Raw genomic sequence first — 60948 nt, forward strand, 5'->3', positions numbered from 1 at the left:
GCGGTCCTTTCTGTTGCCTGTACATTCTTAGCACAGCCTTCATGTTTGGGGTCTGTTCTGTTTTCCCTCTTGACTGTTAAACAGCCTTGGGCACTGGTGTGTGGGGGAAGGCGGGACATAAGTAATTACTGTATGTCCATAGAATGAATGAATGAATGAATGAATGAATGAGACACGCAGTTCCCCCTGCGGAGGCTTCCCTTGGTGGCTGAGCCCCTTCTCTTCTCCTCTTCCTGGAACAGATACTGTGGAGACCCACAGCCTCCAAAACGGACGCCTGTGTCTTCAAGAAGAAAAGCAATGAGGTAAGGGAAGAGTGTGGGGAGGGGGCTTGGGGAGAATCTCTTCCCTGCCTCATGACGGCGAAAGAGCAGATCTGTCGTGGTGCCAGTCCATGCTCTGGTCCCTGAGCAGATGATGTTGCAAGACGTTGCCGTCATGTCCTCCAGAAGGCCACCTTTAGCAGCAGCTGAACTGCATCTCCCCCTTCTCTGCAGACGGAGTGTTTCAACTTCATCCGTGTCCTGGTGCAGCTGAACGAGACGCACCTCTACACCTGTGGGACGTACGCCTTCAGCCCCACCTGTGCTTACATTGTGAGTGGATGGGGGGGTCTGTTACTGGTCTATCAGGCAGGGCCTCATTGCTTAGCAATCAGCTGCAGTGATTCAAACGTGTTTTGGAAGCCCCCCCCCCCCCGCTTCTGAATTAATCAGGCACTTCTGTGAAAGTTGTTCAGTGTTTTTATACTGATCAATACGAAGCCTTTCACAGCCAGTATTGATCATTGAAATTAATGTTTGGGCTGACAGGCTGTCATTGAACAGGTGGGAATGACTATCCAACGGCGGCCTGTCAGCACCAACGCTGTTCATTTTCTCATTTATTTTTCACATGTTTATCCCACCCTTCCTTCCTCCAAGGAGCTCAAGGTGGTGTATGTGGTTCCCCCCTCCTTTTGTTCTCACAACAACCCTGTGAGGTGGGAGAGAGAGAGAGAGAGACTGGTCCACGGTCACCCAGAAAGCTTTGTGGTTGAGCAGGGGTTTAAACCTGGACCTTCCAGGTCTGAAACCAGCTCCAGAACCAGGACACTGTCCTGGCTGAGAGTATTTCACAGGAGTGTTTGTGGGCAGTGCCGCGGTGCTGTAGTCGGCCACCCCATCAGTGAGCTGCTTCAGACCGAATAGGAGAACACCACTGGGGGTACCCCAGGGGTCCCTCCCTTGCTGCTTGCTGCAATGGCTGAAACGGGGGGAGGAGGCAGGAGGCTCTGCAGTCTTCTGGTGTGGGGTGCTTGGACTCTGCAGGGGGCCTCCAGCTTCACTTGGGACCTCCTGTTCTTTTGCTTGCCCGTCCTGCTAGAATCTGGAGACTTTCAGCCTGGTGAAGAACGAAGAAGGGACGCCCCTCCTCCACGAAGGGAAGGGCATCAGCCCCTTTGATCCTCAGCACCGGAGCGCAGCAGTCGTTGTCGGTGAGGCCTCCACTGATTCTGGAGAACGAGGGGGGCAGTGGGGCCGCCCTCAGACCCAAAGCCCCTGCTTACGTGCCGTTGCCCCTTACTAGCTGGAAGGATGCCTGCATCCCCCACTGCTGTCCACTTCCTGGATTTGCAAGGAGGAAGAGGACGGGCAGGAGAGGACGGGAGCATCTCCAGCGCTCTGTTGCCCGTCGCTCTGCCCTCCTCCACGCTTCCTCTGGAGTGGGCAAGCGAGAAACTTTGGGAGAGGCAAGTGGAGGTGAGCTGCTGCCTGCCAATCCACTTCTTCATTTGGCCTCGCGGATGGGCCGGCACTGCTGTGTGGTCCCCTTCCTTCCACATGAAGGGTTTAGACTCCTGCAGAATAGCACAAGCCTGCAGACAAAAATAGGGGCCTGCTTGTAAGACCCGCGTACCCAGGTGGCTGCAGGCTCAGCCCTGCCTGGCACCTGCATTCCCTCTGCAGTTGCCCACCTTCCACCCATCCCAGAGCCTGAAGAGTGTTTGTGTTTGTACATATACGAGGGAAGAAGCTTCTCCTACAGTCTGTTTCCCAGAGAAGCAAAAACAGGGCAGGACCCGGAAAAGAGCCCCTGGAACAGTCCCCTCTCTTGCCCCCTCCCTCCGCAGATGGGGAGCTCTACACGGGGACCATGAGCAACTTCCTGGGCAACGAGCCTGTCGTCTCCCGAACTCTGGGCAGCAGAACCAGCTTGAAGACAGACACCTACCTTAATTGGCTGCGTTGTGAGTGCAGGGGCCGAACTGGGAGGGCGTTACGGGAAGGGAGGGTCTTGTCGTCTGGTGTCCTCTCCACCCACAGTTAGACTCCCAGCATCTCATTCCCACCATCCATCAGAGCTCAGTTGCCTAGGCGACCGCTGCATTAATGTGTTCGGACACATGGAAAGATGCAGTTCCCAGGCAACCAGCATTGCCCCTGGGGGTTGAGGCTGGTGGGGTCATGAACCGGGGGGCAGAGGGTCTCATCCACGCCCATCCCATCTCCTTTTGTGGCTTTCTTCCTCCTAGCCGATGCCAGCTTTGTGGCCTCCTTCAACGTCCCAAGCCCCCCCGACAACGAGAAGGTCTACTTTTTCTTTGCGGAAACAGCCAAAGAGTTTGACTTCTTTGAGAGGCTGACGGTCTCCAGGGTGGGTCGTGTCTGCAAGGTGAGTTGCCTGCGGGCTCAGGGGAGCCCTCAGGCCCTCATTCCCATGTGGGAGCCCATTCCTTGGCCCCCAGGAAGCAGATTTTGCTCCTCGTGTTTAGAGCTGAGGAGAACAGCTTTTGTTTTAAGTATTGAACTAACCTGTGAGTTATGGAGCTCTTTGGGAGGCTTGTGGCTTTTTTGCTTTTGTTTATTTATATCCCGCTTTATCTCCCTGGTGGGCATTCAAAGTGGTTCTGTTCAGAGCCCTGCTGGACGAGACCCAAAGGCTTGTCTTGTCCCACAGTCTGCTCACAGTGACCTGCCAGTTCCCTCTGGGAGCCCGTGTGCAGGGACTGTAACAGAATATCCCACCCTTTTCGTCCTCCCCTGCCAGCCTGGCCAGCCCTCTGCGAGGCATGGCGAGGAAGCAGTTGTGTCCCCTGGTTCCTAAAAGGTGCCTCCTCTTTCCTCCTCCCCTAGAATGATGTGGGTGGAGACAAAGTGCTGCAGAAGAAGTGGACCACGTTCCTGAAGGCCCAGATCTCCTGCTCGCAGCAGGGCCTGTTCCCCCACACCGTCGTTCAGGACGTCTTTGCCCTCCCCCAGGCACAAGGGGGCGGCACCATATTTTACGGGGTCTTCGCCTCCCAGTGGTACGTTGGCCGGGTTCCTTTGTGTATGGGGCTCCTCCGTTTGTCCTGGGGAGGGGACTTCACTCCTAAGACTAAATTCCAGGATGTGTGAAGTACCGGCAAGTAGTGCCTCTGAGCATAGACAGAGTCATTCTTGGTTCTCAGGGCACCCTGGCAACCAATTGCCATCCTCCCTCTTACCGCCCCTTGTTCCTCCCAGTCCCTGAATCTGAAAAGGAATTGAGGAATGGTGACTAGGGTTAGGGTGAGGGAACTGACGCACTGAAGGGGAAGTGTGGTGGACTGGAGAAGGGTCGGAGGCACTCTGTCTCACCCCTCTAGATGGGCAGAGAACCCCTCCACCCGTGGCACCCGCCTCGGTCGACCTTAAGGGTGTGCTGATTCTCGCAGTGCAGTCCGTTTGTCTTATCTGTGTGCAGGCAGACAGGGAATTCTGGGAGCTCTGCGGTGTGTTCCTTCAGCCTGGACTCCATCAAGGACGCCTTTGACGGGAAGTACAAGGAGTTCAATAAGGACTGTTCCCACTGGATGACCTACAGTGGGCCCACTCTGAGCCCCCGCCCTGGCAGTGTGAGTGTTGCCCCTCTCTGCCCTTGGAGGTAGCATGTCATGTGCCTGGCAGTCTTTCCTGCTGACCCCTGGCTTCCAGCTTGGTACGTGCCTTGCCCGGAGTTCCCAGCTCCTGGCACTTGTTTCTGAAGAAAAAACCAGCAGCTTGATCAGGGGCCTAACCTGGAAGCCAGGTGAGCAACATGCAGAAAAATATTTCCGCCACTGTTGTGGCTAAGAGCACAAAAGAGGAGGAGGGCAGCATTTGCCTGTCAGTTGGGTGTTGGGAGACCTTGGCCAGCCCTGCTGTGCAAAATGGGCTGCAAAATTTCACACACGCAGACAAGCCGTGCTCCTGAGCGGCATGTTTTCTGATGTTCGATGTCTCCACCTGCAGTGCTCCGTGGGCTCGTCTTCGGACAAAATCCTCACCTTCATGAAAGAGCACTTCTTGATGGATGAGAAGATCCTGCCGACTGACAACCAGCCCCTGCTGGTGAAGGAGGATGTGAAGTACACCCGAATCGCAGTGCACCAGACCCTTGGCGTCTCAGGCGCACTCTACTGCGTGATGTTCCTGGGGACGGGTACGTCTGGGGCAAGGAGCCCCCTTTCAGACGTTGAGTCCTCCTGCCCGGCATCTGACTAGCCTGGCCCAGCACGAGTAGGGGTGTCATGTGGAAGGTGGAGTTGTTGGTTGCTCCACAGGGCAGGACTGAAAAGATTGGCTAAACGGCAGTGTTCTGAGACCTGCTGTGCTGCAGAACGGGCTTCACGCCAACCCACCTGCCGCCGCCCTGCCTGGCTGGAGCCTCAGGTTCCTTGCTTTGCTTTCCACAGACGGAGGGGCCCTGCACAAGGCGGTGGTCGTTGGCAGGGGAGCTCACATCATCGAGGCCATCCCGTTGTTTGAAGGGGCCGAACCTGTCAGGAACCTGCTGCTGTCCCCTGAAAAGGTAATCCTCCTGCACCGGGGCACCCCCTGGGACCCAGCCTTCTGCCAGTGCCTTGTGCCGATGAATGCAGGTGGGCACCAGAAGCAGAATGTGGGTCCTTCTTCACTCACAAGCACTGCAGTGGCCCAGTAGTGCAGATCTACAGAAAAGAGAGCAGGAAGGAAGGCTTTTCTTCCGCCTTCTCCTTGGGGGAGCCCCAGTAATAACGTGGGGTGTTCGTTCACGCATTCCAGGAGGTCCTGTATGTCGGGTATTCCCGAGGAGTGCTGCGAGTCCCCATGGCCAACTGCAGCCTGTACGCGACTTGTGCCCAGTGCGTGTTGGCCCGAGATCCGTACTGCGCCTGGGACAGAGGTACCCATCAGTGCCGAGATGTTCGGATCGACACGGAGGATGTGTGAGTATTTGCAGGGGGGGAGGAAGCTCTGGAACAGCGTGCGGGAGAACCGGGCAGAATACGGACCGATGGTTGTTGCAGACACGGGAGGACGATGTGATGAGGGAGCACTTGCTCTGTGCCCACCTGAATGTGTGCAGCAGCTGCAGTGGGCACTGGCTCTGGTGCTGTGGCCCGCCACTCTCTCCTCCCCACTTCCTCCTCTTCTCTCTCCCTTTCACCTTTCCCAGCGCAGGGAGCAGTGGAAGCGGGTGGGCGGATGGTTGTCGGCGCTCTGCCATCCTGCTGCCCAAGTCAGCCGCCTCAGCTGGCCTCATGGATTAGCCAGACTTGGCCCTGTGGACACTATCCACAAAACACAAGCACTAAAACAAACTGATTGATCTAGCACAGTGTTCTTCAACCTGGGAGTCAGGACCCCTCCAGTGGGGTGGCAAAGCCTCAGTTGTGGGGTCAAAGCAACTTATGGGAATGAGAAAGGTTGAAGACCACTGAACCACTGAAGCGGGGGTGGGCAGATAGGGTCCTGGGAGGGGTGGGATTGACAGTTGGTCCCCAGTCTGCAAGGGAGGGCACCAGGATGAGGTCTCTTGTTATCTGGTGTGCTCCCTGGGGCATTTGGTGGGCTGCTGTGAGATACAGGAAGCTGGACTAGATGGGCCTATGGCCTGATCCACTGGGGCTGTTCTTATGTTCTTAACTACAATTCCCAGGAAGCCTTGCAGGTCTCTTGTGATCTGGTGTGCTCCCTGGGGCATTTGGTGGGCCGCTGTGAGATACAGGAAGCTGGACTAGATGGGCCTATGGCCTGATCCAGCGGGGCTGTGCTGATGTTCTTATGTTCTTATCTCATACTTTATATATTGGAGTCATGGCACGAAACAGGTAGAAGACCTCTGGTCTGAGAGATTCTGTGTTAGAATCTTATTTATCTTATTGTCTTATTTTTATTCACTGTATTTATTTCTATTATTTATCCTGCCCTGCTGGTGCATCTCCAGGAGGCAACTGGTTGGCTGCTCCTGGCCATGTCTGGTCCAGCAGGGTCTTTCTGACACTCTTCCTCCCTGCTTTTAGGGGTGGCTGGCTACAGGATATCGAGACGGGGAACCCAAATGCCAAGTGCCAGCCCGGCGGCGGGAAGGCCAGGAGCTCAACAAGGTCTTCCAATGACTCTGACAGCAGCCTCGTGACAAGTTCAGTACAAGCCTTTCTGGGTTTGATGGATAGTTGCAGGGCTTTTCTGTGCAGGACGGAAGGACCTTGTGCTTCAAGGCCACTTTGTTGATCTGCAAAAACAAGGCCCTGAAACCGGGCCGTTTGGGAGCAGGTCTGTGCGTATTTCTCCCCCGAGAGGATTGCACAAAGGGGTCGCTAGCCAGCCAAGGAACCACTGTGGCTGTGTCACCACAGGGGGAATCATCTCTTTGGGTCCCTCCCTGGGCAAGGAGCCATGGGGTGGTGGGAGGGGAACCAACCCCGACTGCCACTTGGACCCCCTCCTCCCAGTGCCATAGTCTGCACCTGCTGGGTGCCTAAAGCCAAATGCCCAAACAAGTGGATCTGGCAGCTTAGCAAGGGCTAAAATCAAATCAAGACAAAGAGAGAACAACCGCTGTGTGTGTCTTGCTTCTTTGCAGCTCTGACCCCTGCGCTGAACTCTGTGGTGAGGCTCACCTGCCTGCAGGCCTCAGACCTGGCCAACTACACCTGGACGTACCCAAGTAGCAGGATCCCAGCCAAGCTGGTCATGGAGGACGGCAATATCTTAGTGGTTGTGGTGCAGAGGGCCACCCTGGGCACCTACGAGTGTCGGGCAAGCGAGAACGGCTACCTGCAGACTGTGGCCCGCTACCGTGTGCTCTCCCCCCACTACCCCGGCCTTGGGAGTGATTCTGGGACAGCAGAGGAAGGGCAGGCCGTGCCTGTGAGTGAGCAGCGTTCCTACTGGGTCCAGTTTGTCACGGTGACGGTGCTGCTGTCCATGACGCTTGCTGTCGTGGCGGCCATGGCTGCCTTCTCCTACCGTGGCAGGCTGAAGGCCAAGAGCAAAGTGCAGGGCTGTAGCACCCCTGAGGCCAGCAAAATGGCTGGGCAGGAGAAGGTCCCTTTGAACGGAAGCCAGAGCCCCCCACAGAGCAGGACTGGCCAGCAGGGACAGAGCCCCTGCCCGGCGGCTGCCAAGGCCTGCTGCGTCCAGGTGGAGGAGGCTCTCCAGGACACTGACGTGGACAACAACCGCCTCGGCTCTGGCCTGGCAAACAGGGAGGACTCCAAAGGGGCCGTGGCGGCAGTGGAGGGCGTTTAGCCTGCTGGCGGGAGCGGAGAACAGTCTGCAGATGGCCCTGCGTTTCTTCTGTGGAACCGCTGCAGAGCCCTGTGTGAGAACGAGCCACTTTGATCTCAGCAGCTGGGTTCTCCTGGTCTGGTTGGGGCTGGTCCATGCGGATGGCTGAGTTGCTGCCTTGGGGTCTCCCTGTCCTCACAGAGGCTCCACGGAAAGGGTCCCTGGTCTGAGCATTTCTCCTACCGAGCCTCAATGGCAGCCGGATCCATCTCTCTTCCTGTGGAACAGGGGACAAAACTGATTCCGTTTCCAGAGCCGCCCAGCGCGTGGCTGGGCTTTGCTTCCAGGTGGACCCAGGTGGATAGGTTTTGCCTTGCGATCCTGCCTGGGCTGCACACGCCCCCAGTCAATGCAAAAGGACAGGAGTCTGAGAGCATCTGTTGGGGAATGTGAGAGGGAGGCCACTCTCCAGAAGCGTCATCCGCAGGAGAGCAAGCTGTCCGGGGTTGGGGCACAGCAGGGGTGTGTGCTGACTGGAGGAGAGAGTAACCCAAGTGGTTCTCCTGAACAAGCCCCCCCTCCCGCCCTGAAACGAAGATGGGCCCCTCTTGTGCCTTGCTGCCCTGGGTGATGGAACCAGCTCTGCATGGGCTGGGAGGCCTGGTGCTCAGCTCCCATTATGCAGTTGGGGGTGGGGGCCTTTGAGAGGGTGAAGGTTGGCCCACCCAGGAGACTGACTGAGGCACCCCTTGCCCGCCTCTCCCCCTCCCTGCACCGGGAAAGGAAAAGAGGGCGCGAAAGAGCTGTTGTGGAGCGGAGGGGCAGCGTTTCTGCCACATGGCCCTCCCCTCCACACTTCCACTCTGGTGTGCCTCATGGGTGGGGTCCTGCCCAGCTGGCCCATCTCTCCAGCTCTGCACAGGGCTGCCAGTTTCTCCAGTTCTGGGGGCTCCTGCAGGGTCTCACCACCTCAGCTCACACATCGAAGGTGTTGCATGGCTGCTACACGGTATCACAGGTACCGGTTGCTGGGCACAGGATTTTCGCCCCCTTCCTGCATCCTGCCTGAGAGGGCCTGGCCAGCCTGAAGGGCACTCTCAGCGTGGGAGACAGGACTGAACCGCAGAGCCTTATCTTATCAGGGTCCCGGCATGCCTGTCGCTCTCGCCCAGCTCTGGAGGACTTGGCTGGCTGGTTTGTGAGGCTCCTCTCCTCCCTCCTCCTGCAGGAATATGCTCTGCTTTTCAGAAGCCAGCTGCCTCCCCCCCCCCTCAGCAGGCAACCTTGGAGGGCAGCTCCAGTTCCTTCTGACATGCTGCTGCTGGCCTCTAGCGAGCAAGGCAGGCAATGGCAGCTGCCTGCCCCAGAAGGTCTTTCCGCCTGCACGGCACCCACAGGGGCAGGCCAGAGTGCTCCGGCCCTCCTCCAAGGGAAGCAGGGCAGGCAGGCAGGCCTCCTTTCAGCATCTCTGCTGTATTTCGGAGGGCTTGACAGACCGGAGGCGATTCAGGGAAGGGCTGGAACTCCAGCCACTCTGTGGGGCACAGTTGGTGTCTGCACAGTCCCAAACCAGGCTTTCTGTGCATAATGTGTGAATGAGCCTGCAAGGCATGGGGGGATGGGAAACCTTTCCACACACCCCTATCCACCTCACCAGACGTGGGAGGGAAACAGGGGGAGGCCTGGCAGTGGCTGTCTTGAGCCTCCCCAGAGCCCCATTTTGGAGTTAAGTATTCACCCCCCCCATGGTTGATCGTTGTGCTGTTTGTAACCCTTTTGTAAAAAGATGTCAATGTTCCTGGTGTCTGCACAGCTATTTTTATTAAAACGTGTGCCAAACGGTTGTTCTCAGCCACGTGTGAGGAATGTTGCGTGTTGCGAACGTCCATCTCGGCTCGGCCCCAGGAAGCCTCGGTCTGCACCTCCAGCTCCCCACACAGACCCTTCACCCCGCCAGGCGCCACTGGAAGGGTGTGCGGCCGTCACCCCGGCCCCGTCACGGCCTGCCAGGGAGCAGGTGCTGGGCCAGGAGCGCTGACTGGCGGGTCTCCCTCCAGCACCACCCGTGGGAGGCTCGTGGGTGCCATTGAGCAGTGCGCTGAGGGTCTGCGCGGCACGCAGTGGGCCCCAGTCAGAGTCCCCCACTCTGTCCACTTCTGTGGGGCTAAGAGCGTTTCCATCTTGGAGCATTCCAGGGGAGGCGGCCCCCAGTGGGCGCCCCTTTCCTGTATGCTGGGCAGACCTCTCCTTTGGCGGGGCACTCTGCACGTGCTCAGAGTGCCTGGCTCTCCTGGGCGGCCTCCAAGGCCTCTCCACTCTGCCCCCTGCGCTGGGCGCCCTGGAGAGGCAGGTCCCTGCCCGCGAGGGGCATCCAGTACAGCGCAGCAGGGGAAGCGCAGCCTGGCACGTGCCGCGGCTGTTGGGCAGCAGGGGGCGTGGCCCGCCCTCGCCCTCCTAGTGCACATGCGCACACCGCCGCCATCTTTGTTCCTGGCGTGTGAAGCCGCGAAGGGTGGTGCCGTCCTGCGATTGGCTGCGGTGGAGGCACGTGGGAAGCTGGGCGGGGCGGGCCGAGGCAGCTCGGTAATTGGCAGCCCCCGCCCTCGCTGGCTGCGGAAGTAGCCGGTGAGTCTCTGCAGAGTCTCTCCAGGTGGACCCTCCGGCCTGGGAGTGTCTGCTCGGGTGTGAGTAGCCCCATTGAGTCCAGTGGGCTGACTCCCAGGTAAGTGCAGGGGGGCCTGCCCCACCTGGGCCTGGTGGGAAGTGAGTAGCCCCACTGAGTCCAGTGGGCTGACTCCCAGGTAAGTGTGTGTAGGTGGGAGCCTGCTCCGCCTGGGGCGCCTGGCCCGTCCTCACAGAGAGGCAGCGCCTCGCCTGCCTGTGAGATGCAGGCTGGACTGGGGCCCTTCGCCTGCCCCAGCAGGGAGGCGCTGCTGAGTTCTCAGCACCCCTCCCTGTGGAGCTCCCCAGGCGGTGGTGGACCCCCCCTGCCCGCAGCCCCCGCTTTGCTTCTGGTGTGACAAGGCGGCATCCTGGGGGGGGGCTGGCCCAGGCCCGCAGCCAGGATTCTAGAGGTGGGGGGACTATTTTTTCAAGGGGGGCAGTGAGGTCAGGTATCTCTACTGGGGGGCAAAATTGATAAGTGAAGAAACACCCCAAATGTCATGAAGAGCAAATAACGTGGGGTTGTGTTGTTTTTTTAAAGATGCATCATTATCTGTAAAGCAGCATAACCATCACTGGCATAGAATAGATGCGTCTCTGAATGCCTTGGAAAATGTCTTGCCTACATAGAAATAACATGCAACGTATCCTTTCATTTATACACCAGTGCAATACACAGGCCTGTAACCCTGCAAAAGGAAAACATATCACTGGGATGCAGGTAGTATTGTATTGAAAGTGCCTGTTTAACACCTATATAGCACCTATCTAGCGCTTATATAGTGCCTATGTAGCATCTGTCAAACACCTGTCTAGCGCCTATGTAGCACCTATATCGTGCCTACAAGGCACCTGTGTAACACCTATATAGCACCTATCTAACCTGTATAGTGCCTATCTAGCACCTAGCGCCTATCTAACACCTATCTAGCACCTAACGCCTATATAGCGCCTATGTAGCACCTATCTAACACCTATATAGCGCCTGTCTTGCACCTATATTGCACCTAAATAGTGCCTATGTGACACCTATCGAACACCTATCTAGTTCCTATGTAGCACCTATATAGTGCCTATATTGCACATATCTAAAATCTATATAGCACCTATCTAGCGTTTAGCACCTATCTAGCACCTATATAGTGCCTATCTAACACCTATATAGCACCTATTTAACCTATATAGTGCCTATATAGCACCTATCTAGCACCTAGAGCCTATCTAACACCTGTCTAAGAACATAAGAACAGCCCCACTGGATCAGGCCATAGGCATGCCCTCCCTTGCATCTGGCATTCTGACATAGCCCATTTCTAAAATCAGGAGGTTGCACATACACATCATGGCTTATAACCCGTAATGGATTTTTCCTCCAGAAACTTGTCCAATCCCCTTTTAAAGGCATCTAGGCTAGACGCCAGCACCACATCCTGTGGCAAGGAGTTCCACAGACCGACCACACGTTGAGTAAAGAAATATTTTCTTTTGTCTGTCCTAACCCGCCCAACACTCAATTTTAGTGGATGTCCCCTGGTTCTGGTATTATGTGAGAGTGTAAAGAGCATCTCCCTATCCACTCTGTCCATCCCCTGCATAATTTTGGATGTCTCAATCATGTCCCCCCTCAGGCGTCTGTTTTCTAGGCTGAAGAGGCCCAAACGCCGTAGCCTTTCCTCATAAGGAAGGTGCCCCAGCCCCGTAATCATCTTAGTTGCTCTCTTTTGCACCTTTCCCATTTCCACTATGTCTTTTTTGAGATGCGGCGACCAGAACTGGACACAATACTCCAGGTGTAGCCTTACCATCGATTTTTACAACGGCATTATAATATTAGCCATTTTGTTCTCAATACCCTTCCTAATGATCCCAAGCATAGAATTGGCCTTCTTCACTGCCGCCGCACATTGGGTCGACACTTTCATCGACTTGTCCACCACCACCCCAAGATCTCTCTCCTGATCTGTCACAGACAGCTCAGAACCCATCAGCCTTTATCTAAAGTTTTGATTTTTTGCCCCAATGTGCATGACTTTACACTTACTGACATTGAAGCGCATCTGCCATTTTGCTGCCCATTCGGAGAGATCCTTCTGGAGCTCCTCACAATCACTTCTGGTCGTCACCACTCGGAAAAGTTTGGTGTCGTCTGCAAACTTTGCAACCTCACTGCCCAACCCTGTCTCCAGGTCATTTATGAAGAGGTTGAAAAGCACCGTCCCAGGACAGATCCTTGGGGCACACCGCTTTTCACTTCTCTCCATTGTGAAAATTGCCCATTGACACCCACTCTCTGTTTCCTGGTCTTCAACCAGGTCTCAGTCCAGGAGAGGACCTGCCTCTAATTCCCTGACTGTGGAGTTTTTTCAGTAGTCTTTGGTGAGGGACCGTGTCAAACGCCTTCTGAAAGTCCAGATGTAGAATGTCTACGGGTTCTCCCGCATCCACATGCCTGTTGACCTTTTCAAAGAATTCTATAAGGTTCGTGAGGCAAGACTTACCCTTACAGAAGCCATGCTGATTCTCCTTCAGCAAAGCCTGTTCGTCTATGCGTTTGGAGATTCTATCTTTGATGAGGCATTCCACCATCTTATCTGGTATAGATGTTAGGCTGACTGGCCTATAGTTTCCCAGGTCCCCCCTCTTTCCCCTTTTAAAGATAGGCGTGACATTTGCTATCCTCCAATCTTCTGGCTCCGTGGTCATTTTGAGGGACAAGTTGCATCTAACACCTATCTAGCACCTATCTAACACCTATATAGCACCTATCTAGCACCTATATAGCATCTGTGTAGCACCTATCTAATATCTATATAGCACCTACATAGTACCTATGTGGCACCTATCGAACACCTATCTAGTTCCTATGTAGCACCTATATAGTGCCTATATTGCACCTATCTAAAATCTATATAGCACCTATCTCGCACCTAACACCTATATAACGCCTATGTAGCACCTATCTAGCACTTATATAACATTTGCCAATGACACATTGCTGATGCATTGATACATATTAAAATATTATTTATATACTTTACATAAAAGCAAGAGGAATGGTCTGCCAGTGCAATACAGTCACATCATTGGAACAGTGGTTTTTTTTACAATATTCATGACTTTTAGAAAGCAAAGTACAGAAGGTCTGAATTATTGACTCTACCTGGTGGAGCTGAATCCTGCCAGCTTTCTGAGCTGAATCCTCTCAGAACCAGGGTGGATCCAGTGTCTGTTTGGGAGGGGCCATGAGCACCACCTTCAGAGCCCAGGTCAACCAGGCAGGTAGACCTGGGCTCTCGACTTGGAGCCCAGGTCTACCAGCTGGGTAGACCTTCCTGTGCACAGAGAATGTGGCAAAAAGGGCTTCAAATCACCCCCAACTGACGCCAGATTAGATAAAGAGGACAGGTTTGGAAAAAATGCTGGGGGGGGCAAACTACTGGCTTGGGGGGGCAGGGCCCCCCCTGGACCCCCCCAGCTACAGCCCTGGGCTGGAGGTTTAGGGGGCATCCTTGAGAGGGCCATTGGAGTGGATGCCACCCAGTTGCTGGCTCCGATCATGGCAGAACTGACTTGGCTCCTCTGGGGAGAATTTGCAAGAACCCATGAACCACAGTCGCCCCGGGGTGTCCAGCACCCATGGAGCAAAGCTGCCAGCCAGAATCCTGTTCCTCAGCAGCTCCCCAAGCCCTGTAGGGTCCAAGCATGAGATGCCCCCCACTGGGTCCCAGAAGCCCCCCATGATCTGCAGCAGGTGAGCTTGGGGGGCAGAGGTGGCTCATACTGTACTCTTATCAACCTCAGATGCAGAACCTCGACTCGCTCTCCGTCCTGACCAACCTGGTGCCATGCAGGTCCTCCTTCAGGTCCAGCAGGGACTCCAGCAGACACTGCAGACTGAGACGCCCAGCCTGGTGCCCAGGTGAGGGAGGTGGGGCTGGCTTGGGTGTGGGGAGCTGGCTGCTCTTGGTGCACTTTTGGGGCTTGCAGCACAATGTGGGACAGTATTTTTTAATTTTTCCCTGTTCCAAGCCCTGGTTCTGGGAGTTCATGGGAAAAAAAATATGCTCAGTCCGGGCTCAGGATGCAAAAAGGCACTCTATTTCTCCTTGCTGTAAAACAGCAAATGGAGCAAAGTGTCACGAAGTGTTTTCAGGGGGGCCTGTGGACCAACAGCAGCGTGCTGGTGTTCGAAGCCCCGTCCTGGAGGGTGAGCTAAATTAACTGCAAGATAACGTAGGCTCCTGATATGAGCTCCTGATTTTCGAAGTAGGCCGCCTACGAATGCCAGATGCAGAGGAGGGCACCAGGAAGCAGGTTGTGCCTTGTTGTCTGTGTGCTCCCTGAAGCACTTGGTGGGCCATTGTGAGGAAGCTGGACTAGATGGGCCTTTGGCCTGATTCAGTGCAGCTTTGACGTTCCTATACCTGTGGGTGGGGCAGAAATGGGTTAACATCATTATCTTTGGTGGGTCCCAATAGATTGTCGTTCTAAAAAGTGGGTCCTGGTGCTGGAAGGTTTGCGAACCACTGGGGTAGGTGTCCGACTTTTGTCAATAAATTGGTGCTAATTTGCAAGAACTGAACTGACAGCGCAAAAAAGTGCCTGACGGGGTCGTGATGGAGGCATACAAAATTATGCTTCTCAATGATTGTTGTGCTTTTATGCATTTTCCAAAGCCGTAACAGTAAATCCAGAAAACGGAGCCCTGCCTGGCTTTTGGCTACTAATCGAAGAGCCATTGTCACAAAATCTGGCAGGATTGAGGCCTGGCCATGGAGGACAAGTGTGGACAAGTGGAAGTTCTACGTCTTTGGTGTCTGCATGACCATGATGGTCCAGGTCATCGTCTACACTTTCATCTGGATGCTGCTGCAGGTCCAGAAGGGGAAGGACCTCTACAACGAGACACCTTCATGAAGATCTTGGGTGCGAAGGGGACGGCTGGGCTCTGCTGTGGCTTCCTAGGTGGTCAAGCCCTTCGCGCTCTTCTTGGGCCAGTGCTGCGTGACCACCAAGGAACTCACCTGCAAGTATGTCTCTTGCTACGACAACTGGTGGGGGAGCACTTTGCAGCTGCGATTTCCAGGGGAAAGTCTGCTTCGCTCTTCGTCTACCTGATCCGCACGTCTTGAGCCAGAGCTGGGAATCGTGGGCTGGTCTCCTCTGCAGGGCTGATGCTGGAGAAACTGCGCCTGTGAGGCAAGAGCCTGAACGGCTGCTGGAGGTAAGCATTGCTATGGCAACAGCAGGACGATTGAACTTACAGTCAGTTCTCCTTGTCTGCTAGTTAGGTTCCTGGAAACTCCAGTGGATAGTGAATTTGCAGATAACGAACCATTGATCGTATGGGATCAATGAGGTTAGGTGCAAGGTGCCTGGGGAGGGGGGAGGGGTACCTTCCCTGCCTTTGGAAGAATCCAGCAGAGACCCTCAGGAAGCCAGCAGAGGGCAGCAGGAAGTGTAGGATGGAAGGAGGTGTAGGAGGGCAGCAGTGCAGGATGGAAGCAGCAGAGCGCTAAAAATGGTCATTTCTCAAAAATCTGAGCAGTGAAGAGGGCAGCACCTCAAGCGCACTGGGGGAAGGTCCCTGAGGAGAGATTCCGCAAGTGGGGAGTGGGCCCTGTAGTCATAAAGGCTATTTTTGTGGGTCATTTTGGTCTGCCTGGAAGTTGGACATGGGACTTTGGGGGATATTTGATGTCAGAGATGGTTGCTTGCACTTCATATGTTGGCTGGATCCTGTTTTCTACAGGCTTGGCGATGGGGGCAGAGGAGGCAAGGGAACGCGGGCCCCCTGCCTCCTCCGAGGCTTCCGTGTACTCAGAACCTGGTCTCCTGGAGGGGCTTGTCTGGGCTGGGGGATGAGGCCACTTTGGAAAGGTTCTGAGTTGTGTGAACAGTGTCTGTCTCTGCTGCCACCGGCATTGGCTGAGCAGCACTGATGTCACAGACAAAGCTGAGCAGCACTGAATGGAGCCTAGAGACAGGAGCCTGGCCTTGGGGCTAGAAACTGGAGCCAGGGGAGGAGGGTAGGTGCAGGGGAAGGGGGCTGCAGGGACAGGGGCCCAAGCCTAGGGAAGAAGCCGTCAGGAGTAGGCAGCGGCCTCGAGAAGCCAGTGGGGACAGGCCAGGGCTGCCCCCTCTTGGAAAAACAGGTCTCCTGGTCCAGGTTCACCAACTTAATTTGGTTTCATTTAATCAAGGAGACTGTTAGAACCTGCAGGGTGGCTTGCAGTCACCGCCAGCTGAGAAGGCCAGTTCCTGGAGACTCGGGCTGGGAGCCATAAGGAGGATGGGGAGGAAGGAGGGCCGACTGTCTTGGGCAGCAGAGCTGTGAGAGCACCCACTGCCGCCCACCAAGCGAATCACCCCCAGGTGTGCTTCTTGTTTTGCAGCCTTTAGGAAAGCCAGCCAAACGAGGAAGCAGGAAGACCAAGCTTCAGAGACAGCCGCCCTTCTGTTTCCCAGGCAGAATTCGTGTGTCTTCTCTTTGTCAGCGCCCCCCCCCCACCTTGAATCTGACTTCACCAACGTGTGGCTGTCAGATGAGCAGGTTTATGAGGTAACTAACTGGGGGGGAGTGTGTCAGTTGGAATAGAACTGTGTTTTAGAAACAAAATACTTACAGCTGTGCTCGGGGCACCTTCCTGTGTGGCCCAAAGATGTGATAACCACGGTTAGGCCACCCCTTCCCCACCCCAGCCGACCATCAGGCAGATTATCCCTCCTGCTGGCCTGGATCCCTCACCTGAGCGGCCAGCTTACTGCAAATGTTTGACTCCAGTTGGGAAAATGCTTAAGGGCTATGTGCTCATGGCCTGCCTTATTTTCCATCATTGACCAGCTTCAGCCCACCCAAAGAGCAAGGCTGAGCCATGTGGTCCTGGCAGCCGCCCCCCGCGAGCCCTGCCCCAAGGTCCTTGCAGGAGAGGGCACCCCAAGAGGAGGCCAAAGGTTGGCTTTTGTAAGGGGGGTTCGCCTTGCTTGGTTGTCCAGGCTGCCTGTCTCTGTAGTCCCACGCTCTCTCTGCACTCCCCTCAGGCCACGGGCCACAGTCCTGAAGCCTTTTGATCTGAGAGCAGGTTCAGGGACAATTCCTGGGAGCTTCATTCCAGAGCAGCTGCTGAGATGTTCCCTCGGCGTGGGTTGCAGAGCATTTCCTGCTGTTCAGAACGAGAGGGCCTGATTTGTTCCACAGTAGGTGGAAGGAGGCAAACTGTCCAAGACAACCTGGACAGGTTGCAGGTTGGACAGGCTGGACAGGTTGGACAGCTCTGGACCCACTTCCACTCCAGACAGGCAGCTCTGGTATAAGACTGCAGAGAGGTCTTCTTCCCAAGAGAAGCTGGTGACAGACGTCCCCTTTCACTCCTTCCTGCAGCCACCAAGTGCCCCGCTCTGTACTCCCACACTCCTGGACACCGTCTCCAGATACATGGCCATGAGGCCCAGCTGGCCTCCTTACCTCCTGGCCTGCCTCCTGGGTGTTGCTGCAGACCTTCTGCCCCGGATCACCTTCCGCAACGGTAAGTACCCTGGATCCTGAAGGTTTCCTGAGGGCTCTGGGGGATTTCCCCACTGCCAAGACTGGTTGACCTCTGGAATGGGGAGACAACCAGGGCAGTGGATGAGATTGCTCCGGAGCGACCTCTGCCACGTCGCAGACTCGGAGCGGCTCCTTGGTTCTCTGAGGAGCTGTGAGTGATGAAGCGGCAGGGCAGGCGTCTAGAGCGACGGTGGGAGAAAACTCGGGATGAATCCGATCGGACACGGAGTAGAGCTCATTACAGAGCCTATTCCGTGGCAGTGGTAGCAGCGAAGAGATCGTTCTTCTCTGCTACCATTGCGTCTGCCGACAACCGTCCGGCAGAGCTGTTCCGTGTGCTGCGGGGCCTCCTCCATCAGGCCCCCCCAGTAGACCAGGAGGAATACATGGTCAGCCGCTGTGACATGTTTGCGCAACATTTTGCAGATAAAATTGATTGTATTCGTCACAACTTGGATGCCACAATGTCTGACGGTGTCCCCTTGGCAACTGCTTGTCCGGTGTTGTGGGATTCTTTTCAGCTTGTACAGCCTGAGGATGTGGACAGACTCCTTTGGAGTTTTTCCATCTGCCTGCCCGCTTGACCCTTGCCCAGCTTGGCTGATAAGAGCTGCTCGGGGTGGACTGGCTGAGTGGACAGGGAGGGTGGTCAACTCTTCCTTGATGGAGGGAACGTTGCCACTCGCTTTGAAACGGGCGGTGGTTCGCCTCCTCCTGAAGAGGCCCTCCCTGGATTCCACTGTATTAGACAACTACCGGCCAGTCTCCAACATCCCGTTTCTGGGCAAGGTAATTGAGCGGGTGGTGGCGTCCCAACTCCAGAGGGTCTTGGATGAAGTGGATTATCTAGATCCTCTTCAATCTGGTTTCAGGCCGGGCTTTGGGACGGAAACTGCCTTGGTCGCCTTGATGGATGACCTATGCCAGGGACTGGACAGGGGGAGTGCGTCCCTGTTGGTCCTGCTGGACCTCTCAGCGGCTTTCGATACCATCGACCATGGTATCCTCCTGGGCCGATTGGCCGAGTTGGGAGTTGGAGGCACTGTTTTGCGGTGCTTCTGCTCCTACTCGGAGGATCGGTCCCAGATGGTGGTGCTGGGGGATGCCTGTTCGACACCCTGGCCCTTGAGGTGCGGGGTGCTACAGGGCTCAATTCTGTCCCCCATGCTATTTAACATCTGCACGAAACCGCTGGGAGAGGTCATCCGGGGGTTTGGAGTGGGGTGCCATCAATATGCCGATGACACCCAGCTCCATCTCTCCTTTCCTCCAGACTCCAGGGTGGCGGCTGAGGGCCTGGAGCGCTGTCTGGAGGCAGTGAGGATCTGGATGGGGGCTAACAAGCTGAAATTAAATCCGGATAAGACAGAGGCTCTCCTGGTTCGGAAACCCTTGATGCAGGTGCTGGAGTATCGGCTTGCACTGAATGGGGTTGCACTCCCCCTGAAGGAGCAGGTCCACAGCTTGGGGGTCCACCTGGACTTGCAGCTGCTCCTGGATTCCCAGGTGGTGGCTGTGGCCAGGGGGGCCTTCGCTCAGCTTCAGCTGGTGCGCCAGCTGCGGCCGTACTTGGATCGTGCAGACCTGGCCACGGTGATCCATGCCACGGTGACAGCGAGGCTAGATTATTGTAACGCGCTCTATGTGGGGCTGCCCTTGAAGATGGTTCGGAAACTGCAACTAGTGCAGAATGCGGCGGCCTGTGTAGTTACTGGAGGTAGGCGGTTTGACTCCATCAGTCCGCTTCTCCAGCGGCTGCATTGGCTGCCCATTTGTTTCCGGGCCCAATTCAAGGTGCTGGTTTTGACCTTTAAAGCCCTATACTGCTCTGGGCCAGGGTATCTTAGAGATCGCCTACTTCCTCACAATCCGGCTCGTCCTCTCAGGTCATCAGAGAAGGCCTTTTTACAAGTGCCGCCGCCTAAGGAGGTACGTGGGGCGGCGGCAAGAAATAGGGCCTTCTCAGTAGTGGCACCAACGCTATGGAATTCCCTTCCCCTTGACTTATGAATGGCTCCCTCTCTTGAGACTTTTCGGCGAGGCCTGAAGACCCTTCTGTGTAGACAGGCCTTCTGAGTTCTAGCCTTTTTAACATCTTTTCAACATCTTTTAATATTTTTTACAGGCCTGATTCTTTTGTGATTTGCTGCTCTATGCTCTTTTTACCTGACTACTTTTTATCTGACTGCTGCTTTTATGATATGTGTTAATATGTGTTTATTTGTTTTAAATTATGTTTTTAATCTGTTTTAACATGTTGTAAGCCGCCTTGAGTCCCTTCGGGGAGAAAGGTGGGGTAAAAATAAAGTTGTTATTATTAGAATTATTATTAAGTACCCCCCCTCCAAAGGACAGAGGCAAGAGCAAGCAGGGGAAGTAACAGCAGATCTCCCAGCCGAGGAGATGGGGGGGTGAGGAGATCGCACAGGCTGTATGTGTGTGTGTATGCCTTTTATATTTACCTGGGATATTAGAGCGTGAGCTTCTCTGTATTACTCAGAAGCAGTCAGACTTACGCCCAGGTTCCTTGGTGTAGGATTATAGCCCCATCTGTGTTAAAAGGCAGACTATCCCTGAAACAGAGGCTTCATCCTCTCCAGACGAGGAGTTCTCCTTTTGTGGATGGAGCCACTCTGGGTCAGCGTTTACTAATTACAATAAAATACAGATCCCAGTAAAAAAAAAGTGCTTTAATATAAGAGATTCCTGGAGGCTCCAGGACCAGCAGTGTCTGTCCTACTTTTCCTTCTCTGTCATGTTCCACACTGGGCCTAATTCTGTGCTCACGCAGTCTCTGAGTGGTGGGTGTGAACCAAGCAGGACACCGGTGAGTGAGAGCGAGAGCGAGAGAGTCCTCCCCAGAAGGCACCCTATGCGCCATCCCCATCCTTTCCCACTCTCCTCAGCTTCTGAACATTTCCACAGGACTAGAATCTTAAGGCAGCTGGGCAGTGCCACTGATGCTGCACAAACTCTGCACCAGCAAGGCTCACTTCCTGTTCCAGAGCAGAGGCCAACCCTGTCCTGCCACAAGCAGGCTCCTTCTCCACACCGACCGCTGCAAGCCTCCGGAGCAGGAGGACACAGCGGCCTTTGGAGACGCTCCCATTTGTAGAGGGGGGGGGTGATGGGTGCAGCGTAAGAAGGAGTCTCTCAGCTGACACATGCCACTGTTGCCTCAGGGCTGAGGGTCCCCAGCACTTGGACCCCACCCCCCGCACATGCCTGCCAGCCAGTGGTGCGAGTGCCCCTTTCCAGATGGCGCCAGCCTGCGCCTTCTCCGAGAACAGAAGCAGCCATTTCACAGGCTTGGGGAAAGGGTGCCGCCAACACTCCTCCCGTACCTCACTGGGCAGCTGGAGCAAAAGGAGGGTGCTGCCTTTCTTCTAAGGGGGGTGGGTGGAGAAGACTGGGCCTCCTCAGCTGCCAAAAGCTGCCCAGCCCAGCTTGCATTGTGTGTGGTCTGAGCTCCAGGCCAAAGGGGAGGCCAGCCCCCCTCCACTCTGGGGCTCCCTGGCCTGTTGGCAACCCCTGCTGAGCACCTGCCTGCCTGTCTCTCTTCTGCAGGGGACCCCAGGAGGCCGGTCACCTTGTTCCAGGAAGAGGGAGTGCTGCACTTTGACACCTTTCTCCCGAGTGCGGATGGGAAGACCCTCTACGTGGGAGCCAAAGACACCTTGCTGGCCCTCGGGATTGACGATGCTGGCTCCCTTGAGCTGAAGGGCAAGGTGAGCGGAGGTCTGGGGAGGGCTGGGCCAACCCTGGGGAAGAACAGAGTGTTGAGCTGGAGCACATGAGTCATTCAAAGCACATCCTCTGGGTGCCAGACCACTATTGGGCATAATCAGTGACCCAAGCCACTGTAGTATCTGGGACAAGAGCCAGGAACCTGTACCTGACCCTGTCCCGATGCTAAAAGTTTTGAGAACCCCTAGTCCAGTGTTTCTCAAATTGTGGGTCAGGACCCACTACGTGGGTCGCGAGCCAATTTCAGGTGGGTCCCCATTTATTTCAATATTTTATTTTTAACACATTAGACTTGATGCTACCATGGTATGTGACTGCATTTGGGGAAATGTGACAGATCTGTACTTTGAATGGGCTACTGTGTTTATGCGTTTTACTCCTGGGTAAGTGTGGGTAGGATTACAGCCTAGGATTGTTAAAAATTTCCCTGCTTGGTCATGTCACGTCACAGATTGTCATTTTAAAAAGTAGGTCCCAGTGCTAGAAGTGTGAGAACCACTGCCCTGGTCTATACATTCTTAGCACCTTGTTCGTATTTATAACAGCCGTGGATGCTGGTGTGCAGGGAAAGGCAGGATGGAAGTATTTAATGTTACTTGTGTTGTCCTGTGTGCGCCCTGAGGCATGGGAGGGGGACACATTGTGAGAAGCAGGAAGCTGGACTAGAAGGGCTTGTGGCCTGATCCAGCGAGGGGGCTCTTCTGATGTTGCTATAATGGCTTGAGACACAGTTCCCCCTGTGGAATCTGCAAGAGGCTTGCTCAGAATGATAGCCTCAGGTAGCATTCGGTACCAAGGTAGCATTAGGGTGGCTCAGCCCCTTCTCTAAAGGGCCGTCTTCTCCTTTTCCTGGCACAGATCCTGTGGAAACCGACCTCCGCTACGACGGAAACGTGTGTTTTGAAGAAGAATGGCGATGAGGTGAGGGCGGTGGGAGGAGGCAGCTTTACAGAGCAGCTGCAGGGAAGGCGAAAGGAGGGCTCTCGGTCTCTGTTGGACTGCTCAGCTCGAAGCAGGGTGAAGCTGAGCTCCTCAGATCTTGGCCTTCCCGGCAGTCGGGTGATGGCGTGTGACGTCATCACCGTGTGTCCAGAAACACCACGGAGCCGGTAGGTGCCGTGGGTCTGGGGGAGGCCAGTAGAAGAGGCCGGCCAGTCGTGAACCCTGTCACTGCAGCCCTTTGCACGCGTACCTGCACGCGGTGAAAAAGTATTTCAAATGCAGTGCAGCAAAAAAGGGAACGATGTCCCCAGAGTGCCACTTCTGACAGCAGCTGGATCTGCCCCCCCTTCTTCTCTGCAGACGGAGTGTTTCAACTTCATCCGCGTCTTGGTGCAGCTGAACGAGACGCACCTCTACGCCTGTGGGACCTACGCCTACAGCCCCACCTGTGCTTACATTGTGAGTTGGGGAGGGGAGGAGCCTGCACGGGCTTTCAGGTTGGGGTCCTTGGACTCTGCAGCCTCCCAGCTTCACTCTCCTTTTGCTGGCCCCCTCCTGCTAGGATCTGGAGACCTTCAGCCTGGCGAAGAACGAAGAAGGCGATCCCGTCTTCCAGGAAGGACGGGGGGTCAGCCCCTTTGATCCTCGGCACCAAAGCGCAGCAGTCGTCATTGGTGAGGCCTCTGCTGATTCTAGAGAGCGAGGGGGGTGGCAGGACTGCCCCCACACCCAAAGCCCCCCCTCACGTGCCATTGCCCCTTAATAGCTGGCAAGATGCCTCAGCTCCCTCTGCCACCCACTTCTTGGATTGGCAAGGAAGAGGATGGGAGCATCTCTAGCACTCTCTGCCCTCCTCCACACTTCCTCTGGAGTGGGCAGAGGAGGAACTTCAGGAGAGGCTGGTGGAGGTGGGCTGCTGCCTGCCAATCCACTTCCTCATTTGGCCTCGCGGATGGGTTCGCACAGCTGTGGAGTTCTTCTTCCTTCTGCGTGAAGGGTTTAGACGCCTGCAGAACAGCACAACTCCTCAGCCTTTCCTGGTCAAAAATAGGGGTCTGCTTGTAGGACCCCCCCCCCCAGTCCTCGTACCCAGGAATGCTGCTCAGCTACGGACCCTCTCCTACCCTCCTCACTCACACACACACAGGTCTGCATGTGGCTGCACGTTGGTGAAGGCTCTGCACGGCCTGGCGCCTTCATTCTCTCTGCAGTTGCCCAATTGCTGCCCATTCCGGAGCCTGAAAGGTGTTTACATTTGCTGCCCTGGTCCAGGGAAGGTGTCTCTCAGCAGCTGCATAGTGCTTCGGTGTTTCCCTTGCATGGTGGCCAGAGGAACAAGTCACCCCATTTTTTGAGAGACTGGACTCCCAGGGAGACAGGAGAGGAGGGGCCCTGGAGTTGACAAGGCCAAAATCGGGCCAGCCGTCGACCAGGGCAGGGCCTGGAAAAGAGCCCCTGGAACAGTCCCCTCTCTTGTCTCCTCCCTCCGCAGATGGGGAGCTCTACACGGGGACCGTGAACAACTTCCTGGGCAACGAGCCTGTCATCTCCCGAACTCTGGGCAGCAGAACCAGCATGAAGACAGACTCCTACCTTAACTGGCTATATTGTAAGTGCAGGGGCAGAACTGGGAGGGTGTTAAGGGAAGGGAAGGCCTTGTTGTCTCTGCCCCTCTGCTTCAGTCAGGGGCCAGCGATTCCCACCGTAAGCAGCTCTCTGATGCCTGAATGGCCTCAAGGACTTGAGAAAATGAATCACCTGGAGGTTTTGTGCTCTGCGACTCACCAAAATTTGGTTGCGACGCATAGTTTGGGAACTGCTGCATGAATGCGCTGGGGCTTATGGAAAGATGCAGTTCTCAGGCAACGAGCATTCCCCCCCCTGCACCAGGGGTTGAGGCTGGCGGGGTTGTGAACCGAAGGGCAGAGGGGACTCTCACACCCCATCTCCCTTTGTGTCTCTCTCCCTCCTAGCCGATACCTCTTTCGTGGCTGCCTTCAACATCCCAGTTGCCCCAGATGAGGTCTTCTTTTTCTTTGCGGAAACGGCCAAAGATTTTGACCTCTTAGACAAACTGACAGTCTCCATGGTGGCTCATGTCTGCAAGGTGAGTAGTGTCCAGGCTGAAGGGAGAAGTGGAGCCCCCAGACCTGTTTTCCATTGCGCAGCAACACATGCGCAGGGAGCCTGCCTCTTGCCCCCAAAGAAAGTTTGCCCCTCCCATGTTTAGGGCTGGGGACGAGAGCTTCCGGGCAAGGAGAGGGAGGGTTTTGTTTTAAGTATTGGTCTAAAATGTGAATTGTGTTGCTCTGTTGCCAGAAGAACAGAGCAAGGAACAGAGCAGTGGGAAGAAGCCAGGGCTGATCAGCTTCCCTCAGGCAGACAAAACACAACACAGCTTTTTTATGTCCCTCCAAAGAGAAGTGGCAGTTGTGCCCCCTGCTTCCTAAAAGGTGCCTCCTCTTTTCCTCGCCCTCCAGAATGATGTGGGCGGAGACAAACTGCTACAGAAGAAGTGGACCACGTTCCTGAAGGCCCGGCTCTCCTGCATCCAGCAGGACGATTTCCCCCACACCGTCATCCAGCATGTCTTTGCCCTTCCCCAGGCAGAAGGTGGCGCCATTTTCTATGGGGTCTTCGCTTCCCAGTGGTACGTCGGCTGGGATTGCTTGTGCCTGAGGCTCCGTTTGTCCTGGGGAGGGGACTTCACCCCTAAGACTAAATTCCAGGATGTGTGAAGTAGTAGCAAGTGCCTCTTGGTTGTTAGCACCAGCACAAAGTCCCCTTGCAGCCAAATGCTGCCCTCCCGCTTGCCACTGCTTGCTCCTCCAAGTCCCTGAATCTGAAAAGGAAGAGGGGAGTGGAGGAGAAGGAAGTGATGCACTGAAGGGAACGCTGGTTGGCAGGAGGCTGGTCGGAGACACTGCCTCTTCTCCTCCAGGTGGGCGAGGCATGTCCGTCTGGGGTGACCATCTCAGTTGGCCTCCTGGTTGTGGTGAGAGTCACATTGCCGCTCGTTTGTCTTGTCTGCGTGCAGGAAGACAAGAAATTCTGGGGTCTGTGCCTTTGACCTCGACACCATCAGGAATGCCTTTGAGGGGAACTACAAGGAGTACAATAAGGACTGTTCCCGGATGATGACCTACCGGGGCACCATTCCGAGCCCCCGCCCTGGCAGCGTGAGTCTCGCAGTCATTCCTGGGGGCTTCTGGCTTGGGGTCTGCCTTGCCCAGATTCCAGAGTTCCCAGGCTAGCTGGACATTGCGCTGATGCAGTAGGAATCCTCCATCTGCTTGGCTGCCAAAGGCCTCTGCAGGTTCTAATGTTTGGTGTCTCAATGCTGCAGTGCTCTGTGGACTCGTCCGCTGACCAAACCCTCATGTTCGTGAGAGAGCACCCCCTGATGGACGGGGTGGTCCTGCCGACTCACAAGCAGCCCCTGCTGGTGAAGGAGGACGTGAAGTACACCCGAATCGCAGTGCACCAGACTCTGGGCGTCTCAGGCACTCTCTACACCGTGATGTTCCTGGGGACCGGTACGTCTGGGGCAGGGAGCCTGTTGCAGTGACTCTGGGGAGCAACCAAAACTCAGGGCTCAGGTTGCTGGATGTGGGTGCAAGAGCAGAAGCAGTGAAAAGTCAGAGAGGCAAAATGAAGAGACAGAAGTCAGGTTGGGGGTTGAATGCAGGAAGGGAAAGACTTGTTGTACCAGCCTTCTGTCTGCTGTTTATTGAGTCTTGAGAAAGTACAGAGCGAGCGAGTTACTTTCAGCTACCTGAGAACGGTAAGCATTCCAGGGCTTGAACAATGGGTGCTTCTTTAGAATGCTCTATCAGCTATTCTCACACTTCGACTCTGGAAACAAAACTTCCCTCCTGTGTGCTGGGGGGGAGGGCGCAGGTTTGCCTGCTTTGCCACGTTACCAAAGCCAAAGTGTACCTCTCCATAAAACCCTACATTTCTCCCTTTTTTATTTATTTATTTGAGATAGCATTCATGAAGCAAATGTATGAAGCAAGGTGTTTATGAAACAAGTGTAGGCTTTGCCAGTTAAACAAAAGGACTTTAGTTTGGCATTGTGGGGTTATAACACACAAAGTTTGACACAATGAAAAAAGGACATTGAATACAACAAAAGGACCTTAATTTTAAAAAAATGACTGAAAAGAACACATTTAGTCTGGCTGAATAGATACATGTTAAAATTACAGTTGAGAGAAAAGGCAACACTTTTTTCTCTAAAAATGATTTGCTGTGAGCAGAATTATTATAAATCAACTAAAACAACAGGTGATGGTGGTTAAAAAACTATTCAGGGGGTAACAACACATTTGCATAATTAAAAGAAACATTTTTATATTTAAAACAGTTCATGGAGCCCATTCCCACGGGCATACAAGGTTTGTCAAGTCTTTAAATACCACTTATTATTTTTGCACATGTCAGGTTGTTTTTGTTGGCCATATAAGGAGTGTGTAATAAAAGACATTGGGATTTCACCATAGATTACATTTACATTGTAAGACATTGCACCATAAATTATGCAGACATTGGGAAACTCAAAAAACATGGTTACATTGACTTTTTTGGTTGATTATACACTAGAATCAAACAGGTTCTTAAAAGGTTTTTGCAACAAGCTTATTAAGTAAACAACAATACAGAATATCAACAATTTGAAAAGGATGCTTTTATAAGTTATATGCTATGCACTCCCTTAAGGGGGGTGTTGAATGACTATTATTTAACAAAATTATAAAAAACAAAAACAAACACAATAACAACAACATTGAACTTTTTCTCAGGGGTTCTTGGTTCAGTGGATGTCATCAGGAAACTTTAGTGCCATGACATCTTCACACACCGTGCTGACACTTAAAACGTTTCTGTGGAAATAAACACAACAGCATAGCCTTGCTCCTAGGTTATTAACGAGGCTGGGCTTTTTCACTTTGAATCTGACAATTATTAATAATAAACTATGGGTTAGTTGGAGACTTTGAACGTGTGGTTTGCTTAAGGAGCTTGCTTGATTTGGGCTAGGAAGCAATGGTTTTATTTAACTCTTTATTAATTTAGCTTTTTATGGGGAGTGAATTTCACATTCAGTTTTAATGTTTCTCTTAATAAGACCGGGAGGCTCCTAAGCCTGATAAAGTGTTTCTTAAATATATATTAGTCTAAAAGACAAACAAACAAATATATCATTATTCACTTAATGAGACAGGGAGGCTCTTAAGCCTGATAAAGTGTCTCTTAAATATATATTAATTTTAAACAATTATATCATCAAATATATCATATCCCTCGTTTTTAATTATTTAAATAAAAAATGGCAAGGTGCACTTTTTGAGATTAAAAAACAATAAAAAAGCATACATAATGGTTTAACTTAACATTTTTATAGACTGATGAAAAGGAAAAAAAGCATGGTTAATTATGAAATTAGAAAACATTTAATAATAAACCAGGGCCTTAAGGGCTTGAGTAAAGTTATGGGATCAGAACATTTTTTCTGATGAATTAAAACTATGGGACCAGAAATTTTTTTTTGATGAAACAGAATAGAATTAAAAAGTTATTTTGTTAATAAGTCAAAGCTATGGGATCAGAAAAAAAATTTCTGATGAAACAGAAGCTTGAGTTAGCTTGGTTACAGCTTTTAAACAAACATCTTAAAAAGGGGTGTGTGACTATAACTATGAACAATAAAATAAGGTTTGGTTTGACTTTAAAAGAAATCTTACACAATAAAAGGAAACTTAATAAAACATAATTAAGTTGAAAGATTATATAAACAAACAATAGATGTCTTATAACTTTAAAGCTGTGATGACTGCTGCTAGTGGGTGGAATGGCTGATGGCTGCAGTTTTGAAAAGTGTGTGGAATGAGAGGCACTAGGAGACCATGGTTGTGTGATAAATACTGGACTTGGAGTTGCATCTACTTTTGCTATGGTTAATTGCTTGGCACGTTTCACTTTTTTTTTAAAAGCTGAAGCTTACAATTTAATGCACACATATAAATATGAATATGGCTTAAATTTAAGAACGTGAGTGACATCTATCTGCTATAATTGGTTGGCTTGAGTTCCAAGAGGGTTCACTGTGTGGGGGAACGACGACGCAGGGTTTCGGGAACAATGTCGGCAAGCATGGATGATGGCTTGTGCTTGTGGTAGAGGGATGGAAAATTGTTTAACCAACATTTTGGCAGTTTGATGAAAGAAGGCAAGAGATCACGGCTATGGGATCAGAAAACATAGAGTTAACTGATGAAGGAGGGAGGTTTGCTTGTGTTATTAGGGCAAGCCTAGGATCTTTGGGAGCATTCAATGTTACTTCCTTTACGTACTTAGCCAAGGCGATTTGATAAGATTTCCATAGATGTAACTTTTTGTTTTTTATAACGGGTAAGGAGATGATTATTACATTATGTCCTTAAAAGTTTCATCGCTCTCTCTTTGATCTTTTTAATGAGGGCAACGGTGGCTTTTTAATAGAACAACATATTCTTTGAGGGATTGGATGAAAAATAAAACCACTCAAGCATATATACTTGGGTGTCTGTTTTAAGACTTTAGAAAATGTTTGTAGATATATAAATAAAAAACAAAATTATTAACCACCACAGAGGCTAATATAAAAAACATTCTAAAAATTAAAGTTTTGCATAATGCTTTGCATAAACAAAACTCCCCTCCGGTGTGTCGTGGGGGGGGGGCAGATTTGCCTGCTTTGCCATGTTACCAAAGCCAAAGTGTGCCTCTGCATAAAACCCTACAGGAGCCCTCTTTCAGAGCCCTCCTGCCTGCGATCTTATCGGCCTGCCCCACATGAGAGAGCAGTAAAGGCTTTGCTACTTAGCTGGTGATCCCGCAGCCCACCCAGCCGTGGCGCAAGTTGATGTGGTTTGCAGCAGATGACAGGTGGATTTGGGCTGCTCTTAATTGGCAGTCTGCTGCCGTGTCCCTTCAGCCCTGTGTGGACACAACCGCATTGATCCCCTTCCCACATGCCAAGAGTGGACCATCTGCTTCCTTCCTGTGCTTTCCTGCCTGGTTTTCGCAAACCTGGATGTGCTTCTGGATTTCTTTACGGGGCGCTTCGTGACAGGAATCTTGAGGGCAGGAAACCAGGCAAATGGAAGCAGAACACACTCCAACAAGAGTCAATACAAAGCTTTGCTTTTGGCTAGGAAAAACCAAAAGCACAAATAGAGGATTGGGACCACTTGCCTGAGCAGTAGCACAAGTGAGCAAGTTGTAGGCATTTTGGTGGACGGTAAGCTCAAGATGGGCCTGCACCGTGACAGGGCTGCCAGGAAGGTGAATGCGCTTCTAGGCTGTGTCAACAGAAGTACAGTATTGGGACTGAGAGAAGTGATGGCACTGCTGCCTAGTCAGACCCTGCCTAGAATACTGTATCCTGGGTGCCACTGGACACCCAGAATGTTGACCAACTGGAGTGGGTCCACAGGAGGGCGACTAGGATGGTGGAGGGTTTGACGTCCATGTTTTAAGAGGACAGGTGGGAAGGAGTCAGGCCGCTTTCATTTAGAGAAGGGGAGGTGAAGCACTGATGCAGCTCTTCACGGGCAAGATGGTGGATTTGTTCTGGAAGGGGTTCAGCGGTCCCTTCAAGCTCTGTGGTTCTCCGACTAAGACAAAAAAACTTTTTCCCCACCATCACAGCAACCAGGCGCCCTGCATCCAAAAGCAGGGTGGAAAGGCCAGGTTTCGGCAGCTCCCCTGAAGGGAAGGGCGGGCCCCACAGCCCAGTGGTTGAGCCATCCCTGCTCGTCCCCAGACAGGGCAGATAAAAGACCACTCCCCTGCTGCAGGATGCTCTAGGCCGGTGCTGCCAGCCAGAGTCAGCACTGCTGAGCTGGGTTAACTGATGGCCTGACTCGGCAGGAGGCAGCCTCCCTTGGAGTGTGCTGTAAGGGCCAACCAGACCTCAGTGAGAGGGCACTGCAGATGTTGGTGGCACCAGAAAGAGACCACGGTCCCTTGCGTCTTTGAGGGGAAGGGGACCTGCGGCAAGTCCAGATGGGGTGATCGGGGCACAGTCATGGTCTCCAGCCATTTGCGGCTCCTGGGGTTCTTGAGCCTGGGGACATGCTGGGCCCCACACAGCTCCACTGGACTCTGCCAAGCAGCTTCTGTTCACAGCATGGCTGCCACCTTTTCCAGCAGTGGGAGTTCGCCCATGCGAGTCCAGACGTCTCGCCTGGTCTGCAAGCTGTACCCAGCCCTGTGGCGGAGCAGGCTCCACGCCAGCCTGCCACCGTGCCTGGCTCGAGCCTCAAGCTCCGTGCTTGCTTTCCACAGACAGAGGGGCCCTGCACAAGGCGGTGGTGGTCGGCAGCGGAGCGCACATCATCGAGGCCATCCCGTTGTTTGCAGAGGCCGAACCTGTCCAGAACCTGCTGCTGTCCCCTGAAAAGGTAAGCACTGTGGAATCCCCCTGGACCTGGACTGTGGAGAGGGGGGCAAAATCCCTGGGGTCCAGGCTGCCAGTGGGGCCCGGGCCATGACAAAACTGTCCAAAAGAAATGTATTCAGCGTTGCATTTCCAGTACAGGTTTAATCCACCTTCAGTGCACTTCTCTTACCCAATGCATTCTGGAGACTGCAGTCTGTGAAGGTAGCTCCAAGAGCTCTCAGATTACTTAACAAACCAGGGCACAGCGTGCAAAACTGGTGCAGTTCTACAGAAAAGAAAGCGGGCAGGAAGGATGGAAGATGGGACTGTCCAGCAGTTCACACTCGCATCCCCTAAGAATTATTTTCCTTGCTCCAGGGTGATCAACAAAAGCTTCCTGGCATTGTTGTGACTGAGGCCAAGTGGCAGTGAGTTCTGCAGGTGAACTGCTGGCCACGCAATGAGAGGTTTTCTCTTGCCTTCTCCTCGGGGGGCCTCCAGTAATAACGCGAGGTGTTCCTTCACCCGTCCCCAGGGCATCCTGTACGTTGGGTATTCCCAAGGAGTGCTGCACCTGCCCATGGCCAGCTGCAGCCTGTACGAGACCTGCGCCTCCTGCGTGCTGGCGCGAGATCCGTACTGCGCCTGGGACAGCGGAGCCCACCAGTGCATAAGCATTCGGAGCGCCACAGAGGACACGTGAGTATTTCAGGGAGAAGGGAGCTCCACACGGACAGGGAAGGAGTACAAGAAGAGCCCTGCTGTTTCAGGCCCACCCAGTCCAGCCCCCTGTGGCCCACCAGATGCCTCTGGAAGCACACAAGACAACAAGGTCCCTGCATCCTGTTGCCCACTCGCATTCAGAGACAGGCTCCCCCTACAACTAGTGGGTTGCATATACTTCTTGTGGCCTGTGACAGACTTGCTTGTGCATCTCCAGGAAGCAGCTGTTTGGCTGTCAGGTTTGGTGCTCCTGACTGCATTGGGTCCCACAGAGCCCATCTGAGGTCCTGATGTTCTTTGTCCCCGCTTTTAGGGGTGGCTGGCTGCAGGATGTTGAGACGGGGAACCCAGATGCCAAGTGCCAGCCTGTCAGCGGGAGGTCCAGGAGCTCATTGAGGTCTTCCAATGACTCTGACAGCAGCCGCGTGACAAGTTCAGTACAAGCTTTTCCAAGTTTGATGGGCAGGGTTTTCTGGGCAGCATGAAAGGACCTCGCGCTTCAAGGGCACTTGTTGCTTAGCAAAAACAAGGCCCTGAAGGAGGTCTGATTGGTAGCACATTTGTGCACATCTCCCCCCCCCCCGACTGAACAAGGTTCCTGCTAGAAGAGAGAATGACAGCTGTGTGTGTTTCTATGCTTCTTTGCAGCTCTGACCCGTGCGCTGAACACGGTGGTGAGGCTCACCTGCCCACAGGCCTCGGACCTGGCCAACTACACCTGGACCCATCCAAGTAGCAAGATCCCAGCTGAGCTGGTCATGGAGGACGGCAAAGCCCTGGTGGTTGTGGTGCAGAGGGCCACCCTGGGCACCTACAAGTGTCAGGCCAGTGAGAACGGCTACCTGCAGACCGTGGCCAACTACCGCGTGCTCTCCCCACACTTCCCTGAGTTTGCGGACAAGTTTGCCCTCGCAGAGGAAGGGCGGACAGTGTCTGAGGGCGAGCGGCGATCCTACTGGGTCCAGTTTGTCACGGTGACAGTGCTGTTGTCCATGACCCTCGCTGTTGTGGCAGCCGTGGCTGCCTTCTCCTACCGCAGCAGGCTGAAGAGCAAGAGCCAAGTGCAGGGCTGCCGCATCCCCGAGGCCAGCAAGGCAGCCAGGCAGGAGAGGGTCCCTTCGAATGGCAGCCAGAGCCCTGCACAGAGCAGCGGCGGCCACCACGGGCAGGGCCTGGAGGCTGCAGCGGGCACCAAGACCTGCTGCGTCCACGTGGAAGGAGGGGCGCTCCAGGACCCGGACGTGGACAACAACCGCCTCGGCTCTGGCCTGGCAAACAGGGAGGACTCCAGAGGGGCCGTGGCAGCAGTGCAGGGAGTCTAGCCTGCCGGCAGGAGCCATGAATGGAGACCACGCCACCGCCTCAGGAGTGGCCACACAGTTGTGTTGAATCTTTGCAGAGCCCTGCCTGAAAACAAGCAGCTTGTCTGATCTCTGTTCTCCTGGTCTGTTTGTATGGGGCAGAGTCCCTGCTGCCTGCCTCTGTCCCTGTCTGCGGAAGGCTGCAGCGGAGAGTGTGCCGGGCTGGCAAGAGGGGGCTGTTGGGAGTGGGGACAGCAGGGGTGTGACCCGAGGGGTTCTCCCGGCACTGAAGATGCCCCCTTGCACCTGGCAGCCCTGAGGCTCGCCTGGTCCTCGGGCTCCCGTTAAGCGGTGGGGGTGCTGGGGGTGGGCGTCCTTGGAGGGCCCTGCTGGCCCCTCACCCTGGACTGGGGAACCTGGTGCAGGTCGGCCTGAGCCGGGCCCTCTGGACGGAGCGAGTGGGGAAGGGGACGGGTCGCCCACGCAGCCTGGCCCACTGGGCAGGCTGGGGCTGCTGGTCTCCCTTCTGCTGGCTGAAGGGAGCCCCCCTCTTCCCAGCGGTGCCTGGAGGCCGCATCTGCCTGGTGTGGGGCGGCCTCTGTGGCAGTGGCCCTCCCCGTGGGTGATGGCCTCTAGTGGGGGGCCCTGGCCAGCCTGGGGGGCCGAGGCAGGCTGGTCTTGTGCCTGTGGGGCTGGGGGTGAGGCAGCCTTGCTGGAGGGGTCCCTGCCCCAGGCTCCTCCCTCCACACTTGCACAGGACCCAGCTGGCTCCTCCCCCTGCTCCCACTGGGGGCTGGGCCCGGTCTGGGGAGGGGTGGGGTGGCACTGGCCCTTTAAGGCCCATTGCGCATGCTCCCCGCCACCTGCCCTGCTCTCGGCGGCCATCTTGGGTGAGGGCCAGGACCCGGCCGGGTCGAAGACCACGGAGATGGGCGGCTAGAGCGGCGCGCGCGCCCTCCGCAGCCGCGTTGCTAAGCAACGCCCCGGAAGCTCGGTTTGCTCCTGCTCTGCGTGCGCGCGCTTCGCCGCCGCCATGTTGGTCTCTGGCGGCTGAAGCCGGCGCGCCCGGAGTCCGTCCACGGCCGCCTCTGATTGGCCGCGGCGGAGGAGCCGCGCCCACTGGGGGGCCGGGCCCAGTCGACGGGCGAGGAAGCGGCAGCAGCGCGGAGCCGCCGGGGAGGTGAGCGGGGCGCAGTGGGAGGGAGGTCTCGCTGGGGGGCCGCCGGGCCTCGAGGGGGTCGGAGAGCCGAGAGCTCCAGGAGGGGGCGCTCCGGTGGGAAGCGGTGGGAGGGCGTGGCGGGCCTGGTGCTCGGGGGCCTCACGAGGCCTGGTCTGCGGAGGAAGAGGTCGGGGCGCCTCTCCGGGACCCCCGCGGGCCTCCGAGCCTCGCCAGCCGCAGGAGGACAGGAGAAGAGCCCCGCCGGGTCAGGCAGAGGCCGCTCCCGTCCGGCTTCCTTGTCTGACCGGCCCGCCAGACGCCCGGGGAGCGCACGAGGCAGGGCAGGAAGGACCGCAAAGGCGTCGCGCAGCTGCCGCCCACCCGCAGAGGTTCTGCCTCCAGAAACTTGTCCAGTCCCCTTTAAAGGCGTCCAGGCCAGGCGCCATCTCCACACCCCGTGGCAAGGAGTTCCACAGACCAACCGCACGCTGAGTAAAGTCCAGCTTCCTGTATCTCACAGCGGCCCACCAAATGCCCCAGGGAGCACACCAGATAACAAGAGACCTGCAAGGCCTCCTGGGAATTGTAGTTAAGAACATAAGAACAGCCCCACTGGATCAGGCCAGAGGCCCATCTAGTCCAGCTTCCTGTATCTCACAGCGGCCCACCAAATGCCCCAGGGAGCACACCAGCCAACAAGACCTGCAAGGCCTCCTGGGAATTGTAGTTTAAGAACATAAGAACAGCCCCACTGGATCAGGCCATAGGCCCATCTAGTCCAGCTTCCTGTATCTCACAGCGGCCCACCAAATGCCCCAGGGAGCACAGCAGATCACAAGAGACCTCATCCTGGTGCCCTCCCTTGCATCTGGCATTCTGACATAACCCATTTCTAAAATCAGGAGGTTGCGCATACGCATCATGGCTTGTAACCCGTAATGGATTTTTCCTCCAGAAACTTGTCCAATCTCCTTTTAAAGGCGTCCGGGCCAGACGCCATCACCACATCCTGTGGCAAGGAGTTCCACAGACCGACCACACGCTGAGTAAAGAAATATTTTCTTTTGTCTGTCCTAACTCTCCCATCACTCAATTTGAGTGGATGTCCCCTGGTTCTGGTGTTATGTGAGAGTGTAAAGAGCATCTCTCTATCCACTCTGTCCATTCCCTGCATAATTTTGTATGTCTCAATCATGTCCCCCCTCAAGCGTCTCTTTTCTAGGCTGAAGAGGCCCAAACGCCGTAGCCTTTCCTGATAAGGAAGGTGCCCCAGCCCCGTCATAATCTCAGTCGCTCTCTTTTGCACCTTTTCCATTTCCACTATGTCTTTTTTGAGATGCGGCGACCAGAACTGGACACAATACTCCAGGTGTGGCCTTACCATCGATTTGTGCAACGGCATTATAATACTAGCCGTTTTGTTCTCAATACCCTTCCTAATGATCCCAAGCATAGAATTGGCCTTCTTCACTGCCGCCGCACATTGGGTCGACACTTTCATCGACCTGTCCACCACCACCCCAAGATCTCTCTCCTGATCTGTCACAGACAGCTCAGAACCCATCAGCCTATATCTAAAGTTTTGATTTTTTGCCCCAATGTGCATGACTTTACACTTACTGACATTGAAGCGCATCTGCCATTTTGCTGCCCATTCTGCCAGTCTGGAGAGATCCTTCTGGAGCTCCTCACAATCACTTCTGGTCTTCACCACTCGGAAAAGTTTGGTGTCGTCTGCAAACTTAGCCACTTCACTGCTCAACCCTGTCTCCAGGTCATTTATGAAGAGGTTGAAAAGCACCGGTCCCAGGACAGATCCTTGGGGCACACCGCTTTTCACCCCTCTCCATTGTGAAAATTGCCCATTGACACCCACTCTCTGCTTCCTGGCCTCCAACCAGTTCTCAATCCACGAGAGGACCTGTCCTCTAATTCCCTGACTGTGGAGTTTTTTCAGTAGCCTTTGGTGAGGGACCGTGTCAAACGCCTTCTGAAAGTCCAGATATATAATGTCCACGGGTTCTCCCGCATCCACATGCCTGTTGACCTTTTCAAAGAATTCTATAAGGTTCGTGAGGCAAGACTTACCCTTACAGAAGCCATGCTGACTCTCCCTCAGCAAGGCCTGTTCGTCTATGTGTTTTGAGATTCTATCTTTGATGATAGAATCATCAAAGACACCTGTCTGTCTGTGAGGGGAGCAGCCCCCTGGGGTTGAAGCGGCGGGTGGGGGGGTCCTGCTGAGCGCTTGAGCGCCCCCCCCTCTGCTGCCACAGCGAGCCTCCTCCCCAGGCCCTGTGCACTGCTTGGCCACCTCCACCCCCTGCACGTCCCATGCCCAGGTGCTCAGCCACCACCTGGATGCCTGACTGCTGGGAACCTGCCTTTGCCGTCCTGGACACTGACCCATGGAGAGGGCTGCGGAGTCCTCCCCTGCAGCCGACGTGTGGCCCACCTGCGGCAGTCCGTTGGCTGCCTACTGGGGACAGAGGGATGTGCAGCCCCCGAGTGGGCCGCAGCGTGTGCAGGTGGGTGGAGCTGGCAGCCTGGTGTGGCTTGGACAGGAGGGATTGTTTTCCTGGGGTGGGAGAGGTTGTGCTGCTGCGGCTGGATGCGGGAGCCTGCTCTGTAAAGCCCCCTCCTCGAAACAAGCTGCCGGCTTTGTTGGTCTGACCCTGAGTGGGACGCGACAGTAAATGCAGCCACACCGCTCTGTGCAGCGGAAGGCGCCATCTGTGAACGCGGCTCCCAGGATCGGTGCCTGTCTTCCGGCTGCCCTGGCCTGACTGGGTGTCTGCATCGTTCCTTCTTCCGCTCTCCGTTCCTGTGTACGCTCTCTTGGGGGTGAAGTCCCACTGGATGCAGCGGGACTTACTTCTGAGTAGACACGCATAGCCTTGTGCTTGCAGTTTTGCTGTTTAGCCTGCACCAGGCACGTGTGTGGATTCTGGACAGCTGAGATGAGGTGCTTGTTGCCAGCTTGCCGGGCATCTCCCTGAGGTTTTGTGGGATTTTGCGCTCGGACTCGCCGTGACCTCAGAGCCCCTGGTAATAGGATGCTTCGGTCAAGGATTTGCGCTGGTGCCCTTTAATTCTGCGCCACGCGTGGTGACCTTGCTCAGAATGGGGGGCTGAAACTTGAAGAGGAGCTGCGGGCCTCCCCCAACCAGTCGCCCTGGGAAATAATCTGGGCCGTGTCACCAGATGAAGGGATGTTGGAAATGGGGGGGGAGGAGAGCTGGCTCTCCCACATTCCTTTTGGCCATGTGGGGACGAGTCCAGAATTAAAATTAGAAGTGCTGCTCTGCTCTCCAGCTTGCTTGACCTCCTAGCGTCCCTCCTGAGCCCTGTGCGGAGTGAGAGAGACCGCTGGCCAGCTGGCCCTCTCCTGGACAGCGCCCAGCCCTTGTTGTTGTCTTTTCCTTCATTGGCTCAAGAAGCACGTTCAGGCAGAGTTGCAGCTCCTTATAAACACTGGCTTGGCTGACCTGTGGGAGGGGGACAAAGGCCCCTTTCCTCTAGTGGCTTCTTCGCATTTGCATTGGCAGCCTGCGTAAGCGCAGGCCGCTTGAGGCTGGAACTAGCGAGTGCGAATACAGAAAGGCGAAGGAAATTGCGCCCGAACGCAGGCAGTGGGGCAGGAGAGTCCACGCGGGGGCAAGCACTGCCGCTCTGGAGTGGCCGGAGCTCGCTTGCGGTCAAGTCTGTAAGTTCCTGGCCACCTGTGTGCCGTTGCCCTTCCTGCCCAGACTGCAGACTCTAGGCAGGCCATTTGTGAAGGTGGCGGACTAGGAACAGGCAGGCCCAGTGAGGGCCTTGCAGCTGCATCCAGGCCTGGTCTTCAGCTGCAGTAAGGCAGCCTGGGATGTCTGCCTCCCACTTCTTTCCATGGAAGAGTCCGTTCTGTATGCGCAGCAAGTGTTCGGAAGTGGCCCCCGGCCTGTAGACTGAAATGATCTACTCTGGTCTACTGAGTGAGTCCAGCCGTGGGGATGGGACGGGACAGGCAGGTGGCCTCTCCTCGGTCTTCAGCCTTCCCTCTCTAAAGGCCTCTCGCCATTTCCTGGGAGGCCTTCCTGTGTGCTTCTGGGAGGCCAGGTGGTGTGTTTCGCCTGATCTTCCAGCCTGCGTGAGCACTGCCCACCTGAACGCGATAATGTTTCCATAGCTGACGAAGAGCAAATATTGTTCTCGGGAACAGCCACAGCTCAGTGGGCCCAGGTGCTCAAGGGAGAGCTGTAGTCCTGGGGTGGTTTTTGCAGCTGCCTGTGAAGTTCCCAGTCCTCAGGATGGTGGAGCAAAACCTGAAGCCACGTTTGTTGTTTGCTTTGGGAAGGCCTCTTAGAGGATGCAGAAGGGATGAGCTGCAGTGAGCTGGGACTGAGGCGCTGCTGGCGGCCGTGCTCCCCCACCCGTTCATCACGAGATGGCACTGTTAAGAACATTTCTATACCGCTTGTGAACAGGAGCCGTTTACTGAGCGGTTTGTATCGTTAAATCAGTAGGTGGTTCCCTCTCCCCCAAGGGGCTCGCAGTCTAAAAAGATAATACGGAATCCAATCTGTTCTCCTGTTTTGCAGAAAGTGGCGGATTTGCAAGACTGAAGATTCTGCAGGGCCTGAACTCGACATGAATGGAAGACGGGCTCTTCGGCCGCCCACACCTTCCTCTGCAGTGTGTGTTCTTTGAAAGGTGCCGCTGAGCCTCTTCTGCTCCATCCCGCTCCCCCTTGCCCGATTCCCCTCTACAGCCAGCAGCCATCCCTGCATCTGGGGTGGTGAATCGTACAAGCAATGAAGCTTCTTTCGTCTGCCCCGGGCCTCGTGCCGCGCAGTGTCAGGGGCTGATCCTGGTACGAGGAGAAGAGGAAAAACCTTCCTCTTGATCTGCACCACTTTGATAAGCTTTTGGTCCCCCTGAGGGTTGGCGCTCTTCCTCACAGGGAAAAGTGCTTCAGTCACGCGGCGGTGCTTTCTGGCACCTCTCGAAGCCGCACAGGTGAGCCTGGCAAATGGAGCCCTGCCTGGCTTTTGGCAACCTGCTGAAGAGCCATAGTCAAGAAGGCTGGCAGGATGGAGGCCTGGCTGCCTTCCCAGCACACGGGCAGGTCGTCTGGAGGAGCCGGTTTAGGCTGCACAGTCAGCGTCCGCCACTTCCTCTAGTTCGGCAACTTCTGCGGCTGCAGGAACTGTGAGGCAAGGCTCCGGGGCTCTTGCAGAAGCCAGAGATGAGCTGGCTGGGTGATGACAGCCACTTTCTCTGTCTCGGGGCACACGCAAAAAACCCCCAAAACACAAATAGCCAGCGTGCTCATTTTTTCCCCCCTTGGGATCTGTCAATCTGATCTCAGTTCCCCAAAAGGGGAGGCAGCGATTCTGAGTCTGCTCCGGCAGTCCTGCCTCCATGACCCTGCCCAGAACAGTGAGTTGCTCAGGCCGCAGCCTGCCTGACGATGTAGTCTAAGCACATCTGCAGAGGTGTCTCTTATTCGGCCTGATTGCTCTTTCCACCATGAGGTGGTGATCTGCCCCGGCACAGATCCTTGTTTGCACACACCCGCTCCAGTCGTGTCTCTGGGTTCTTGCCCTCCCACCCAAAGGCTGGGGCTGCTCTGAATAGTGGAGGGATCAAGCAAGACCCTCTTGATGAGTTATAAGTGTGCCTAATCAGTTGAAAGTGATTGGGCAGCAGATCTTAAGAAATCTGGTTTTCGACCAAAACTTCAACCGTGGTGGGTGTGGGAAAGCTTAGAGGAAGTTTTCCTCTCTTCTAGTTGGATGCCAGCCATACTTGGAGCACTTGAATTTGTTTTTAAGATGAGTAGAGGTTCAGGGGAAGCACTTGCCCTGCTCTTAGGGGTGGCGGTGGCCTGCTTGCTGGTTCCAGAGCCCCTTGGCGTTTGTCAGGACCTGCTGAGTGGCTTCCGGGCAGGAGGAAACTGCTCCTGAGGAGTCCTCCACGTGCCAGGCACTCAGGCTCTCCCTCCTCCTCCCCAGGGGCCGCGGCCATGGAGGACAAGCGCAACATCCAGATCATCGAGTGGGAGCACCTGGACAAGCGGAAGTTCTACGTCTTTGGTGTCTGCATGACCATGATGATCCGGGTCAGCGTCTACCCCTTCACGCTCATCCGGACACGACTGCAGGTCCAGAAGGGGAAGAGCCTCTACAACGGGACCTTTGACGCCTTCGTGAAGATTCTGCGCGCGGAGGGGGCGGCCGGGCTGTATCGCGGCTTCCTGGTCAACACCTTCACGCTCATCTCGGGCCAGTGCTACGTGACCACCTACGAGCTCACCCGCAAGTACGTCTCCCGCTACAACAACAACAACGCCGTGAAGTCGCTGGTGGCCGGCGGGTCGGCCTCCCTGGTGGCCCAGAGCATCACGGTGCCCATCGACGTGGTCTCCCAGCACCTGATGATGCAGCGCAAGGGCGAGAGCATGGGCCGCTTCCGGGTGCAGCAGGCCGCCGACGGCAAGCGGCTCCTGGTCTTTGGCCAGACGCGGGACATCATTGCGCAGATCTTCCGGGCCGACGGACTGCGGGGCTTCTACCGGGGCTACGTGGCCTCCCTGCTCACCTATATTCCCAACAGTGCCGTCTGGTGGCCCTTCTACCACTTCTACGCAGGTAGGTGCGCTCGGGACGGCTCCGGGCTCCCGCAGCCTCCAGCGCTTGTTGTCAGGGACTGGCAGCCTGCAGGCCTCCTGTTCTCAGGTGATGTCCTGGAGGTGTGTCGCTGCCGGAGCAGCACCAGAGTCCCGCTCAGAGTGGGTCGGGCCTGTGCTCCCAGGCCAAGTGAGCACTTGGGTGCCTGAGCTGAGCTGGCCGCCGGCAAAGGCACTAAAGCAGTTCTTAGACTTCGTACCGCTGCAGCCCACCTTGTCTTCCACACCGAGTCAGGACCCAATGCTCACTGTCTGCCGGAAGACATTAATGGGAGTCCTGGGAGTGCCTGTTGGGGAGCTGGTGCTGTTTCTGTCCCTGCTGCCCAGGAGAAGGGCCTTCCCTGGGAGAGTCGGGCGTAGGAGGGCCTTGCTGGTCTCTCTGATTCAAGAGGCCGTGCAGGCTTTTGGCCTTGTTCCGGGTCATCCAAGCTGTGCTGTCTCTGGCTGCAGGTGAGGTCACATGAACACTCTCTGTGTGTAGAAACCTTAAGGAGGTGACGCCAGAACCCTGCAGTGTGACACTGAGCTTTCAGGGTGCAAGGGCCGTTTCTCGGTGCATGCTGAATCTAGACGCGTGCAGAAGCACCTCTCGGCCCAGGCAGGGCTGGGGAAACGCTGCCCGGAGCCCCCGAGAGCAGACGAGGCTGAGGTGGGTGGAGCTGCCGGGTCTGTCTGCGGGGCAGCCTTCCCTGGCCGACGCGTCTTTTCCCCGGGTGCACTTTCAGTCGTGCAGGTCTGTGCTGGAGTATTTCCGCCAACCCTTTTTCAAGGTCTGCTCTTGGAGGCGGCCTGCCTGTGTCCGCGAAAGAAGCTCCTCCCCCTTCCTCCCAGCCGGCACCCCTAGCTTGGCCCTTTCTCCCGTTCCAGAACAGCTCTCCAGCCTGACGCCCAAGGACTGCCCGCACCTGCTCCTGCAAGCCATCTCCGGACCGCTGGCGGCCGCAACGGCCTCCACCCTCACCAACCCCATGGACGTCATCCGGGCCCGTGTGCAGGTACGAGTGCCCTCCCCTGGCAGCGAGAGCCCGACCTTCCCTGGCTGGTCCGTGGTGCTTTGCAGGATTGGTCCCTGACTCGCCTGTTGCTTGCAGGGAGCGCTCCCCACACTGGCCTCCCCCTTCCATCCAGCAGAGGCTTCTCTTCACGCTCAGCAGTCTGTTGGCAGAGCCCTGTGTGCTGAAGGCTCTGGCTTCGCTTTGGGGCTGAGGGGGCTGTCACGGGAAGGACTGCTTCTGTCTGCCTGAGGCTTGCAGAGCTCTGCCTGCGAGTCTGGCCATAGCCCCTGACCCAGGCTGCCTGGAGGGGAGCCCAGCACACGGCATCCCCCATGTGTTTTACTTTAGATTGTGAGCCTGACGGCAGGGGAGTGGAGCAGGAACAGTTGTGTGGTGTACGATGGATCGTGGGGGTTTTGACTGCGGCAGCATCAGCTGTTCCACCGGCCGCTCTCTCTCTTCTGCTTGCACTGCTGACGCTGTGGCTTTTCTCCCCCCGTCAGGTGGAAGGCAAGAGCTCCATCATCCTGACCTTCAAGCAGCTGCTGGCAGAGGAGGGTCCCTGGGGGCTGACCAAGGGCCTGTCTGCCCGCATCATCTCTGCCACCCCGTCGACCATCGTCATTGTAGTGGGCTACGAGACCCTGAAGAAGCTGAGCCTCCGCCCTGAGCTGGTGGACTCCCGGCACTGGTAGGGTTGCTGCTGGGGAGAGGGAGATGAACACCTCTGGGACCTCCTGGCCACGGAGGGCCACGAAGGCAGCGGAAGGGCTGCTGAAGATCATGTCACGTGCCGGGGGTGACTGGAGGGCCGCCTGGCGCACGCAGGGGGACAGTGGAGCGCGAGCTTCAGGGGTCCTCCTTCCTAGTCCAGCCTGAAACGAGGCGCAGCACCTACTGTAGTCGAGACCACCCACCAGCGCCACCTTCCACCTGTTTGCACATGAGTGAGGCCTGGCACTGCCCCCAGGCCCCGTCCTGTTTCCCCCGGGCCCTTTCTTCAGTTAAAAGACCTGACGGTTGGAGCAAAGTAACCAGTTCTCAGAACAGACCCCCTGGATCCTTTTGTTTTCCAAAAAACCACCTGCCAAATTCCCACGCTTCCCGCTGGAGCCCCTGCCGGACACTCAGCCTCTCGCCACAAGAAGTCAGGAAAGAACTTTGCACAAAACTCCTCCCGTTTCCAGAGCTCCTAAAAAGCGAAGGGGGAGAAACCTGCCAGTCCCAGGACGTCCTGGCGAGACCTGCGCCCTTCAGCTCCCCTCTCTTGTAGGTCGTCAGAAATGAACTTGCCAATCCGCGAGGAGCGGGGGGTTTTCTCTGTCTCTGCAAGACATCCCAGCAAGTAGCGGGGGGTTTTCTTTTGCGTGTGTCAAAAGTGACTCTGAAGAAGGCCCCTTACAAGACTGCAGCAGTTGTGATGCACAGTTGTGTGTGTATGTACATCTCTCTCTCTTCCAGGAGAGGAGATAGAATCTTCCCTAGAGAGGAGAGGGCGCACCAGTCTGTTCTGTGGTCCTTGCAGATGTGAGCCCTGCCCCCAAATCCTTCCCTTCCCACTTTTTCCCTTTAAGCACAAACAATTCTGATGACCTCTCCCTCTGGTGGAACTTCACCAGAGTTGCTGAAATACTTTGTACAGTACTACTCTGTTTGGTTTCCTTGTACAAATAACATGGGGAGGCAGAACGGGAGCACTTCAGGTGTTTGAGGGGGAGGCCCCTGGGCGCTTTAGCTCATCCTGCGCCAGTCAGTCCGGCCTGCAGGCCTTCTGCAGATCTGGCTGTGCCTTTGAAGAAATCCCGGTCAGTTCCTGTTGCCTAGAAAGTGCGTTGGGCTGCTGGACCAGTAAGACGGGCCTGCCCTGGGGTTCTTTCCAGGCTGTCCTCCCCTCCAAATACTGACACTGCCTTTCCAAATTTCAACTCTGGTGCTTGTTCTGCTTCTCCTCTTTTCCCCTGATCTTCTGCACACGTGAAACTGTGGTAGTTTGTGGAAGGTCATCGTGGGGCAGGGGCTGCATCCCCCGCTCTCGAGTGCTGAGGGAGAGCTCTGAAAGCATTTCTGACCAACTGCGTGGGGGTGACTCTACCCTTTGATTCTGGTATTTGCAGCAAGCAACAGGCATGTCCACACGCGTGCACCTGCACAAGTGCCATAGTTGAGAAGCGATGGGGCCTTATATGGCCCTCCTAGTCCTCGAGGGCCCTTGTCTGAGCAGCCAGAAACACAGACCGTGGAACGTGGTGTTTGGTGTGTGGTGGATGCCAGAAACCACATATGTGGGCCGGACCCTCATTCTCTGGTCTTGCTTTTCCTCATTATTGCCATCTGAAGCTGCACACCCCAGACTGGTTTGTGTGTCTATTCCAAACCTGGACAGCCCACATTCCCCCCCCCCCCTTTAGCTTCTCAGCAGCAAAGTAGAAGGGGGGAAGGTGATTCCAGTTGATCTTGAAGCAGTCATGAGGCCCTCACCATTCAGAGATGTCCCATGTACCCAGATCTTGGTGACGAGGCAGAGGCATGTCTCGGCTGTATCGCTTCAAGGGCTGACATGAAGGAATGCTCCATAACCCCCAAAATATGTGTTTATAGAGCCTTGCATGTCAAAATGTAACATGCAAAGGAGAAGTGTAGCCTGGCCAAGAGTGCAGGCATTTTTCTGCGGAGGTGCCTTCAGTCAGGTCGGTCCCCGCCTACGGCCTGAAGAGGTGCAGCCCCAGGCACCCATTGACCACCCCAGCAGAATTGATCTCAGGAAGCCGTGGTTATTAACTACTTGTGGAAAAAAGGTGTTGTGCATGGAGGGGTGGGGGGAGCCAACGTGAATCCAGGGTCTGCCCATCTACCGGGTTGAGGAGGGGGTGAATTCCAAACGGTCCCTGATACTCAGTGCCTGCTCTCTCGGTGTGGAGTTTGAATGTATTTGTGTACATTAAAACCGGTTTCAATTTTGCACTGTAAGTCTTTAAGTGTAATTAAAATTTTTATTATTTATTTGACCTCTTTCCTGGTGGATCTTGGTTTTGCTTGTAGATCTGGAAGCAAAGAACTTTGCTCTGCTGGGTGCTGGGTCAGGACCAGTGACTTCCCCTGCGGCTCCTGGGGGAGCGTGAAGGGAAGCTGAACGGTGGGCTGGCTTCCTCGGAAGACATGCTGCATCCCCCCAGCGCGTCCCTTTTTGTGCCACCAGCTCTTTCCCTGACAGTTTCCTTCTGTTAGGCTGCAGGGTCTAATTCTGAGGCTGCTTTCCGCAGGGAATGAAAAGGACCTGTCCAAGGCTGCTGCCAGCAGAGGGTGGGAGGCAGCTCCCCCAGGGCCCCTGGCGCTCCCTCCCCCTGCAGGGGTGTGGGGGGGTGCAGCCCGCTCCCCTGTGCCTGGGTACAGGGGGGCAGCCACCCTGCCTGGCGGAGAGTCCCCCTCCCCTGTGCCACGGGGTGTGGGGGGGGCGCAGCCTCAGAGGACAGCCAAGATGTGCTGCAGTGGCGTGTAGAGCTGGCCACGGATGCTGCGCAGCTGACCTGCCCACGCATGTTGAAGCTGTAGCCAGACTCGATGTAAATGTTAGGGATATCAATGTTACGGAGCCATTGGGGAACAGTGATCATGCTGCAATCCGTTTCGACATGCACGTCGGGGGAAGAATACCGGGCAAATCTCTCACAAAAACCCTTGACTTCCGACGGGCCGACTTCCCTCAAATGAGGAGGCTGGTTAGGAGGTTGAAAGGGAGGGTAAAAAGAGTCCAATCCCTCCAGAGTGCATGGAGGCTGCTTAAAACAACAGTAATAGAGGCCCAGCAGAGGTGTATACCGCAAAGAAAGAAGGGTTCCACTAAATCCAGGAGAGTGCCCGCATGGCTAACCAGCCAAGTAAGAGAGGCTGTGAAGGGCAAGGAAGCCCTTCCGGAAATGGAAGTCTTGCCCTAATGAGGAGAATAAAAAGGAACATAAACTGTGGCAAAAGAAATGTAAGAAGGTGATAGGGGAGGCCAAGCGAGACTATGAGGAACGCATGGCCAGCAACATTAAGGGGAATAATAAAAGCTTCTTCAAATATGTTAGAAGCAGGAAACCCGCCAGAGAAGCGGTTGGCCCTCTGGATGGTGAGGGAGGGAAAGGGGAGATAAAAGGAGACTTAGAGATGGCAGAGAAATTAAATGAGTTCTTTGCATCTGTCTTCACGGCAGAAGACCTCGGGCAGATACCGCTGCCCGAACGGCCCCTCCTAACCGAGGAGTTAAGTCAGATAGAGGTTAAAAGAGAAGATGTTTCAGACCTCATTGATAAATTAAAGATCAATAAGTCACCGGGCCCTGATGGCATCCACCCAAGGGTTATTAAGGAATTGAAGAATGAAGTTGCAGATCTCTTGACTAAGGTATGCAACTTGTCCCTCGAACCGGCCACGGTGCCAGAAGATTGGAGGATAGCAAATGCCACGCCTATTTTTAAAAAGGGAAAGAGGGGGGACCCGGGAAACTATAGGCCGGTCAGCCTAACATCTATACCGGGTAAGATGGTGGAATGCCTCATCAAAGATAGGATCTCAAAACACATAGACGAACAGGCCTTGCTGAGGGAGAGTCAGCATGGCTTCTGTAAGGGTAAGTCTTGCCTCACAAACCTCGTAGAATTCTTTGAAAAGGCATGTGGATGCAGGGACTTGTAGTTAATTTTTACTGAAGCACAAGGTGCATGCGCTCCGCCTCCGCGCAAAGGCGCTTCTGGGACATGTAGTTAATTTTTGCTGAAGCACAGAGCACATGCGCCCCGCCTCCGCGCAATGCGCTCCTGGGACATGTAGTTAATTTTTTGCTGACGCACATGGCGCATGCGCTAGTTTTTCGCGCAATGCGCTCCTGGGACATGTAGTTAACTTTTGCTGAAGCACAGAGCGCATATGCTTGATTTTCGCGCAATGCTCTCCTGGGACATGTAGTTAATTTTTGCTGAAGCACAGAGCGCATGCGCCCCGCCTCCGCCCCAGGCACTTCTGGGACATGTAGTTAATTTTTACTGAAGCACAAAGCGCATGCGCTCCGCTTTCGCGCAAGTCGCTGCTGGGACATGTAGTTAATTTTTGCTGGAGTACACAGCGCATGCGCCTCTCCTCTTTGTCCGGCTCGGCTCGTGCGGGCACGCCGCGGCCAGTCAGGCGCCGCCTCCGCGTGACGTCACCCGTGCGCGTGGCCGGGCCTCGGCCAATGGGGCGAGCCGGTTTCGAATCCGCGGCTCGAGATGGCGGCGGCGGCGGCGGCAGCGGCGGGCAGGGAGGACGCGGAGCCCGATCGGGCGCGGCTCTTCAGCCTGGTCGCCGACACCTTCCTGGAGAAGATCAGCGAGGCCGGCAGGTGAGCGGCTGCCTCGGAGTTCTCGCGACACTTCGGCCGGTGCTGTTCTGGCCGGTGGGCGGGGCGGCGGCGGGAGCCCCGCGCGGCCTGGCCGGACCTCTCGCGAGACTTGGGCGGAAATCGCGCGAGATTTGGGCTGGCGTGCCTGCGCCCCTCCTGGCTGCTCGCTGGGGGCTTCGCTGCATCCTGTGGCAGGGAGTTCCACAGGCCGGTGCTGGCAGAGCCGGTGCAGCAGCCCTTCAGTGCGCAGAGACCAGGACTTCGGAGCACCTGCAGAGCTCGCTGCCCTCCCCCCGAAGTGGGCCCCGCTGGTCCTGGCGTCCTTGGCAGGGCTGCCGGCCCAGCTTCCTGCACCTCCTGGGGCGCCCTGGTGCCCCCACGCCCGGCACGCAGACTCGGCCTGCCTCTGAGGCCGGACGTGCACGTGCCGTGGGGCTGGCGCCTGTGGCGAAGATTCCTTCCACCCCTTGGCGGGTCCCTTTCAAAGACACCCAGGTGGCAGGGGGTTCCACAGGCCACACACACGCTGCGTGTTTCGACTGCCCAGCCTATCTCTTTCCCTTGACAGCTACCGGAGGTTTGCCAGCTGTTACAGCCGGTTCTACAGAGCGCAGCCTGAGCTCACCAGGTGCATCTACGATCAGTTCATGGGCCGGCTGCAGGCTTCCTTCCGGGTAAGTGCAAACGAGCCTCATGTCTTCTGAAAGGGGGGGCGAAGGGTTTCGCTTTCCAGGCACGGCTACCAGCTTGGTCCCGCCCCCGTCACCGAAGAAGCAAGACGTGAGGAGGCCGTGAAGCTTTGCAATGGGAATGACGGGGGGTGTTTTGTCTTCTGCGCCAACGTCAGAGACGCTAAACGACAGTTGTGCCATCGCACGAAAACGCCAGTGGGGGAAGGGCACGTACGGAGCCAGTTCAGACCACGGCTGGGTGTTGCCTGAGTGTGTGTCTGCCTTCCTCTGTTGTGTCAGGGTACAGCAGTCGGATCTCAGCTTCTGAATCTGGCTGGCAGGCAGGAGTGTCTTGCTGTGAGGGAGTTGTGGGGGCAGAGGAGGGAGTGGCTCCTCTGGGTCGAGGCTGGACTCTGGATCCGGTTTGTAGCTTGGAGTGGAGTGATAAATGAGGCTTTCTGTACCCCCCCCCCCCGTGTTTCCCCCCTCGCTTTCCTAGCGTAACAGGAATGAACAAAAAAGGACGTGAACAAAGTAAAGAGCAGGTGGTTTTGATCAGGGAAAGGAGGAACGGAGGACCCTTTGCCATCCTGCTCCAGAACAGCTTGCAGTGGAGCTGCCCTGTTGTGTTGTGACTGGTGCTTTTCTTCCTGCTGCAGGAGGAGATCCAGGAGCTGAAGCAAGAAGGGAATCTGGAGGCCCTCTTTGGAACACTAGACAAGCTGGTGGAGGAAGCCAAGGACAGGGAGACGCCTGCCTGGTATGGAGTGGAACATTTGGCAGGAGAGCTGCTCTCCTGGACCGGCCCAGCTGCCTCTCCCTTCTGTGGTTGAGAGGCTTCTAGGAAGCCTCTCTTTGTACCCTGCAACCCGTCCCCGCCTCCAGCCCTGCTGGCTGAGCAGAGACGCCCCTCTGCAAGGGGGCTTCTCTCTTGGATTGCGCTGGGGACAGCAGCTGCCGCCTTTCATCCCAGGAGGGCATCTTCTCCTCCAGCAGCTGCTGGCTGGTGTCTTCTTGTTGCTGAGATCCCACTGAGAAGGGAGAACCTCCGTTCACTGATCTTGCTGTACTGTAGTCTCTCAGTAACTGCGGTTCTGGGCTCCCTTGTGGATACTGATATTCATGGGTACTGGATTTCTTTTTTGAAAATGTTTTAAAACAGTGCATCCCAAACATTTTAGCACCGGGACCTACTTTTTAAAATGACAATTTGCCTTGACCCATGTAGATTTACTAGACAAAAATGTTATTTGGAAAGAAATAATATTTTATTAATAATAATAAATAAATTAATAATAAGCAATGTCCTGTGATCCTGATATTGATAGAGAATTTACATAAAGAGTTGTGTACGTGCGCGTGCATTTGCTAGACTCTCCCTAGAAATGGAGTTCAAGAAATTTTCCCCCAAAACTTATTCTAGGGTACCCAGAAGGTCAAACTAGAGAGCAGTGTGTGTGTGTGTGTGTGTGTGTATCTATAGTTGCCTGTTTAATGTAGAGTTGTCACATTTCCCCAAATGCAATCACAAACCAAGAGAGCACCCAATCTAATATATTAAAAATAAAACATACATTGAAATGAATGGGGATCTATCTGAAATTGGCTCGTGACCCACCTAGTTGGTCCTGACCCACAGTCTGAGAAATGCTGCCTAAGCCAGTTGTGCGTTCTGCAAAGTAAGGTTTCTTCAATCTCTTTGGATTGTACCGCAAGTCCGTGTTGTTACGTGACCCCCAAGCACGAGAAAGCAGCTGGCGTCATCGCTGAGCGGGCTGCTTCTGCTGTGTTAGTGAGCTGGTGCTCACTCTTGCGGTGTCTGTTGGCTTTAGGCGCCCGAGTGGGATGCCGGAGGAAGATGTTCGCAGCGCCGTCGTGCCCTATCTCCTAAAGCAGCACAGATTCCTCCAGAAGTCCCTGAAAGAGAAGGAGGAGGTGAACGCCAGGCTGGCAGAGACTGTGCTGGCCGGCCGGAAGAGAATCGCAGACCTGCAAGAGGAGATCCAGAAGCGCAGGGCAGCCTGGCAGGTCAGTGCAATCCAGGAAATAAGGCCAAGGAGGTTGGATCTTTTGGATTGCCAACACTGCCTGCGGTGGCTCTCTGGGCTTCTGGTAGTGAAGGGTCTGGAGATGCTGCCAGGTGCCAAACTGGGGCGGGGGAGGGGCTTCCGGCTCTCTCACTGAGCTAGATCCTTCTCCAACACAGTCTGTTTCCTCCTTGGGCCGGGAGATGGCTTTGTGGAATAAAAGAATGCCACCCTGTGGTGCAGAGAGATATAACATCCTGGTTGTTGGCATCCTTCAGTCTCAGAAGAGTATGGTATTGCGTTCTGAGTGGTGGTTCTGGAACAGAGTGTCCTCTCCAGTGCGCAAAGCCTGGGTAGGGTAGATATGGAGGATAGACTGTTACTCATGCAGCAAATCCCCCCTCTCCACATCGCTGAAATGGTCCAATGGAAAGGCAGAGGCCAATACGGTTGGTTCCAGCGGCGTCGCAGGAGTTGCCAGAACGTGACTGTGTCCAGCCATGAACTGCCTCAGGGACTCCGGCTCCGGATTTTGCCTTGAGGTTGACTCCTGAAGCCTTTTCCATAACTGGATGTAGCCACAAGGCAGTGGAGGTTTGGGATCGGAGTTTTCCTTCTCTCAGATGAGCTGCCTTCCCAGGCTGACGAGTCCCATCTACCCGGTGGCTGTTTAGTCGCCTCTTACGACAAGTACAGCCAAACCAAGGGCCTATTCTTATCCCCCAGGGGTTCTAGGGGTTCTAGACAGTTTGGAATTGTGGTCACTGGTCACCTGCCCGGAGAAGACATGGGAGTCACTGCGATGAGCTGCCCTGAGAAAGTGGAGGCGGACTGCGGAGGTCAGCTGCCGAGAATGAGTAACCGCCTGGCTGCTTTGTAACTACTCCTGCAGGAAGCTTGGAAGACACATGAGCTCTGCAGCAAAAAAGATGATGACCGCACTGTGAAGGGAAACAGGGACTTCTGAGTTCCCGTAGAAAAGTAATTGTAGAAGCGGGGGGGAGGTGTGTGTGTAATTGCCTGCCTTTGTGAAGCCCCTTAGGTCTGGAACACTCTCATTCCTTGTGAGGAGTCAGTGAGAAAGGCAGTATCGAAATGCTGTAAAATAATAATTACTTACTGGTGTCCTTCCCCCCACCAGGCAATTGCACAGGAGGGCCGAGAGATTGCAGACTCGCTTGAGGAGCTCCAGGGAGACTCGGCTGGCTTCCAGCAAAGGGACCCTTTTCTTCCTGAGGAGAGACGCTGAAGAGGTGCAGTGGGTTAGAATCTCAGTGCAGGGCCTGCTGCTCCTCCGATCCAGTGCCTTCTGAGGAACTTTGGCCAGGCAGAGGCCTGCAGCAGCCTGCAACCCAGCCAGGCCTTCTTGGTTCCAGCAAAGGACTCTGGGTTGTGCCTGGGGGGCCGTGCCCCTGCGAACCGCCTGCCTGCTTGTGCCTCTCACTTCTGACTGGGGGTTGGAGGTCCACGTCCTGTTCTCTTCTTTCCAGCTGCTTCCGGGTCTCTTTGTTTTGTAGACTGATATCTTGGTTCCTCTGGTGTCTCTTCTGCAGATTCTTGACTGGCTCAGCCTTTGTCCCCCCAAGAATTTTTCCACAAGCTGAGGGGTTTGCCAGAAGAGGATCTGGGTTCCAGACTCCCACACAATCTTCCTCCTTGCCTCAGTGCCTTGCAGGCCTCAGGAGCTGGAAGGAGGGAGGAAGGCCCCACTCATTAGAGGTTGCTGTGTGACCAGTGTTACTGGGACGCTTCTGAGGCTTCCTGAAGTTTGAATGGGAGTCCACGATGTGTCGTGCGGGCAGGTTTTCGTGGAACACCTTGATACACTCATTGCTGCCATGCTGGGATGTTCTAGGGTTGCCTCAGAGGTGAGACCCAACAGTGGCATGACCAGTGTGTGCATTTGGAAGCATTGCAGCCTGCCAGATCAGGCAAGAGGCTCCCCTCCAGCATCCTGTTTCCCACAGTGCCCCCCTAGTTGTCCCAGGGAAGACCCACTCTGCTGTTGCTCTCCAGCAATGGTACTCGGGGGTGGGGGCGTGACAGGTTTCAAGTTGGATTTGCCAGGGTCTCTCAAAGACGGGCCTTCCCTGAAGCACCACGTTGAGGTTGGGAAGAGAGGCTTTGTCTCTCCTGACCTCCTGTTTCCAATTAGAGGCAACATGGTGTTTGGCTGCACAGCTGACCCAGTTACCGATCTTTCCTCCTTTTCTGTAAACACAAATTCCTTGATTACACTATAAATGCAGAGCAGGGTGCCAGGCAGCGATCTTGGCCGGGCCCTGCCACGTTCTCCGTGGCCAACAGTGGGCAGTCTGGGCTGCCAAGGAGCACCGCTGGCTGCCTCCAGATGCTGTCGGCTCTTTCCTGGACAGGCCGGTGATTTAGGGCTTTGGGAGTTGGCAAGGCCACTGGGGACTTAAGCAGCACGTAGGAGACAAGCGGCTGCTCCTCTTCCTGCCACAAACTCAGGGACCTTCCGTAGCGAGTAAACAGAGGGTGAGGAGTTGAAACGAGCCTCCATTTGAAGGCTGCCTTCGACGTGCTGCCTGCTGTGCCCCAAAAGTTGAAGTTGCGCATCCAGGCAGCGCAAACTGCACTCCGCAAGCTGAACGGCTGGACGTGTGTGTGCCACGAAAACTGGCTCAGCTTACATTTGTACTCAGCATATTTGTCTGTGTTTATTTGAGAATTGTCTACCACGGCAAACAAAGTAAAAGCAATTTTATAAGAACCATAAATGTGTTGTGTTTTAATGTACTAATTAGCTGCTTCGTATGCGGGGGTGTAAATTTTAAACAAATGGTCAGCAAAATGAGGAGCGTGGCAGGACACTGACAAATATTAATCGGATGAATAAAACAGTTTAGTAGAGGCTTGAAAGGCCTGGGGGGGGGACGGCCATGCAGGCCTCTCTGGAGGGCCTCTGGAGGGGGCGTTATCACTGCGAAGACCCTTGCTGTGAGTGCCCAACCTTCAGAAGGGCCTCTGAAAAAGACCTCGGCACACAGGCAGGTTTGCATGTGAGAAGCTGGTCCAGGGCAGGAAGACGTCCTCCCAACCCGGGACTTTATTCTGTCCCCTGTTGATCTCTCTGCAGGCAGCAGTTCTGTGTGCTCCGTCCTTGGAGAGGCGAGGAGCCTGTTTTCCGTCTTCCTTTGGGATACACTACAGGCGAGTAAGGATTTGTGCTCCTTTCTCTTCTTAAAAGGGATGACCTGCGGTGTAGAGCAGCACCCAGCAGAGGCCTTCTCTTTCCAAAGGCTCATTCTCTTTCCGCATATCGGCCTGGGAGTAGTCCCTGCTGAACAGTCAGACTTGGATCTCAATTCTATGCTTGTCTACTCAGAAGTAAGTCCCATTGTCTTCAGTGGGGCTTACTCTCAGGGAAGTATGCCTACTTTGCTGCCTTTCTTCTGTGTAAACATGCAGGGGCTCAGACCCTACTCCTACCCAACTTTCCAGCACTGAGGCAGCTGTGCACTGCATCTTGTGGGGAGGCGGTCACAGAGGCCTTCTCAAGGTATTGAGCTCGGGGCTGCGTTGTGGCTGCACTGCTGCTGGAAATTTGGGCAGGATTGGGCCCTCACACTCTCATATACTTCTTTGAGAGAGAGAGTGTGATACTTCAACTGTGTTTTTTTCTGTTTTTCTACATTAGGTTTAAACTAGTGGCACCTACTCCAAGAGTTTGGAATGACCTGAGCTGGAGGTAGTGAAATGGAGTCTCTTCAAAGTTTCAAAGCAGGCTCTGTGGCAGGAGGAAGGAGGACCTCTGCAATTTGAACAGGTGAGCTACCTGGGGTGGGGGTGGGGGGGTACAGCGGTGCTTTCCACAGAACTAGGGCTATTTGGGGGGAAGAAGGGAGGCTTGTTTAATCCAATGTGGGCATAAGATCTCTAAAGAAAGGTTTTGACGGGACAGCCCCCCGAATCTCAGTCAAGCAGCCTCAACAGCAACGATGGGACCTCCATGAAGAAGGGCGGGCAGAGTCGTGTGGGCAGTGCCAAGCAATAACTGGACTTGTGCAGCAGCTGTGGGGGGCCTGAGGAAAGCTTTCTCTTGGCCCCGACCTTTCCGTCTGCTCTTTGGGGAGAATGCCGGCCTCACAGACCTGCTGCAAGGGCTGCTGGGTGGAGAAATGTGGGGGCTTTTCTTGTCCTGCAACACAACCGTTGCTTTCCTCAGGCTGGAGAGTCTTGTTGCTCACCACTGCACCTGACCCAGGAGGGGCCTTCCTTGTCCCGTGGCCCCCACGCAACAGTTGCCCAGCAAACGTGGCACTAGGTGGCCTGGCTTGGCAGGTTTCTCCACGGACGCTCCTGCCAGCAATTTGGGCCGGAGGCAGAGCGGGGCCCTGGTCGGCGCCACTTCCGTCCCAGCTCTGGAGGCTGTCCCGTGTCTCCGGAGCTCCGCAGCAAGCTTGGCCTGACAGGGTGCCATCTTGAGGGGGAAGAGAGCGGCTGTAGCCAGGCCCAATTGCACCCTTGGGCTTCCCGTGGTCCTCACTGTCCCTGCAGACAGGAAGCTCTGACAGCAGGAAAAATCTCTGCAGCTGTTCAGTAATTATGGGCTGTGGTGAGCTGATCTTGATCTGGACTCGTCTCTCAAATGAGAAACAACAAGCCTTACGTGGAAGGCACTTCCGGGCGCCAAATGGCACTTTGGGAACCGGGACACACACACAACACAGCCCCCTGTGTGCATCTGCACACACGAGCTGCGATCACGCACAGGTGTGCTGTGAAACACTCCTGGAGCACCACAGCCAGCTGAGACTTGGCCATCATCTGGTCCATCTTCCTCAGTCCAAGCAGCTGCTGCAGCCTCCCTGACCGGGGGGGGGGGGATCCAGCCTCTGCTTAGAAGTTGCCAATGGGGAAGAACCCCCCTTCCTCGCTGCATGAGGCAGGCTTCCAGTGCTCTCAGGCTGGGGTGACACAGAGCCCCGGTTTGAGCACCTCGGGCGTAAGAGTTAATCTCTCCTCAAGGGAGGACTCAGGAGTGTGGAGCAATTCCTGCAAGTGCTCTTGATGCCCCTCAGTGCAGTCAGCCCAGCACTGTTGCACTGTACACTTCCTCTGGGCGTGGGTGGGGGGTTGTGGCTGCATCGTGCTGCTGTCTCGTGTTTGGCTTGCAGTCCACTGGAGACACTCAGGTCCTTCTTCACACGTGCCGAGCCAGGTTTCCCCGTCCCGTGCTCCGGCCCTCGGATTCCTTGCACCTCCAGCCTGTCTCTGGGCCCGATGACCAGCCTGCCCAGGTGATTTTGCTTTCCTCCGGGCTGCTGGCTTCACCCTGACTTCGTGTCACCAGCAAAACCGCTAAACATTTGTTCTGCTCCCACACCCAGGATCACTGGTGAAAACACCGATCAGCCCAGGGCCTGCGATGCCCTCCAGTGAACTGGTTTCCCCTCCTCCTGATTGTGCTTCTCAAATCAGGGCTGCCATTAGGGTTTGGCAGCCTTCCTCCGAAACAGGCGGGCTCCGAAATAGTCCTGGCACCCGTACCTGGCGCTCTGCCCCTCCTGTGGTTGCTGCTGCTAAGCCAAGGGCTGCCTGGAAAGTATAAATGGGCAGCAGGGATTTCAGAGGGGACACAAAGCAAGCAGTCGAGGGAGAAGCATCCGCGAACGCCGTAGCTGCAGCAGACAACATGAAGACGCTAATCCTGGTCGGCTTCCTGACGGTGGCCGTGCTGTGCCTTTGCCAGGGAGGTGAGTTGGGGTGCAGGAAGGCCCTGCTCTGTGCTGCTTACTGGGGCGTGCCACGGGGGAGATCCTGCCTGCCTTGTGGGCTCTCCTCGGGCCGCCATCAGCTAGTCTGTTAAGAGCAGCAGGCGGGCTTGCTGCTTTGCCTCCCCGAGGCAGGGGCTGTCCGAGAGAGCAAGGGTCTCCCCCTCCCCAGGACCGGGAAGAGTGGTGCAGGGTCCCAAAACGGAAGGAGTGTTCGGAGTGAAGGTAGCAGCGGACTCCGACCGGCTCCAGCTTGGTGCAGTACTTTGGCTCCGGCCGGCAGGGTCTGAGGCTGAGTCCTGTCTCCCAGCCAGAGACTGAAGTGCACGGATGAGAGAAGGCAAGAGCAGCAGGTGCCCTTCCCCCCCCCCCGGCCACCGCTTCTTGCTGGTCTGTCTGGGAGCAAACCTGAAGCTGCAAGTGAGGCCATCAGAGCTTTAGATGACGGGGGATTTCACCATCCAGAAAGTCGCCAGGAAGGGCTCAACCAGAGCCTCTGGCCTCCCATCTCACAGTCCGCCAACCCCATTTCCTTTTCCCGTCCCAGTGACTCGATGCATTCCTGACTCAGCCCTCAGCTGGAATCAAAGCGCAGTGTTGGACTTGAGGGCTAGCAACATGGCTTTGTTCTGAAATGGAGGCTGAGCTCAGTGGGAGTGATGCTGAACTGCGTGCCCAGGACCCAACTCTGCCCTGCCAGTCTTTCCTTGAGGAGGGCTGTGAGGGGCGAGAGAGCGCTCATCACCCTTCTTTCTTGCTTGTTTCCAGATGACTCTGCTCACTCCAACAGCGCCGCTGACTCGCCCAGCTCTGAAGGTCAGCCACTTCTCCTTTTTCCATTTCCTGGCTTCAGGGAAGGGCGGGGGGTGGGGTCCCTGACAGCCTCTCCTTCACTCTGTGATTGACGTTCTGCCCAGTGTAGTTGGCCTTAAAATGGGGTGAGACAAATCCCTGCAGCTGGTGGATGGTGGCTGACCAGAACAACTAGCCTGATCCTCCACCTCCAGGGGCAGTCTACCTCAGTACACCAGGTGCTGTGTGTGGGGCAAAGAGAGGGGAGGGTCATGGCCTACATGCCTCCTCGCCTATCGGTATTCCATTCATATTCTTATTAATAAGAATATTTATTAGCAACTTTTCCACTGTAGTCCTCAAAGCACTTTACGTACATACTAAATAAAATAAATCAAGAAACGGCTCCAGCGTGGAGCAGGTGGGAATGGCAACCTGGAGGGAGCAGGAAGAGGCCCACCTGCTAACTGTCTGACAGCTTTCCTCTTTTCCTGACAGCTTTCATCTCCAGGCGAGACAGCGCTGAAGTGGTGAAGCGCAACAAGAGGCACTATGGCAGGTGAGCACAAACGCCTGGGCAGTCTGGGACGTGGGGACTGTGGAGTGGACTTCCAGTGGATGCCTTTAAAGGGGGATGGGACGGATAATGGGGGGAAAGCCCATCGCAGGGGACAAGGCAGGACACTACCTCCTGACTCTAGCAATAGGCTCTCTCTGACCTGCAAGGGATGGCCGCAGGATGCAGGTCTCTCGTTGTCTTGTCTGCTCCCTGAGGCATCTGGTGGACCACTGTGAGAGGCAGGAGTGGACTAGATGGGCCTTTGGCCTGATCCAGCAGGGCTCTTCTTCTGTTGAGGAGTGCAACGGCCCTGATGTCATCAGGCTGCCTTCTGCATCTCTCTTGATCTTTTCCTCCATAGTGGTTTTCTCCCCATGTCCTCCTATTTTCTGCCTCCCTCCCACAGCACAGCCCAGCTGTCTCCATGTAGACACATCCTGTGCCTGTGAAATTCTTATGTGCCCCAAGGAGAGGGCTCCTCAGAGCCAAACAAAAAGTGCTGTGTCCCCCCAGCCACGCCTCTGCTCTCTTGCAGGTTCTATGACATCATCGCTGCTGGCTTTGCCCCTCCTCCATCCCGCACACCGGACCCCCTCGAGCCCTACAGAGAGACCTGCGAGTACAACCCATCCTGCGATGAGTTGGCTGACCATATTGGTTTCCACGAAGCCTATCGGAGGTACTATGGGCCTCTGCCATGATGTCCCCCGTCCAAGCCAGCACTTCCCAGGAGGGAACAAAGGATGGTGGACGGAGGGCAGCCGCTGGGCGACTCGGCTGGAGCTGCTGCTGCTGCGTGCAATTCCTCCTCTCCACGGTCCGGGGCTGTCCACATCCTGGAGGACTCCCCTGAGCAGCTTCTGCTTGTAGCCAGCACCAGACCTCTGCTTTCTGATTGCCTCTGTAAGATGGTCTACAAAGAATATATATATATGTAATAAAATATTCCTTAAAAGACTATTTTTTCTCCAGTGCCTGAGCAAAGAGCAATAGTTGTTGGGGGGGGGGGGTGTACAGAGCCACAGTCCCCCTTAGCCAGCAGTGCACCCTCTACCCTATTCCTCGGATTTGGAAAGGGGGCGAGGGGTGGAGGGAGGACAGTCACTCGAGCCCAGTCTCCTCCTCCACACTTGCTCCCCCACCTCCACTCCTCTCTTCCTGCTCAGATATGCCTGACAGGAGTTCTGTGTATTTGTCCTCTGGGCTCTGCCCTCTTCCTGAGCCTCCAGGCCAAATCATAAAAGGAGGAGTGAACACTGGCAGGCTCCACCAATTGGTATACAAAGGTTCAGTTTTAGCAGCAACTGTTACCCTGCAGATGCCCGCTCTCGTCTCATCTCGGAAGCTAAGCAGGGTCAGGCCTGGTTAGTACTTGGATGGGAGACTGCCTGGGAATACCGGGCGCTGCAGGCTTATACCAGGGGTGTCCAAACTCTTTGGCAGGAGGGCCACATCATCTCTCTGACACTGTGTTGGGGGCCGGGGGAAAAAGACTTAATTTATATTTAAAATTTGAATAAATTTACATAAATTAATATATTAGAAATTGAACTTCTATGAATCAATGAAGGTCTTGCAATAGCTCAAGGCCTATAAAAGGCCTTGCGCAAAGCAAGGCCGGTCTTTTCTTCGCTGCCACTGCTGCATCACAAATGTGAAACAGCAAGTAGTGGAGGGAGCCCTCACCCTACAGCTCATGCAAGAGGTTGAACAGTCACCTTATGCTGAGAGCACTTGTGTCAGGCAAGCATGGGCTCCAGCAAGTCTCTGGAGGGTCAGAGTCTCATTGGAGTCTGGCGGCTCCCCGCGGGCCGCAAGTGGCCCCTGGGCCAGGGTTTGGGCACCCCTGTCTTATACCATAGTCTTTCGAGACTGAAGGTTGCCAACTAGTTCGGTTTTATTTCCATCAGGTGTTATCATGAATAAGGGTACTATCAAAGTAAGCAAGGGGGCGCCACTACGTGAGGTTTTTACGGGGCTTCTGCGCCTTCATCAGCTCCCCCCATCCCACGTTCCACTTCTGTGTCGTCATTTTGCAAGCACTGGGTGAAGAAGCCCTGGTCTTCCCAACTGGTTCTGAGACAAAGTCCTGAAGATTTGGGCCAGCAGCCTTCCCTCCTGGGGGCACCAGCCACTCCTTGCTCAGTCGTAATTGCCAAGGGGGCAAAAGAGCTTCCCGAGTGGAGGGGTGCGATGTGGATGTGGGGGGCCTCTGGCCACGCTGCCTTTTGTACGCGCCTCTGAGCCAGTTGAACCAGCCTTGGAAGCTTTGGCTGTAGCATCAGACTTCTGAGTTAGAAGCTGCAGGCTGGAGGTGATGCCTCACCGTTCTAGCTAGTCAGAGGGAAGATGCACGTCTGGGTCTGTGCCAACTCTAGTCTAAACTAACCATTCGGAGTCTCTGCCCCAGTGGGATGCCAGGGCAGAATCACGAGCTCCCCTGCAGCAGGGGATTATGGGGCAGGCATCATGTGAGCAAAATGACCCCCCCCACTCTGTCTTGTACAGTGCCATTCCTCTCCTGATGTGGGGAACCGTCATATACTATGTTTGGGGCAAATACTGTGCATCCCGGACACTGCAGGAGGGGCAGCCCCCACTACACCCCCAGAAGTTCAGCCTGCCCTCTTTGTGGAATGTCAAGCTGGGCCCCAAAGACAGCAACGGGGTCTCTAAACAGTCTCAAGTTGCTCCGTCTGCCTTCTGGCTTCAGCAGCCCCCCAGACTGCATTTCTGGTCCTTGCTCCCACACGGTGTTTCATGGGGCACCTCCTGTCACTTGGGGGGGCCCAGCGGCAGCCCGTGTCTTCCTGGCTGGGAGGCTCAGGGTGAGGCTGTTCAGGTTGGTGACGAAGGTTTCCCAGCCCTGCCGGAGGCTGCGCTGCACCTGCTGGAGAGGGGGACACAAGCCAGGGGGAGAGTCAGGGGGCTTTGGGGCCAGTTGTACTGTATGTAGCTTAGGGAAGAGAAGGCTGGGGGGGGGCAGGACAGCGATCCACGCATCTGAAGGGCTGTTGTGCAGAGGGAGGGCTCACTCACTCTGCTGCTCCCGAGGGCAGGACCAGAACCAATGGGTTGAAACTACAGTGATGTAAATGGAGACTGGATACAAGGAAGAACTTCCTAATGGGCAGAGCTGCCTGGCACTGGCACAGTCTGCCTTGCGCTGCGGAGGGCTCTCCCTCGTGGGAGGTTTTCAGGCAGAAGCTGGACAGCCCCGTCAGGAATGCCTGCAGTGCACAGGGGTTGGACTAGCTGACCTCCAGGACCCCTTCCGACTCTCACAGGCTTTGACTGCCTTCCTCGCCTCGTTCTCCTGAACGTGTTAATGCCCCACAGACGGCATGGCAGCCTCCCTCACACTCCCTTAGCCTCAGTGCCCTGAAATTCTCTGGGAGTCGTAGCTGAGTGATCACACAGGCTCAGCAGGTGAGCTCCGATGACTAGATCCATTTATTCAGGAGCCTCAGCGAGTCAGGGGTCCAGCCCCCAAGCTGGAGTCCTGTAAGCAAGGCTACAGCCCTTCCCCAAGCCTGGCTGCGCACACATGACCTGTGCCAAGACACAGGATCAGGGCCACTGAGGTTCTTCTCTGTGTGATGTGCCTGCCTGGCATTACTGCTGGTTCAGTTGACATTTTAATCTCATTGGTCTGGCTTGAGCTGCTTGTCTCTTTCAGCAGACAAAGTCTTTCTTGCCAAGTCACCGTGATGGCCGAGGACTAGGGCTGGCGTTGGGTCTCGGAGCACCAGGAGGCTTTGGGAACATGATGCAGGCCGGCCAGCCGGGAGTTCTGAACTGCCCTGGCACAGGCGTGCCCAGAGTGTCCTCCAGTGTGCCTCTCTGGGAAGACAAGAAACCTCTCCCTTTTCCAGCGTGGAGAGAAGCTCCAGAGACTTGGGACCAGCCAGCTTCTCTGGTGTCCTGCAAAATTACTGAACCCCAAAGGCAGAAACCCCCTAAAAGTACCCCCCAAAAGCACAGATCATTCCCATCACGTTTCCGGAGTGAGCAGCCTTGCGCCCAACCGAGTGCCTCAGAGCTGGCCCTGCTCCTGCCCTTGACTCCCTCAGACTGGGCTGCCTTATCTGCCTGCCCAACAGATAAGTGTTATACTTCACCTGCTGATTCTGGCAGGTTGTTCTACTGGTC

General features: G+C 55.2%; 5 protein-coding genes across 7 annotated transcripts in view; all 5 read left to right on the forward strand.

The window, feature by feature from the left end:
• The window catches only part of SEMA4A (semaphorin 4A), a 31405-nt gene extending 22076 nt beyond the window's left edge, over positions 1–9329 (forward strand). The window contains exons 5-16 of the mRNA XM_066610178.1: positions 243–305; positions 498–596; positions 1366–1477; positions 2114–2230; positions 2516–2655; positions 3117–3289; positions 3709–3859; positions 4236–4425; positions 4679–4794; positions 5028–5191; positions 6269–6387; positions 6832–9329. Coding sequence (XP_066466275.1) covers positions 243–305; positions 498–596; positions 1366–1477; positions 2114–2230; positions 2516–2655; positions 3117–3289; positions 3709–3859; positions 4236–4425; positions 4679–4794; positions 5028–5191; positions 6269–6387; positions 6832–7499 — 2112 coding nt within the window. The 3' untranslated portion in view covers positions 7500–9329. The remainder of the gene's footprint in view (positions 1–242; positions 306–497; positions 597–1365; positions 1478–2113; positions 2231–2515; positions 2656–3116; positions 3290–3708; positions 3860–4235; positions 4426–4678; positions 4795–5027; positions 5192–6268; positions 6388–6831) is intronic.
• A 7303-nt stretch (positions 9330–16632) lies between these two features.
• LOC136635079 (semaphorin-4A-like) lies at positions 16633–32926 on the forward strand. Its single transcript, XM_066610179.1, has 15 exons — positions 16633–16704; positions 17524–17668; positions 21256–21416; positions 22294–22356; positions 22738–22836; positions 22940–23051; positions 23870–23986; positions 24351–24484; positions 24858–25027; positions 25415–25556; positions 25724–25913; positions 30712–30827; positions 31341–31504; positions 31842–31960; positions 32177–32926. The coding sequence occupies exons 2-15, from the start codon at positions 17578–17580 to the stop codon at positions 32848–32850; spliced, it is 2352 nt and encodes a 783-aa protein (XP_066466276.1). The 5' UTR covers positions 16633–16704; positions 17524–17577; the 3' UTR covers positions 32851–32926.
• A 1022-nt stretch (positions 32927–33948) lies between these two features.
• On the forward strand, positions 33949–44658 carry LOC136635112 (solute carrier family 25 member 44). 3 transcript variants are annotated; one of them, XM_066610223.1, is made up of 6 exons: positions 33961–34009; positions 38325–38471; positions 38569–38680; positions 39985–40620; positions 41526–41653; positions 42157–44658. In XM_066610223.1, exons 4-6 carry the CDS (start codon positions 39996–39998, stop codon positions 42346–42348), a joined length of 945 nt encoding a protein of 314 aa, XP_066466320.1. In that variant the 5' UTR covers positions 33961–34009; positions 38325–38471; positions 38569–38680; positions 39985–39995; the 3' UTR covers positions 42349–44658. The 3 variants fall into 3 exon arrangements, with proteins under 3 accessions (XP_066466318.1, XP_066466320.1, XP_066466321.1); XM_066610221.1 differs by lacking the exon at positions 38325–38471 and having other exon boundaries at positions 33949–34009; XM_066610224.1 differs by lacking the exons at positions 33961–34009; positions 38325–38471; positions 38569–38680 and adding an exon at positions 38761–38840.
• A 2220-nt stretch (positions 44659–46878) lies between these two features.
• On the forward strand, positions 46879–52751 carry PMF1 (polyamine modulated factor 1). Its single transcript, XM_066610290.1, has 5 exons — positions 46879–47009; positions 47578–47683; positions 48340–48440; positions 49513–49708; positions 50849–52751. The coding sequence occupies exons 1-5, from the start codon at positions 46897–46899 to the stop codon at positions 50954–50956; spliced, it is 624 nt and encodes a 207-aa protein (XP_066466387.1). The 5' UTR covers positions 46879–46896; the 3' UTR covers positions 50957–52751.
• Positions 52752–53538: 787 nt separating this feature from the next.
• BGLAP (bone gamma-carboxyglutamate protein) lies at positions 53539–57712 on the forward strand. The gene is made up of 5 exons (XM_066610291.1): positions 53539–54971; positions 55062–55427; positions 56214–56261; positions 56736–56796; positions 57332–57712. The coding sequence occupies exons 2-5, from the start codon at positions 55283–55285 to the stop codon at positions 57495–57497; spliced, it is 420 nt and encodes a 139-aa protein (XP_066466388.1). The 5' UTR covers positions 53539–54971; positions 55062–55282; the 3' UTR covers positions 57498–57712.
• The last annotated feature ends 3236 nt before the right edge of the window (positions 57713–60948 follow it).

This window comes from Tiliqua scincoides, chromosome 15, assembly GCF_035046505.1.
Source record: "Tiliqua scincoides isolate rTilSci1 chromosome 15, rTilSci1.hap2, whole genome shotgun sequence".
NCBI classification, from domain to species: domain Eukaryota; kingdom Metazoa; phylum Chordata; class Lepidosauria; order Squamata; family Scincidae; genus Tiliqua; species Tiliqua scincoides.

Coding starts and splice junctions, on each gene's coding strand:
- PMF1 (XM_066610290.1), top strand. CDS start 46,897: ATGGCGGCGGCGGCGGCGGCAGCGGCGGGCAGGGAGGACGCGGAGCCC. Junction 48,441..49,512: donor GACAGGGAGACGCCTGCCTG/GTATGGAGTGGA, acceptor TGTTGGCTTTAG/GCGCCCGAGTGGGATGCCGG. Junction 49,709..50,848: donor AGCGCAGGGCAGCCTGGCAG/GTCAGTGCAATC, acceptor TCCCCCCACCAG/GCAATTGCACAGGAGGGCCG.
- BGLAP (XM_066610291.1), top strand. CDS start 55,283: ATGGGCAGCAGGGATTTCAGAGGGGACACAAAGCAAGCAGTCGAGGGA. Junction 56,262..56,735: donor TGACTCGCCCAGCTCTGAAG/GTCAGCCACTTC, acceptor TTTTCCTGACAG/CTTTCATCTCCAGGCGAGAC. Junction 56,797..57,331: donor AACAAGAGGCACTATGGCAG/GTGAGCACAAAC, acceptor GCTCTCTTGCAG/GTTCTATGACATCATCGCTG.
- LOC136635112 (XM_066610221.1), top strand. CDS start 39,996: ATGGAGGACAAGCGCAACATCCAGATCATCGAGTGGGAGCACCTGGAC. Junction 40,621..41,525: donor CTTCTACCACTTCTACGCAG/GTAGGTGCGCTC, acceptor CTCCCGTTCCAG/AACAGCTCTCCAGCCTGACG. Junction 41,654..42,156: donor TCATCCGGGCCCGTGTGCAG/GTACGAGTGCCC, acceptor TCCCCCCGTCAG/GTGGAAGGCAAGAGCTCCAT.
- LOC136635079 (XM_066610179.1), top strand. CDS start 17,578: ATGGCCATGAGGCCCAGCTGGCCTCCTTACCTCCTGGCCTGCCTCCTG. Junction 22,837..22,939: donor GCCCCACCTGTGCTTACATT/GTGAGTTGGGGA, acceptor CCCTCCTGCTAG/GATCTGGAGACCTTCAGCCT. Junction 30,828..31,340: donor TGCTGCTGTCCCCTGAAAAG/GTAAGCACTGTG, acceptor ACCCGTCCCCAG/GGCATCCTGTACGTTGGGTA.